The sequence below is a fragment of the Neofelis nebulosa genome, chromosome 10 (assembly GCF_028018385.1).
Source record: "Neofelis nebulosa isolate mNeoNeb1 chromosome 10, mNeoNeb1.pri, whole genome shotgun sequence".
In the NCBI taxonomy this organism is placed as follows: domain Eukaryota; kingdom Metazoa; phylum Chordata; class Mammalia; order Carnivora; family Felidae; genus Neofelis; species Neofelis nebulosa.
In genome coordinates, this window is record NC_080791.1 from 104,866,903 (window position 1) to 104,938,991 (window position 72,089).

The window sequence follows — 72,089 nt, forward strand, 5'->3', positions numbered from 1 at the left end:
GGGTGTGCACAGGTCCAAGGACACAGCATGGTACAAACACGACCAGTGAAGGGTGGCATCGCTGTCCGCCCACTACCCCAAGGTCACCGGGGGAGCTTGCGGGCTCAGGGGAACTGTGGGGTCTCATCACGCAGCAGGGGCCCGCGCTGGGCTCCTCGCGGAGCACGCCCCGCCCCGACGCCGCGCTCTTGACCGCAACCGCAGCGTTAGAACCGCGCGAGGTGGGGGATGAGGGGCACAACCGAGGAAGCAGCGCCCCACCCGGCTCCCCGGGCTGGGAGGCCCCGAATTGAGGGTTCCACCTGCAGGATCACACACCTCTGGCGCTGTGCTCAAGGCATGCCGTCGGTGTAGGCAGCCTTGGCCGGGTTGCCTCTCGGTCACGCTGAACCGGACGGAGGTTGCCAGGCCCTGGACTGCCTCGTCCTGGGTTTTCGCTGGGAATGTTGTACGGGTAACACTACTTGAGCGGAGAAGATCCATGCTCCCCCTACGCCCCCATTCGGACGGCTGGGGGACTTACCACGCTCTGCCTGGGAGAATCTTCCGTCCCTGGAAGTAAGTAATGGCCGGAGGGAAAGTTGACCTTGTGACTCCTGCAGTTCTCAGGCTCCACCCAGTTCGGGTTCCTGTTTGAAACCGTTTGCTTTCTCTTTTTATCCTAATGCTCCACATCTCCGTAATGAGAGATTCTTGAGTCTCGGCTTCAGCTGTTTTGTGTGGTCAGTGTTTTATCACCTTGAGGGGTGTCTGCAGGGTCCCCCAAAGGGAATTGTGTATGTTCCCATAGCTTAGATGGAAGGCACTCAGCGGCAGACATGCCGTCCAGATGTGATGAAAGGCTATCTCGAGTTTGAGCTTGCTTTTTAGGGCAGTAATAATAATAATACAATCATGGCTATATTGTATACTTACTACGTGCCAAACGCCTTTCTAATTTCCTTCTCTTTTAAAAAAAATTTTTTTTAACGCTTATTTATTTTTGAGAGGGACAGACAGAGCAGGAGCAGGGGAGGGGTGGAGAGAGACCGGGAGACACAGAACCTGAAGCAGGCTCCAGGCTCTGAACTGTCAGCACAGAGCCCGTCGCGGGACTCAAACTCACGAACCATGAGATCATGACCTGAGCCGAAGTTGGATGCTTAATGGACTGAGCCTCCCAGGCGCCCCTCTTTCTCTTTAATATTGACTTCATGAATGGTATAAACCCATATACCATATACTAAGAATTATCACCTAAAATACCATGAAATGAAAGTCAATTCAGTTATGTTTGCAGAACATGCGGACATTTGTTTGTATGATGCAGTTATTCAACAATCATTGAGCTCCTAAAATGTGCCCTCTACTGTGCTTAATGCACAGGGTTACTGAGTAGTCTATATGTTAATACATGTATAGAACTTAGAAAAGTACCCGGCAGGGTGAGCACTCAGTCATTTTTAACTTCCTTTTTTCTTTATATTTCCTAGGGTAACAGCAGTTTTAACAGATACTGTTTTTATTTTTTAAGATTTAATTTTAAGCAATCCCATTGTCCAACATGGGGCTCAAACTTACAACCGAGATCAAGAGTCACGTGCTCTACTGACTGAGCCCGCCTGGTGCCCCCAGATAGTTTCTAAACATACTGGGGGTTGCAAATAATCTTACCAGACCCAAAAGAAAAATAAAGTGTCTCAGTCCAAGCAAGGTTACAGTATATGGGTTGTCAGATCCTGGATCGCTGGTGGAGTTATAGGATCTGGTTCAGCATCCCAAAGTTACTTATATTTGAGCACCCGTTAACAAACTGAGTCTCTTCGGAAAGTGAGTCTCTGTTACAGCACAGGACATTTAGTTCCGTGCCCCTCACATGAATAAGAAAAGCTTTCAGTTTTGCTTAGCCATCACCTCCTACCCCTCCTTTATCCCACCGTTACAGGTCACTGACCTGGCCGACTGTAATAATTGGAAATGTATGAATGCCCTCTTAAACTTTCATTGTAATATGTACAGTCATCTAGGGTTTACACTGAATAAGTGATGGCAGGCTGAGTCTGAGCATTAATTCTCTTCTGTGGGACATTTGGCTAATGGATCGTCTTGAAATGCAGCGTGGACCTATCCTTGAACTCGCGATTGTTTGGAAATAACATTCAGTGCTAATTTCTGCCCTTCTTTTTTTTACCTGGGAAATGAATGAAACCTGTAGTGACAAACAACTGTTTGATGCCCCTGACACTGAAAATAACCACCAGTGGACCATAGAGCTGACGCGTTATATTCGAGTACATCTTTCATATGTATTCGTGTATGTCTTTATATGTCATCTATGTCTTTATACACTAATTTGTGCTTTAAAAATGGATATCCACTAAAAAGGAGAAAGGAAATACACATATGCACATTTTCACTTTCCTACCACTTCAAATCAGTGAAAATTGAAATGCATCCTAACATGTCCACATCTCGTAAGTGTTCTAATCATCTTTAGTAACACTTTAAGTTTTCTCTTTTGTGTATCATGATGAATTTGTGGCCTTTTGTAGACAGGTCCTTTGAAATGATGATGATTTTTCTTCTTTTTTTGGGGGGACGGTATTCAAATGGCCTCAACCTAGCCTGTGAGAGCCCCTGAACCTGGTTTCTTTGTCTTTTGGGCACTATTTCTAACATTCTCAACAGCATCCTTGCTTTCTTTCAAGAAGAGGATGTCCGGACGCATGATGTTTTTCTACAGCAACAACCCTCCTGATTCCTTGTGCAAGAAAAGACAACTGGAGAACCAAGCATGAGCACTAGGGTTACACGTGAGAGTACACAGTGACCAAAAGCTCTATTTCTGTTGGACACATTTTGGGAACCACGCTAGAAACGATATTTATTTCGGAAGCGGTCTGGGTTCACACTTAACTCTTTTTGTTTGAGACTTTATTGACTATCAAAACTCTCTACTCTATTGATTACATCTGAATTTGTGGAATCCAGCCATATTTCCCAGAAGTGAGTCCCTCTTTTGCTGTCTTTGCCATCCGCCCTTCCCCCTCATACTAACAGTATTCTCTGCAAAACTGTAGCCCCAGTCACATCTGTCAGCCCAGGGCCACCAGACAGATCTTTCTCCCAAAACTTTATGCCTGCAGCTGCAGCATAGAGCGTTGGCTCGGTCCCAGCCTTGTCTTTTTAAACAGTCATTTCCTCCATGTAATTTCTCTCCAGTTCTCTCTTCCTTTGTTTAACCAACACAAGGGCAAGCCACTACATCTGCTGGAAAACAGACACCAGTAGGTGTGTTAAAGCTAGTGTCACAAGCACACTCATACTCCGAGTGTGATTACTGTATCTTCCCATAGCTTTTACCACCATGTCATTTCCCAAAATTCTGTCTTCTCTCCCCTCCCCCTCCTCTTATATCGCCCAGCGGTATTGGTTGGTGCCAGGGTATCAGATACAGTAGCCACAACATTTCAGGCTTGTAAGGACAAATATTTATTTTTCACTTGTGGGAGTTTTGTCCAATGCTGCAGGTCAGTTATGGGCCTGCCTCTGTATGACTTCCTTCTGGAATCGGCACTCACGTACAGCCAATCCTGGGAAATGATGTCCTCACAACAGAGGGAAATGATAGAAACTTCCAATACCTCGGTAGGTTTGGGCTCAGGCTTGGCTTGTGTCATGGCCTTCACCTTGGACCGGTCAAAACACGTTCCAAGGTCACATCCAATATCAGCGAGGTAGAGAGATACATTCTTTCCATGGAGTGGACAGTGGACACTGCAAGGCATAAGGCAACATGTGAAGGTGTATAACTCTGTAACAAAGGGAAAACAACAATTGGAGACAATAATTCAATTGACCATAGCTGCGAACCTTACCCACCAAAAGCCCTTGGAGAAAGCTACTGGGCAGAGCCTCTGGCAATTTTGTCAATTTAAGATGCAAAATACTGCCTTTTGTTTTAAGCTTTAATACCTAGCCATTATTCTGGAACACTATGGAAATTCTCACTTGATGTTCATCCTCTTACACTTGTTTTAACTAAAATAAAGAGGAATTTGTCTTAAAGATGCAGGTGTGTTTTGTAGATAGGTCTAAGAAAGCTACTAGAATCAGGGAGGTGAGAACCATTAGAGATTTTTAGGGAGTCCTCTCACTCCATCTCTCTACTCTGGGCGTTCTCTACTCTTCTTTCCAAGCCCAGAACGGGACTGTATTGCCTTGGTACTAAACATAACTTCCTGGGAAGGGAACCCTGATTGGCTCAATCAGAATAAGATGCCCGCATCTTTTTTCTTTTTTAATGTTTATTTATTTTTGAGACAGAGAGAGACAGAGCATGAATGGGGGAGGGTGAGAGAGAGAGGGAGACACAGAATCCGCAGCAGGCTCCAGGCTCTGAGCCGTCAGCACAGAGCCCGACGCGGGGCTCGAACTCACGGACCGCGAGATCATGACCTGAGCTGAAGTCGGATGCTTAACTGACCGAGCCATCCAGGCGCCCCAAGATGCCCACATCTTATCCAAGCAACTATGGCTAGAGTGAGAGACATTCTTGTGAAGACCAAACATGGCAGCCGGAAACCCTAACTTGGGTGACCCAAGGGATTTGTAGGAGCAGGTAACTCCTAGAAAAGGTGAAAATAATGAGAGTGGGGCACTGACACCAAAAGGTAACAACTCAGTCTCATTTAAAGACCAGGAAGGAAGCGTAACACCTGAGAAGTAGCTCTTGGTTTTTGACAGGAAGTTACTAGGTACGTAACAAAGAGTGATATAAGTGGGTTGATTCAAATCTTCTTTCAAGGAACGTAGTGTAAAAGAGTCTGCACTATGAAGTGCCTTTTCTCAAAAATAATTAGTTTACCTTTTCTCTATATTTCTCTACAGAAAAAGAGTCCATTCACTCTCTACAATTTCTATACCATATCTTCATTAAAATGGCAGAAGGATACACCCTAAAATTGGAGACCAGAACACTGGGGGTAAGGACTAAGTGCTACTTAGGTTAATAGATGGTGAGTGTTCCATCTTCCTAACATAAAAGGGAAGAGACATCGGCCACATCCACCATGAACCCCCCAAAGGAAGGAAAGTTGATTAAAGGGTTCTGAGGCTATAGCTAATTGGACACAAATTACGGATCCACAAACCATTTCTGAATAGGTCAACCACGCCACGACCTATTTTAGCAAATATGCTCTGAGATGGGTTATGAATCTCATAAGCAACGAGAAGGTCCATTTTCTGCCTTTGTTTGTAAACAGGTCAAAACAAACTTACAGATCATAAATGAGGTGGTTGGACTCAGGCAATGGACCCAAAACCAGAAGGGGCTGGAGACACTGGAGCTCTGCGGCCGGCGGCCATTTGATAACATTGGGCTCAAAACACTCTCCCCTTATATTTAGCTCTGAGGTCATATTGCGTATGTGTTCTCCCTGTCCCCTCTCCTAAAGCTTAGATAGAATGCTATACCCTTTTGTATCACGCGCTAATATCTGTGAGGGCTCGAAACACATTTCAGTATAAGCCAGCAAAATTAAAGCATGGCCTAGGAAAATTCCCAGCGTAACAAGTCTATGATTATCTCCAGCTGGCTGGAAGCGATTTGGCCCACTGCCAGAACGCAGGGTACAATTGAATGTAGCAGAGCCTCGTGTATGGGGGGACAGGAAGGAGGGGCTGCTGGTGTTTTCTCTACCTCATCCCCCCTTGCCATGGTGTCTTACAGCTGGATTGCTTGCTCCTTGTCTCTGTATCTGGCCTGGACGGTAGCCATGGCAATATGTGGGAGGAGGTATAGGCCTGTCACTGGCCATCCATTGACCTACCAGTAAGATCCACCACCTGAAAGAGGATAAAGGGTTTAGGATCTTCTACTGAGTGCCTCCTACTAAACCCTCCCACTGAGCTCAAGAGTAAGTCAGTGGATTCATGGCCCAGAAAGGAGTTGATTCAGAAGAGTGTGGCAATAGTGGGCAAGTGCATGGGATCCCGTCCCAAACTGCCATCCCCCATGTGCCAGATCCAGGCAGGAGTCACCAGTAAATGCGTGGTTTTGTGTTGTCTCAATGTAAACTTCAAGGGAGAGGAGGATCATCACCCAATAGCCACTTCTTGTCTTTCTGTGATAGTTAATTTTATGTGTCAACTTACCTGCGTCACAGGGTGCCCAGGTATTTGGTCACATTATTTTGGGTGTTTTTGTGACTGTGTTTTTATTATTTATTTATTTATTTATTTATTTATTTATTTATTTATTATTTTCAAGTATAGTTGATGTACAGTGTCACATGAGTCTCAGGTGTACCACATGGTGATTGGACAAGTCTATACCTAATGCTCTGTTTGCTGCAAACGTAGCCGGCCTCTTTCACCATGCAACATTATAATACCATTGACTATATTCCCTGTGCTGTCCCTTTTATTCCCATGACTTATTCATTCCATAACTGGAAGCCTGTGTCTCCCCCACCCTCTTACCCATTTTGCCCATCCCCACCACCTCCTGCGAAGGTGGCTTTTTTAGAGGAGATTAACATTTAAGTCAATGAACTTTGAGTAAGGCAGATTGCCTTCCATACTGTGGGTGGGCCTCATCCAATCGGGGGAAGGCCTGGCTAGAATGAGAGGCTGACCTTCCCTGCCTGCTTCAGGGGTTGCAGGCGCCCTTGTCACTGCTGCGTGTGTACGTGGCCCTGCTCCATCTGGAGAATAAGGCCCGGCTCCACGCATGGCCCCTGAGAATACTTAACAGTTATAGAAAATCAGAGGTCACAGGAGAGGCTTCCTTCATGCTTTTCTGAACAGAGCCAAGGGCCGTGGTCCAGAGCGTAATTACAAAAGTCAGCACAGAGTAGGAAAGTGAGCAGAGCAACAGGTAACTGAAGCTTAATTCCGCAACAAGCGACGATGAAAGAATGAGGGCAAGGTCAAAAAGTACCTTTTTGGGTTGGTGGTGGAGGGTGAGAACTCATCTGCGAGCTAGAGTTGATCTCACAGACCCAGTGGTAGGAAGGAGAGGGGTGTCGAGGCAGAGCCTGAGAGATCCCCAGGGCCAACAGCCCTCCCTTTGGTCACGTGTCCTCCTGAACCAAACAGACAAATAGACTTCTGCTCTTTATTTAACAGGAACCAACTAGAAAATTAAATATCTCTGAAGATTTCTATGAAACCAAAACAAATACTCTCGGTTTAAATAAATGTGGAGAGCTCCCCCTCCATTCGTGGCTGCCCTTTTCTTCTCTGACACATAATTCTTTCATTGCAACTTCAGAAATACCGGGATAAGCTGGATATTGCCATGACCTTTCAGTCATCGTATTGTAATCATCTGTGGTAGATTTGACTCGAGTAATAACAATGGCTCTCTCTTCTCACAGGCCGTGCAAATCATGAATGGCTTGTTTTACTGCGCGTTGGGCTTTCTCTGTTTTGCATTATTTGTCGAAGAAGAGAACAGAGAAGCTACTGGTTATATCCCTGTCATTGTTACACTAACTTACGTATTTTGTTCATCAACATTTGTGAGTAAAACGTGGTGTTATTGATTTTAACCTATTTCTTTTTTCTAACGTATCCAGGGAATTACTCAAGAGATCAAGCAATGAGCTAAAGACTCAGTCAATGTCTGACTCTAAGGAGCTCATTTTACTATGGAAACAAAATGGTGGGCAGGAGTGGAGAGTAGATACTCAGGAAAAGTCTTTTTTATGTTTGTTGCGCATTTTGAGAAGTTCCTTGCGAGGGTGAGGGTGTGCGGGCAGAAAAGATTTTGAAGGAGTATGCTTGAAGAACAATAGAGAGAGTGGCTATCTGGATGACTATAAGGCTTTTTTGGGGATGGGGGGGAGAGGCAGAGTGAAAATCCAAAGGTCTGAGCTTAATGTTTGGGGCTATAGTGATTTTTAGGGAGGTTACATACAGAAAGAAAAGGGTCATGAGAGAGCCGTCAAGAATTTGAGGAAATGAAAACAGAGGTTTCTTTTTCTGTTTTTCATTCATACTTTTATTTATTTATCAGTTAGAAAGGTAGTATACCATAGAATGGGATTCCCCAATATGTGTGCCACAGAACACGAGTACCACAAGATAGTCTGCGCAGAAGGAGCTCTGAGGTCATATAGTCTATCACACCCCTGTTTGCAGATTCATAGTATCCACTTTGATATTAAAGACTTGGAGAGGTGTTGCAGGAGAGGAACTTGTCTAAAGGTATTTAAATGGCCATTTACAACACGTGCGATTTGACTCACTATCTATCCCTTTGTTGACTAACATCTACTAATATCCATGAAACTTGTAGTTTGTTGTTGCTGTTGTTTTCATTTTTTTTTAATGTTTTTATTTATTTTTGAGACAGAGAGAGACAGAGCATGAGCAGGGGAGGAGCAGAGAGAGAGGGAGACACAGAATCCGAAGCAGGCTCCAGGCTCTGAGCTGTCAGCACAGAGCCCGACGCGGGGCTCGAACTCACAGACCGTGAGATCATGACCTGAGCTGAAGTCGGACGCTCAACCGACTGAGCCACTCAGGCGCCCCCGGATCTTGTTTTTCAAAAGCAAAGCCTCCAAGTCAGACAGTTCTGCCACTTAATTTGTGAAGCTTAGTTCTCTTATCTGCTAAAGGAGGCTAATAGTCACCATCTAGATTATTGCTTTGAGGATCCAGTAGGAGAATCTATGTACAGGGCCAACACAGTATCGTTCTATTTCTGTTTCCTCATCCTCCTCATTTTTTTCAGGAATTCAATAAGTACATATTTATTTATTTTTGCATTTTTAGTTTTAGTTTTTAATTGACATCCAAGTTAGTTAGCATCTACCATAATAATGTTGTCAGGAGTAGATTCCGCTGATTCATCTCCTCCGTATAACACCCAGTGCTCATCCCAACAGGTGTCTGCCTCAATGCCCCTTGCCCATGTAGCCCGTCCCCCCACCACAACCCCTCCAGTCGCCCCGTTTGTTCTCTATATTTAAGAGTCTCTTATGGAAAACAGATTTCTAAAGTGGGTCTTTCAGGGGTGCCTCGGTGGCTCAGTCAGTTGAGCATCCGACTTTGGCTCAAGTGAGGACCTCACGGTTTGTGAGTTGGAGCCCCGCCTCGGGCTCCGTGCTGACAGCTCAGAGTCTGGTGCCTGCTTTGGATTCTGGGTCTCCCTCTCTCTCTCTTCCTCCCCTGCTCGCGCTCTCTCTCTCTTTCAAAAATAAATAAAGATTAAAAACTTTTTTAAAGTAAACTTTAAAAAACAAATAAAATAAAATAAATACAGTGAGTATTTCGAGTAAGGCTATTGTAATATTTCCATAGGCCATGGTTGCTAAAGTGCCCACCAGAGACATGCCCAAATCTCCGGGAAGCCCAAAGCCATGGCTTCGCACAAGTTATTTTTTTGTTCACAGTTACATCTAATCCAGAAGCAAATGACCAATCGGGGTGATCGGATTCATAAGCAATGTGATCTAATAACACAACCGATATTCCAATTGTATCAAGAGCCCCACTGAGCAGAGCCAGAAAGTTAACCAAAGGCCACATTTCCCCTTAGAGGAGAAAGGGTCTTATTAGTTCCTTATCCACCCTTTTGCACTCCTCAACCAAAAACTGGGCTTCAAGGGAGAGAAGATTTGAATGTAATGACTTTTTGCAAAAAGGCCTCTGACACATGCAACTATAACAATTTCACCTACGGGGAGGGTCAAGTAGTAAGTGGTCTGGAAGGGAGACATTTCCTTAGAGGCTTTCTTACAGTGCTAGTCCCCAAGTTGAGGGCATTTACCAACACTCAGAGATTTCTGGAAAGAATTGTATGTCATAAAGAGAAACGCTTTAAACTGAGAGAGTACCATGAATCACGTAGAAAGGATCCTAACTAAGCCCAAGCCACAGAAGAGAAGCTGTAGCAGCAGAAATTAGCCACAAATAGTAATTATTCAATTTCATACTAGTGTGTATCAGGCACCATCCAAAAGCGCTTCAGGTCTGTTTTATATAATTGCCCCAACAGCTCCGTGATCCCTACTCTTGCTCCCCATTTTACAAATTAGGAAACCAAGACTTAGAAAAAAATGTACATAAACTTCTACAGAGTGACCCAGCAGTAAAGCGTCAGAGACTTTTTAAACATCAGGTCAAGATGCCCGGGCCTCCATGACAGGATCTCATCTTCCGGGACTGCGAGATCTCCAGCCCCGAGTCAAACCTTTGTTAATGCTGTGGGCAGGTTGAAGGCGGGTATAAGGTATAATGCCGTTGGAGGAGATAATTAAATTCTTGATATACCAGACACAACAAATCTTTCGACGGGCGCCAGCAGGTGACGTTAGCACTCAGGACGTGATGTTTGTGGAAGACAACCTGTCACTCTTCAGATCAAATGTTTTCTGAAGCTATTTCTGTTGATGACATCTTTCTTCCACAGCGTGATGGGGGGAGAGTTCTTGCAAGTGAGAGGCGCCCCACTGGCTGCTAGGGATGACTTTCTAATGATGCAGGCCATAAGCTTAGTAAATGACACTCCAAACCAACTTTTACTACTTTCATGAAGTATCAACCTCATAAAATCATTGTGAGGTGGCTAAGTCCCGTCGCCAACCCAAAATTCCCTTAATGGCCAGGGACGTTAAAATATCTTTTCGTCTCTGTGACACCTGTGACAGAGGAATGGGACGTTCATTTTTCAGAGCGTCCACTGGTGGTCATCCCAGGACTGCAGGAGTGAAAACCGCTTTCTTCTGAGAATTCAGTGATACGTTAGATCTCGAGAATGTCACTGGGATTGGGAAAGTTTGGGGGACCATCAACAGGAGTGGAGGTTTACAAATGCCTGTTTCTATCCCCAGTTCATCACCTCGGGCTCCATCAGCGTACAAGCACAGAAGCATCCTACAAAATGCAAGGTATGTTGAAATGCTTGGAACAATGCCAAAGATAAAAAGGTCACCTGGCACGAACTGGAGAGAAGCGATTACTTCTGAGCCACGTGTTTTTTTGGTTTTGATTGTTTGTTTGCTTTTTGTTTTTGTTGTTGTTTGTGGTTTTTGCTTTTTTGTTTTTTTGTTTTGTTTTGTTTTGTTTTGCTTTTGCGGGGGATGGGGGGCTTTTCCAAACGTTTGGATAGGAAAAAAAGTCATTTGATTTTTATAAGGACGCCCTCCAGTGTGTATTTTGAGTATGGGTGTTAAGGAGGGTGTAGCGTTGAGGAACCGGTTTTATAAGGCGTCTGGTGTGAGGATTTGGATGGAATAAATCATTTCGAGCTCTCTGAAGGGGTAGATAGAACCAAACAAAACTGACCTGGGAAGGGAGGCAAGGTGGGTCGGGCAAGCTCAGGAGATCAGTGTTTCATTAGGGAAGGACATAAGACAGAACAACGTGTGAAAAGAGAATTGTCTTTGGCGAACCCAGGTCCAGACACTATCATTGGAGTACAGATCAGGCATCATTAAAATACGCTTAAAGGAGTCACATTCGCCTTGAGAACTTCTTCCCCCCATGGCGGTTAGGATCACAGTTCTGGAGGTCGCCTGCCTGAATTCAGGTTCTGACTACCTTACCACTGACTGTGTGGGCAAGTTACTCTACTCTGTGCTCACACTCCTCATCTGAAAAAACATATGGCCGCTAATACCACCTGCCTCAGAGGATTGTTTTGAGGGTTAAAAGTGAGTAAATGAGCACCAGTCCTTGGCGTGCAGCCAATGCTTATTAGCTCTGCGAATCAGAACCTACTGAGGAAACAAGGTGCTTTCAGGGACTGGTGAAAGAAGAAACTGAAAACTCTTGTTTCATCATTCAGGGAAAGGTCTGCCTGCCCTTTTAGCGGGTTTTGCCCCAAAAAGGATAAGGCCAAAGAGACACAGGAGGCTCCTTGGCTCAGCAGCCACTTAGTGGCTATAATATGGGCATTAAGCTTTTATATCTTTTTTTTAACTTCTACCACTATTAACATAGTTTTCTATCGTAGCCCTTTTTCTAAGCTTTGCCGTGGATTTCCAGAGTGTACATGTGACCCGGGTGTTACCTGGCATTGCTTTTCCCCCGGGGATATAAGTACAGTGGACCTCAAAGCCCAGGAAGGCCCGATGAGATTTTGCAGATCCCTGAAACTCACACTCTCATGCTTCGGTTTCTCTGTTTGAGCATACAGTCCCAATTTTTTTTTTAATTTTTTAATGTTTATTTTTGAGACAGAGTTCAAACGGGGGGAGGGGCAAAGAGAGAAGGAGAGACACAGAATCTGAAGCAGGCTCCAGGCTCTGAGCTGTCGGCACAGAGCCCGACGCGGGGCTCGAACTCACGAGCCGCGAGATCATGACCTGAGCCGAAGTCAGATGCTTAACTGACCGAGCCACCCAGGCGCCCTGTATACTGCTCCAATTTTGCTTCACAACATCAAAAAACAAAATAACCCACAGAAAAAACAAACCCAGGCATGAATGAACTTGGCTAAACTTGGCCTCTTGCTCGGTTTTCACAAAAACTCACAAAAAGTTTGTTTTGTTTTGTTTTGTTTTTGTTTTTTCCTTGAGGGATGGGGGGGGCGGGGGGGGGGAGATCATGACTCTAGTTTCCCAAGGTCTAGCCATGATCCAGCCCCCCCTGTAACTCTCCCCCCAACCTCCAGCCTCGCTGTTTTCCGCTCTCCCTTTCCCTCTCCTCACTCCACCTCAAGAAGCAAAAATAGACTCTTCTTCGAGACTCACGCAGAGTAACCCTATTTCCTTCTCTGGAAACACTTAACATCACTCCTCACAGAAGTGCAGACACTCTTCTACCTCAGGGACACTTGCCCAGGAGTTTCCCGGACTAATGTGGCTCAACTTCATAAGAAGAAATCAAATAATGATTTATCAGGTCATGAAAAAACGCTGTGGAAAAAATTATCCTAATGGCAGCACAATATTCTGTTATACTTAGGTACCATCATGCACGTGTGCTCAAATTCCAATATTCAATCAAAAATAGTTACTGAGTTTCAGGCCTGCTCTGTGTATGTAGCATGTATCAATGAGCAAACAAAGATTGATTGCCTCCATGGAGCTGAGACCCTAATAGCAGAATAAAGACAATAAACATGACAAGTAAGGAAACAATACAGTGTGCTAGAAGGTGATAGCTGCCATGGGAAAAAAAAGAGACATGATAGGGGTTGTCACTGGGGGCTGTTTAAGTAAGATTATCCAAGTTAAGTCTTTTTGTTTTTATTTATTTAAATCCAAGTTAGTTACCATACAGTGGAGTATTGGTTTCAGGAGTAGAATTTAGTGATTCATCACTTCCATTAAACACCCAGTGCTCATCTCAACAAGTGCCCCCCTTAATGCCCATCACCCATGTAGCCCATCCCCTCCACCCACCTCCCCTCCAGCAACGCTCAGTTTGTTCCCTGTCTTTAAAAATCTCTTACGGTTTGTCTCCCTCTCTGTTTTTATCTCATTTTTCCTTCCCTTCCCCTATGTTCATCTGTTTTGTTTCTTAAATTCCACATATGAAGGAAATCATATGATATTTGTCTTTCTGTAACTAACTTACTTCACTTTGTATAACACACTGTAGTTCCATCCATGCTGTTGCAAGTAGCAAGATTTCATTCTTTTTGATTGCCAAATAATATTCCTGTGTGTGTGCGTGCGTGTGTGTACCACATCTCCAAATTAGTCTTATTAAGTAGGTGGCAATGGGGCAGAGCTTGAGGGAGAAAGCCACACTGATGGCAGACAGGATAGCATCCCCAGCAAAGGGATCAGCCATTGGAAGAGCCACAGAGTGAAAGCATATCTGGCACCTTCTGGCAAGCAGGCCAGTGTGGCTGCAGCCAAGTAGCTTAGGTTATGGGAGCCAGATCCTGCAGGGCCTCTTTGATGAGCTTTTGCCCTGAGGAAAATAGGGAGAGACTGGAGTATTCTGAGGAGAGACTTGATGAGGGTGTGCCTTAAAAGGATCATTCTGACAGAAATTCGCTTGATGATTACATGCAAGAGGTGCCAGGTTAGAGGCAGGGAGGCCAGTTACAGGGCTACTGTCAGCCAGGGAAAAGATGGCAGTGGTTTGAACAGAATAGATGAAGCGGAGGAAATGATAAGTGTTTGGCTACTGGATATATTTGAAGGTGATGCCAACAGGATTTCCTGATGGGTATAGGGTGTGAGAAACAGAGAGAAACCAGGAACTAAAGCAAAGTTTTTGTCTTGAGCAATTAATTGAAAGGATTGAATTGGGAATCTCAAGATATGAAATAATATTGAAAGCAATGAGACTTGCCAAGACCTCCAATGGAAGGGAAAAGCAAAGAAGAAAAGAGAAGGCTGAGCCCTAGGGCACTCCAAGATGACGACTAGGAAGAAGAGGGGGAAAATAATATTTTTAGTTGAAAAGTTTCTTAATTTACTGTCATTTCCTAAAGAGTACAATGTTACTTATATTTTATTCAATTGTATCCCTTCAAATTAAAGCCGAAAATGAATGTAGGGCATATGTCTTCTGCCCTAAAATTTTAAAAATTATTTTTTAAAAATAAAACCCATTAGGCTGCCCCTTAGTTGGGTATAGATATTTGAGTTCAACAACTGTTATTTTCTGAAAGCATACCAACTTATTTTCATGTTAACCTGGAAAAATCTTTAGCTGCCTAGGTAAACATATACCATCTTAATCAATTCTGGGGTTTTTTTAAGTGTACAATTCAATGATTTTTTTTTTTTTAGTGTATTCGCAGATGTGTGTGACTGCCGCCACAGTCAATTTTAGAACATTTTCGATGCCCCCAAAACTAACCTTGTATCATTTAGCTATTTATTGTTCCCCATACCACAACCCCCCATTTTCCCTAGCCCTAGGAAACCACTAATCTGTGTTCTGTCTCTGTAGCTGTGACTAGTCTAAACATTTCATTAAAAAAGCAATCATATGGGAATGCAAGCTGGTGCAGCCACCCTGGAAAACAGTATGGAGGTGCCTTAAAAAACTAAAAATAGAACTACCCTACAACCCAGCAATTGCACTACTAGGCATTTATCCAAGGGATATAGGTGTGCTGTTTCGAAGGGACACATGCACCCCCATGTTTATAACAACACTATCAACAAGAGCCAAAGTGTGCAAAGAGCCCAAATGCCCATCGATGGATGAATGGATAAAGAAGATGTGGTGTATAGATACAATGGAGTATTACTCGGCAGTCAAAAAGAATGAAATCTTGCCATTTGCAACTATGTAGATGGAACTGGAGGGTATTATGCTAAGTGAAATTAGTCAGAGAAAGAGAAAAGTCGTATGACTTCACTCATATGAGGACTTTAAGAGACAAAACAGATGAACATAACAGAAGGGAAACAAAAAGAATACAAAAACAGGGAGGGGGACAAAACAGAAGAGACTCATAAATATGGAGAACAAACTGAGGGTTACTGGAGGGGTTGTGGGAGGGGGGATGGGCTAAATGGGTAAGGGGCATTAAAGAATCTACATCTGAAATCTTTGTTTCACTATATGCTAACTAATTTGGATGTCAATTTTAAAAAATAAAAAATAAAATTAACAATAAAATAAAATATTTCAAAAATTTTTTAAAAGTAATCATAAAAAAAAGCAATCATATAATATGTAATTTTTCATGAATGGCTTCTTTCACTTAGCATAATGCTTTCAAGGTTCATCCATGTTGTAGCATATGTGAATTAGTACTTCATCTTTTCTATGGCTAAATAATATTCCACGGGTGCTGCTACGCTACATTTCATTTATTTTCATTTATCCATTCATCAGTTGCCGAACATCTGGGTTTATTCCACCAGGAGTAGTGCTGTTGTAAACACGTGTGTACAATATTGTATTTGAACATGTTTTTAATTCTTTTTAGTATATACCTACGAGTAGAACTGCTGGGTTGTATGGTAACTCTGTTTAACCATTGAAGGAAATGAGTCTATGGTTTCTAAGTGACGACACCATTCTCTACTTCACCAGCAGGATTCGTATTTCTCTATATCCTCACCAACACTTATTATTACCTGACCTCAGACTTTAGCCATCCGAGTGGGTCTGAAGTAGCATTTCACTGTGGTATCGCTATGCATATCCCTGTTGGCTACTGATGTCATGCATCTCTTTTCATATGCCATTGGCCGCTTCTGTGTCTTCTTTGGAGAAAGGTCTGTTCAAATCTTGTGCCCGTTTAAAATTATTTTGCGGGGCATCTGGGTGGCTCAGTCCGTTAAGCATCTGACTTCAGCTCAGGTCATGATCTCATGGTCTGTGAGTTCGAGCCCCATGTCGGGCTCTGTGCTGACAGCCCGGAGCCTGGAGCCTGCTTCGGATTCTGTGTCTCCCTCTCTCTCTGCCCCTCCCCTCTCATTCTCTGTCTCTGTCTCAAAAATAAATAAACATTTAAAAAAATAATAACAAAAATAAAAATAAAATAAAATTAGTTATTAGCCTTTTATTATTATTCAGTTATAAGAGTTTTTATGTACTCTAGATACAACCCCTTATCAGATATATGATTTACAAATATTTTCCATTCCGTGGATTATATTTTCACTTTCTGAATAGTATTTTTTGAAGCATGGAAGTTTTAATTTTGTGGAAGCCCTAACTTATCAATTTTTCTTTTGATGTTCTTGTTTTTGGTGTCATGTTTAAGAATCCATTGCCACAACCAAAGACCCAAAGAGTTATGCCTGTTTTCTTCCAGGCATTTTATAGCTTTAGGTCTCATATTTAGGTCTTTGATCCGTTTTGAGTCAATTTTTGTTGATGATGTAACCTTAGGGCCCTATTTCATTTCTTGCATGTGAATGTCCAGTTGTCCCAGGATCATTTGTCGAGAAGACTATTTTTCCTTCATTAAATTGTCTTGGCACCTTTGTGGGTTTGTTTCTGGACTTCACATTCTATTTTATTGATCTACGTGTCTTTTCTTATGCAAGTACCATAAAGTCTTGATTACTGTAGCTTTGTGGTTCATTTTAAAATCAGGAAGTGTGAGTTCTTCCATTTTTCTCTTCTTTTTTCAAGGTTTTTATTTATCATTCCGAGGCTCTCAATGCCATACAAGTTTTAGGATCAGCCTACCAATTTCTGTAAGGAAAAACAGCTGGAATTCCGATAGGGATCTCACTGAATGTGCAAGTCAATTTGGGGAGTATTGATCTTAACAGTATTAAATCTTCACATCCGTGTGAACGTGGATATTTTTGCATGACTCTTTCAAAAATGTTTTTTCGTTTTCAGAATTTTGCACTTCCTTTGTTAAGGTTATTCCTAGATACTTTGTTCTTTTTGATGGTATTGTAAATGGAATTTTTTTTTAGTTTTATTTTCAGATGGTTCATTTCCAGTGTATAGAAATACCATTGATTTTTATGCATTAATCTTGTATCCTGTGCTTTTTGCTAAAGTTGTTTATTAGTTCTAATCATTTTTAGTGTATTCCTTAGGATATTCTGGATAGAACAGGTATCTGTGAATAGATCCTTGACAAATCTGGATGCCTTTTAGTTCTTTTTATTGCCTAACTGCCCTGGCTAGAACCTCTAATACAATGCTGAGTAGAAGCTGTGAAAGCAGACATTCTTGTCTTTTCCTGATCTTAGGAGGAAAGCATCCAGTGAGTGTGCAGGAAGTAAGCAAACCAGTAAGTTCGCTGTGGGTTTTTCCTAAATACCCTTACCACATTAAGGAACATGCCAACTACTCTAGTTTCTTAAGTGTTTTAATCACGATAGGGTCTTGGCTTTTTGTCAAATGCTTTTTCTGCATCTATTGAGATAGTCATATGGCTGTTTTTTATCTTATTGGTCTGATGTATTACATTGATTTTTGGAAATTAAACTGACCTTGCATTCATGGAAGAAATCCCATTTGGTCATGGTGTATATAATGCTTTTTATATGTTGCTGGATTGGGGGGGTGTTTTTGCATTCATGTTCATAAGAAATATTGGTTTATAGTTTTGTTATTGTGATGGCTTGGTCTGGTTATGGTATCAGGGTAATACTGGCCTCCTAGAGCGAGTTAAGAAGTGTCCCCTCCTATTCTATTTATGGAAGAGTTTGTGAAGCAATGGTATTAATTCTTTAAATATTTGGTGGAAGTCACCATTGAAGTCATCTGGAACTGGCTTTTTCTTCATGGAAGGTTTTTATTATTATTTCAGATTTGTTATAGCTTTGTTCAGATTTTCTGTTTCTTCTTGAGTCCGTTTCAATAGTTTGTACATTGCAAGGAATTTGTCCATTTCATACAGGTTATATAATTTCTTGCCATATAATTGTCCATACTCAATGTCATCAGCAAATCTTGCTTTACTTGCTTAATCATTTACTTTAGTTCTCTGACCGTCTTTATGACTATTTTGAAGTCTTTGGCTAATGAAGACTACATCTGGCCACTCTCACAGACAGTTTCTGTTACCTGCTTTTTTTTTTTTTTCTGATGTGTAGGTCAAAGTGCACAGGTGTAATATACACTTCTGTTTCTTTGCCCGTCTCATAAATTTCTTGTTGTTGGAAACTGGGCATTTTATTTTTTTTTATGTTTATTTATTTATTTTGAGAGAGAGCATGCACCAGGGAGGGACAGAGAGAGAGAAAAGGAGAATCCCAAGGAGGCTCCATGCTGTCAGCACAGAACCCGATACACGCCTCAATCTCACAAACCGTTAAGATCATGACCCGAACCGAAATCAGGAGTCAGACACAACTGACTGAGCCACAGATGCTCCCGAAACTGGGCGAATACATTGTAGCAACTCTGGGCACTCAGAACTCAGAGTTCCCAGCCCAAGGGCTTATGATTGTTATTTGATGTGTTTTGTTTTGTTTGAAGGGCTGGCTGAAATAATTTCCTGCAGTCTATTTCTCCCTCTCTGTGTTAAATTGCTCCTCAGGGGTGAGGGTAGCTTTAGGTATATCCACAGTCGCCCTAGGATGCTGTTCTCTATTCTGTAACCCACTTCTCCCCCAGGCAAAATCTCTGAGCCAAAGCTCTGCTCCTAGGATGGGGGAGGGGGGGCGGTGCAGAGGGACAATGGAGTGCTTCTCTCTGAGTGACACCCCCACTGTAAGAGCTGAGGGCTTGCTGGAGGGGGACAGCTTGCCTCTCATGATGTGGAACCCCTACCCCATAAGTGAAGGCAAGAGTGATCAGGACCTGGTACCTCACTGGCACTGCCACCAAGAGAAGGCCCTCATCCCACAAGTAGGGGCAAAAGGAGAGAGTCCACCTCTCCTGGCTACACTTGGACTTAGCCTCAGTAGCAAGTAGCTGGGAGCATGATTAGAAATGCTAAGTAGATGATCTGCTCCTGAGGGTGGGCGGGTGGGGGGGTGGGGAGAGAGCGCTAGCTAGCACTCTGGGATTTGGGGGAAAAGGGACCTGCACCAACCCAGAGTGTTCTTGTGGAACCGGGAAGGGGGTGAGTGGGCGTGGCTCTTGGTTCAGATACCGCAGACTCCTACAGTTTTTTGACTTGTAGTAGGTTTTTTAAAAATTTTTTAAAGTTTATTTATTTATTTGAGAGAGACAGAGACTGTGTGAGTGGAGAAGGGGCAGAAAGAGAGGGAGAGAAAGAGAATCCCAAGCAGACTGCTCACTTCCAGCACAGAGCCTGATGCAGGGCTCGAGCTCATAAAAGCGTGAGATCAGGACCTGAGCTGAAACCAAGAGTCCGATGCTTAACCAACAGAGCCACCCAGGCGCCCCTAGTAGATTGTCTTGGCTGACCGTTTCGTCATTTGTTGTAGGCCCTTAGGACTCCAGAGATTTTGAATATTGGGGTTCTTAGTAATTTTCACAAATGTGGCTGAGGAGTTGATCCGTGGAGTCCCTCACACTCTCATGCTGGAAGCGGAATGCTTCAAAAATAATAATGTTGTATATTTAAATCAAATGTTTGATCAGGACTTGGGGGGAACATAAATATTTAATTTTTCAATTAAATTTATTTATTTTCAGAGAGACAGAGACAGCATGAGCAGGGGAGGGGTAGAGAGAGAGGGAGAAAGAAAGAGAATCCCAAGCTGGCATCTGTGCGTGGGGCTCGAACTCACGAACCATGAGATCATGACCTGAGCTGAAATCAAGAGTTGGGCGCTTAACCGACGGAGCCACCCAGGTGCCCCTGGAACATAAATATCTCTCTATAGGTGATCCTGGCTCATAAGCCTTTCTGACCTCATATGTGGACACAGGGTAAGTGTGCAGAAGCATTGTAAGTATGCATTTTCTGGAGCATACCACAACCTGGCTTTGTACTAAGGAAGGGTCTTTCTAGCTGACACGGCCTGAGTATAGGTCTACATTTCGAAAAGATGAATTGGAATCCTTAGCACAGCCTGCCAGATTCCTCATAATCCAGCCCTGCCCACTTCACCCACGTTGTATCCAACTTCCCTTCATGCCCCACGTTCCAGCCACACCAAACGATTCATTTTCCCGAAGACCTTCTTTCCCATGCGTCTGAAATTTTGTATACACCTTCTCTCTTCCGTAAGACATTTTCTCAATTTTGTCCACCACTCAATTTGTCCACCACTGTGAACTGAAACCTGGCTATAGCAAGGAAAGACAGGCTCTACTGGGAAGAAGCCAGGGTCCTAGCATCTGGGAAGTGAAGAACCAAACTTAGAAAATACACAGGATCTGAGGGGCACCTGAGTGTCTCAGTTGAGTGTCTGACTTCGGCTCAGGTCATGATCTTACGGTTCATGGGTTCAAGCCCCTCATCGGGCTCTCTGCTGTCAGTGCAGAGCCTGGAGCCTGTTTCGGATCCTCTGTCCCCCCTCTCTCTGCCCCTCCCCTGCTTGTTCTCTCTCTCTCAAAAATAAAATAAACACAGAAAGAAAGAAAGAAAGAAAGAAAAAACATAGGATCTGAGAAAGTTCCAGAAGCCAGAAACAGAAAACCCAGAAGTGCAAGCTATCTTTTAGCAAGGAGAATCTGGCCAGGTTGTTACCATCACTAGAGATCACAGCTTCTCTCTAGCACCCAAGTGCCCCACCATCCCCACCGTATAACATCTGAGCTGCCCATTCTAGGTATGAATTCCAGTCTTCTGTTCATCTTTAAGTTACTTGCTCAAGATTCACAATCCTCGGGAAGAGGACTGCATTGGCAGTGCCCTGGCTCTGCCTCCTACAGATTGAAGTCGTAGCAAAGTTTGATAAACTTCTTTCATAAAGACTTAACAAGTGAGAGCTCCCAGAATGAAAGGACGGCTGCCTGCTGAACAATCAAAATTTAATATGCCCACTTAAGTTCTTTCTTTGGTTGATCAGTATCAAATCACCTCCTTCTTCCCATTATTTAAAAAAAAAATCCTCTTTAAAATGTTAACGATCCCTTACACATTAAAAAATAAATAAAATCCTTTCTCAAAGGGGCAGAGTTTCTCTTCACAGGTCATGCAAGGCTCACAGTGCCATTCAAAAGAGAGCAGATACTGGGGCGCCTGGTGGCTCAGTCGGTTAAGCAGTGACTTCAGCCCGGGACGTGATCTCATGGTTCGTGAGTTTGAGCCCCACGTTGCACGCTGGGCTGACAGCTCAGAGCCTGGAACCTGCTTCGGATTCTCTCTCTCTCTCTCTCTCTCTCTCTCTCTCTGCTTCTCCCCTGCTCATGCTCTATCTCTCAAAAATAAATGCTTGAATGTTCTAGAAAGGACAACAGACTGACTGACTGCTTCATCAAAACCTGTTTATGCTGCACATGACCAGTTTTCTTTGTATGTCTATTACAGCTTATTGCCAGCATGGTTATGAACATCTTAAGTGCCTGCTTTTCTGTACTTGGTATAATGATATTAAGTATTGCAAGTTTAACGTATTATCCAGACACCAATGAATACCTGTGGTCACATGTAAGTACCAAGTTTAATAACAACTGGATTAAAATTTTACATATAAATGGAAAAACTATAGTAAATGATGTGTGTTGCAATGGTAAAGTATGGAAATGACAACCAAATTTGATGTCTTTGGTGTAGAAATATAAAAACAAACTGTATCTCCTCCAAATTTTTGCCATGGGAACATTAAAAAATCAATTTCAGTCCAACCAAGGAAACACTAGAAACTTAAGAGAGAGATCAAAATTGTCATTATGTGAAGATAAAGTGATAGGATCCCTAGAAAACCCCAAAGACTCAACTAAAAAAAATGATTTAGTAAAGAAAAATGTAGGAAGAGTTCCGGAAGATGGCGGCGTAGGAGGACGCTGGGCTCACCGCGCGTCCTGCTAATCACTTAGATTCCACCTACACCTGCCTAAAGAACCCAGAAAACCGCCAGAGGATTAGCAGAACGGAGTCTCCGGAGCCAAGCGCAGACGAGAGGCCCACGGAAGAGGGGAGGAAGGGCGGCGAGGCGGTGCGCGCTCCACGGACTGGCGGGAGGGAGCCGGGGCGGAGGGGCGGCTCGCCGGCCAAGCTGAGCCCCCGAGTCGGGCTGGCAAAAGCGGAGGGGCCGGACGGACTGTGTTCCGACAGCAAGCGCGACTTAGCGTCTGGGAGGTCCTAAGTTAACAGCTCTGCTCAGAAAGCGGGAAGGCTGGAGGACAAAGGGAGGGAGAGCTGCTGAGCCCCCGGACGGCAGAGCTCAGCTTGGCGGGGAACAAAGGCGCTCGCCAGCGCCATCTCCCCGGCCCATCCCCCAGCCAAAATCCCAAAGAGAACCAGTTCCTGCCAGGGAACTTGCTCGCTCCGCGCAAACACCCAACTCTGTGCTTCTGCGGAGCCAAACCTCCGGCAGCGGATCTGACTCCCTCCCGCTGCCACAGGGCCCCTCCTGAAGTGGATCACCTAAGGAGAAGCGAGCTAAGCCTGCCCTTCCCGCCCCCGTGCACCTTGCCTACCCACCCCAGCTAATACGCCAGCTCCCCAGCACCACAAGCCTGGCAGTGTGCAAGTAGACCAGACGGGCCACACCACCCCACAGTGAATCCCGCCCCTAGGAGAGGGGAAGAGAAGGCACTCACCAGTCTGACTGTGGCCCCAGCAGTGGGCTGGGGGCAGTCATCAGGTCGGACTGTGGCCCCGCCCACCAACTCCAGTTATACACCACAGCACGGGGGAAGTGCCCTGCGGGTCCTCACCACTCCAGGGACTGTCCAAAATGACCAAACGGAAGAATTCCCCTCAGAAGAATCTCCAGGAAATAACAACAGCTAATGAACTGATCAAAAAGGATTTAAATAATATAACAGAAAGTGAATTTAGAATAATAGTCATAAAATTAATCGCTGGGCTTGAAAACAGTATACAGGACAGCAGAGAATCTCTTGCCACAGAGATCAAGGGACTAAGGAACAGTCACGAGGAGCTGAAAAACGCTTTAAATGAAATGCAAAACAAAATGGAAACCACGACGACTCGGATTGAAGAGGCAGAGGAGAGAATAGGTGAACTAGAAGATAAAGTTATGGAGAAAGAGGAAGCTGAAAGAAAGAGAGATAAAAAAATCCAGGAGTATGAGGGGAAAATTAGAGAACTAAGTGATACACTAAAAAGAAATAATATACGCATAATTGGTATTCCAGAGGAGGAAGAGAGAGGGAAAGGTGCTGAAGGGGTACTTGAAGAAATTATAGCTGAGAACTTCCCTGAACTGGGGAAGGAAAAAGGCATTGAAATCCAAGAGGCACAGAGAACTCCCTTCAGACGTAACTTGAATCGATCTTCTGCACGACATATCATAGTGAAACTGGCAAAATACAAGGATAAAGAGAAAATTCTGAAAGCAGCAAGGGATAAACGTGCCCTCACATATAAAGGGAGACCTATAAGACTCGTGACTGATCTCTCCTTTGAAACTTGGCAGGCCAGAAAGGCTTGGCACGATATCTTCAGTGTGCTAAACAGAAAAAATATGCAGCCGAGAATCCTTTATCCAGCAAGTCTGTCATTTAGAATAGAAGGAGAGATAAAGGTCTTCCCAAACAAACAAAAACTGAAGGAATTTGTCACCACGAAACCAGCCCTACAAGAGATCCTAAGGGGGATCCTGTGAGACAAAGTACCAGAGACATCACTACAAGCATAAAACATACAGACATCACAATGACTCTAAACCCGTATCTTTCTATAATAACACTGAATGTAAATGGATTAAATGCGCCAACCAAAAGACATAGGGTATCAGAATGGATAAAAAAACAAGACCCATCTATTTGCTGTCTACAAGAGACTCATTTTAGGTCTGAGGACACCTTTAGATTGAGAGTGAGGGGATGGAGAACTATTTATCATGCTACTGGAAGCCAAAAGAAAGCTGGAGTAGCCATACTTCTATCAGACAAACTAGACTTTAAATTAAAGGCTGTAACAAGAGATGAAGAAGGGCATTATATAATAATTACAGGGTCTATCCATCAGGAAGAGCTAACAATTATAAATGTCTATGCGCCAAATACCGGAGCCCCCAGATATATAAAACAGTTACTCATAAACATAAGCAACCTTATTGATAAGAATGTGGTCATTGCAGGGGACTTTAACACACCACTTACAGAAATGGATAGATCATCTAGACACACAGTCAATAAAGAAACAAGGGCCCTGAATGATACATTGGATCAGATGGACTTGACAGATATATTTAGAACTCTGCATCCCAAAGCAACAGAATATACTTTCTTCTCGACTGCACATGGAACATTCTCCAAGATAGATCATATACTGGGTCACAAAACAGCCCTTCATAAGTTTACAAGAATTGAAATTATACCATGCATACTTTCAGACCACAATGCTATGAAGCTTGAAATCAACCACAGGAAAAAGTCTGGAAAACCTCCAAAAGCATGGAGGTTAAAGAACACCCTACTCACGAATGAGTGGGTCAACCAGGCAATTAGAGAAGAAATTAAAAAATATATGGAAACAAACGAAAATGAAAATACAACAATCCAAACGCTTTGGGACGCAGCGAAGGCAGTCCTGAGAGGAAAATACATTGCAATCCAGGCCTATCTCAAGAAACAAGAAAAATCCCAAATACAAAATCTAACAGCACACCTAAAGGAAATAGAGGCAGAACAGCAAAGGCAGCCTAAACCCAGCAGAAGAAGAGAAATCATAAAGATCAGAGCAGAAATAAACAATATAGAATCTAAAAAAACTGTAGAGCAGATCAACGAAACCAAGAGTTGGTTTTTTGAAAAAATAAACAAAATTGACAAACCTCTAGCCAGGCTTCTCAAAAAGAAAAGGGAGATGACCCAAATAGATAAAATCATGAATGAAAATGGAATTATTACAACCAATCCCTCAGAGATACAAACAATTATCAGGGAATACTATGAAAAATTATATGCCAACAAATTGGACAACCTGGAAGAAATGGACAAATTCCTAAACACCCACACTCTTCCAAAACTCAATCAGGAGGAAATAGAAAGCTTGAACAGACCCATAACCAGCGAAGAAATTGAATCGGTTATCAAAAATCTCCCAACAAATAAGAGTCCAGGACCAGATGGCTTCCCAGGGGAGTTCTACCAGACGTTTAAAGCAGAGATAATACCTATCCTTCTCAAGCTATTCCAAGAAATAGAGAGGGAAGGAAAACTTCCAGACTCATTCTATGAAGCCAGTATTGCTTTGATTCCTAAACCAGACAGAGACCCAGTAAAAAAAGAGAACTACAGGCCAATATCCCTGATGAATATGGATGCAAAAATTCTCAATAAGATACTAGCAAATCGAATTCAACAGCATATAAAAAGAATTATTCACCATGATCAAGTGGGATTCATTCCTGGGATGCAGGGCTGGTTCAACATTCGCAAATCGATCAACGTGATACATCACATTAACAAAAAAAAAGAAAAGAACCATATGATCCTGTCAATCGATGCAGAAAAGGCCTTTGACAAAATCCAGCACCCTTTCTTAATAAAAACCCTTGAGAAAGTCGGGATAGAAGGAACATACTTAAAGATCATAAAAGCCATTTATGAAAAGCCCACAGCTAACATCATCCTCAATGGGGAAAAACTGAGAGCTTTTTCCCTGAGATCAGGAACACGACAGGGATGCCCACTCTCACCGCTGCTGTTTAATATAGTGCTGGAAGTTCTAGCATCAGCAATCAGACAACAAAAGGAAATCAAAGGCATCAAAATTGGCAAAGATGAAGTCAAGCTTTCGCTTTTTGCAGATGACATGATATTATACATGGAAAATCTGATAGACTCCACCAAAAGTCTGCTAGAACTGATACATGAATTCAGCAAAGTTGCCGGATACAAAATCAATGTACAGAAATCAGTTGCATTCTTATACACTAACAATGAAGCAACAGAAAGACAAATAAAGAAACTGATCCCATTCACAATTGCACCAAGAAGCATAAAATACCTAGGAATAAATCTAACCAAAGATGTAAAAGATCTGTATGCTGAAAACTATAGAAAGCTTATGCAGGTAATTGAAGAAGATATAAAGAAATGGAAAGACATTCCCTGCTCATGGATTGGAAGAATAAATATTGTCAAATTGTCAATACTACCCAAAGCTATCTACACATTCAATGCAATCCCAATCAAAATTGCACCAGCATTCTTCTCGAAACTAGAACAAGCAATCCTAAAATTCATATGGAACCACAAAAGGCCCCGAATAGCCAAAGTAATTTTGAAGAAGAAGACCAAAGCAGGAGGCATCACAATCCCAGACTTTAGCCTCTACTACAAAGCTGTCATCATCAAGACAGCATGGTATTGGCATAAAAACAGACACATAGACCAATGGAATCGAATAGAAACCCCAGAACTAGACCCACAAACGTATGGCCAACTCATTTTTGACAAAGCAGGAAAGAACATCCAATGGAAAAAAGACAGTCTCTTTAACAAATGGTGCTGGGAGAACTGGACAGCAACATGCAGAAGGTTGAAACTAGACCACTTTCTCACAACATTCACAAAAATAAACTCAAAATGGATAAAGGACCTGAATGTGAGACAGGAAACCATCAAAACCTTAGAGGAGAAAGCAGGAAAAGACCTCTCTGACCTCAGCCGTAGCAATCTCTTACTCGGCACATCCCCAAAGGCAAGGGAATTAAAAGCAAAAGTGAATTACTGGGACCTTATGAAGATAAAAAGCTTCTGCACAGCAAAGGAAACAACCAACAAAACTAAAAGGCAACCAACGGAATGGGAAAAGATATTTGCAAATGACACATCGGACAAAGGGCTAGTATCCAAAATCTATAAAGAGCTCATCAAACTCCACACCCGAAAAACAAATAACCCAGTGAAGAAATGGGCAGAAAACATGAATAGACACTTCTCTGAAGAAGACATCCGGATGGCCAACAGGCACATGAAAAGATGTTCAACGTCGCTCCTCATCAGGGAAATACAAATCAAAACCACACTCAGATACCACCTCACGCCAGTCAGAGTGGCCAAAATGAAGAAATCAGGAGACTATAGATGCTGGAGAGGATGTGGAGAGACGGGAACCCTCTTGCACTGTTGGTGGGAATGCAAATTGGTGCAGCCGCTCTGGAAAGCAGTGTGGAGGTTCCTCAAAAAATTAAAAATAGACCTACCCTATGACCCAGCAATAGCACTGCTAGGAATTTATCCAAGGGATACAGGAGTACTGATGCATAGGGGCACTTGTACCCCAATGTTTATAGCAGCACTCTCAACAATCGCCAAATTATGGAAAGAGCCTAAATGTCCATCAACTGATGAATGGATAAAGAAATTGTGGTTTATATACACAATGGAATACTACGTGGCAATGAGAAAGAATGAAATATGGCCTTTTGTAGCAACGTGGATGGAACTGGAGAGTGTGATGCTAAGTGAAATAAGCCATACAGAGAAAGACAGATACCATATGGTTTCACTCTTATGTGGATCCTGAGAAACGTAACAGAAACCCATGGGGGAGGGGAAGGGAAAAAAAAAAAAAAAAGAGGTTAGAGTGGGAGAGAGCCAAAGCATAAGAGACTGTTAAAAACTGAGAACAAACTGAGGGTTGATGGGGGGTGGGAGGGAGGGCAGGGTGGGTGATGGGTATTGAGGAGGGCACCTTTTGGGATGAGCACTGGGTGTTGTATGGAAACCAATTTGACAGTAAATTTCATATATTAAAAAATAAAAAAAATTAAAAAAAAATAGAAAAAAAAATAGAAAAAAAATAAATAAAATAAAAAAAATAAATAAAAGAAATTGAAGATATAAATAGAAAAAAAAAAGAAAAAAGAAAAATGTAGACAATACATTGTCTTTACACTAGAAATTACCACTTAAATATTGAAGTAGAAAAAATGAATAACCCAATCAAAATAACAACAAAAATATTAAAAACATGAGGGTTGTAATATAAGAACTGAATACTTTGAGAAACTACATTCTTTTTTATTTTAACATTTATTAACTTTTGAGAGAGAGACAGAGCATGAGTGAAGGAGGGGCAGAGAGAGGGAGACATAGAATCCAAAGCAGGCTTCAGGCTCTGAGCTGTCAGCACAGAGCCAGACATGGGGCCAGAACTCACAAACTGTGAGATCATGACCTGAGCCAAAGTCAGACACGTAACCGACTGAGTCACCCAGGTGCCCCGAGAAACTACATTCTTGAATGCAAATTCACAATGTCATAGAATTACAAGATTCCATAAATTAATACATAGATGTGAGATGATTCCATTTAGAATCCCAAAAATGTTTTGGGGAGAATGAAATAAAATTGCTCCAAAATGTGTAATAGTTTCCAAGAAAACACTGCTCTACTTGGCAGTGTGTAAAAAGAAATCACAGATTCAATGAATGAGCAATGAAAAAGAAATAAAAGAAAGAAATGAATGAACAAGCCTAAAAGCCATTAGAAAATGGCATAAAGTATGGAATTAGTACATCTGTTACAAAAGCAAATGAGAAAACCAAGAATGGGGAAAAAGAAACATTTCACGTCACAAATATTTACGTCTTTGATATGCTACAGGCTGAGACAGCAATAACCCAAGGAGTGGGACTCCCCACCGACCAGTAGGCTGCAGGGGTGGGGCCACCACCATGGTGAGCTGAAGAAGCAGGGCCACCTCCTCAGCAGCCGTGTGGACTGCAGCATGGAGCCACACAGGATTATTCTCAAGCCTCGACATCTAAAGAATTGCCCTATTGGGTTTTGGGCTTGCTTGGGACCCATTACCCCATTTTCCTTCTTTTTTTAAAATTTTTTTAACATTTATTATTGAGAGACAGAGAGAGAGACAGAGCATGAGCATGGGAGGGGCAGAGAGAGGAGGAGACACAGAATCCGAAGCAGGTTCCAGACTCCAAGCTGTCAGCACAGAGCCCAATGCGGGGCTTGAACTCAGAAACTGCGAGATCATGACCTGAGCCAAAGTCAGATGCCTAACCAACTGAGCCACCCAGGCGCCCCAGCCCTATTTTCCTTCTTATATCTCCCTTTTGGAATGGCAATATCTATCCTATGCCTGTCCCACCGTTCTGTCTTAGATAACTGGTTTTCTGATTGCACAGGTCCACAGATGGAGAGGAATTTTACCCCAATATGGACCATTCTAGGAGTCTCATCCATAACTGATTTAGATAATTTAGATGATAGGATTTGAGGCTTTTTGATCTGATGATATTTAGGTCTGATTTTGGACTTGGAGTTGATGTTAAAATGGGTCAAAACTTTTCGAGATATTGGGATCAGGCAAATAGATTTGGTACGTGGGAGGGACATGAACTTAGAGGCAGAGCAGAGACAAACTATTATGGGTTGAAATGTGTCCCCCAAAAAGATGTGTCCTAACCCACAGTACCTCAGGATGTGACGTTATTTGAGAACAAAGTCTTGCGGATGTAATTAGTTGAGATGAGGTCATACGCAAATAGAGTGGACCGTTAATCCAATAGAACTCGTGTCCTTATAAGAAGCAAGAAATCTGGACACAGACCTGGAAAGAAGATGGCCATGGATACGTGAAAGCAGAGGTTGTAGTTATACTGATACAAGCCAAGGAACCTTTGGGGATACCAGAAGGTGAAAGAGGTAAGGAAGAATCCTCTCCTAAAGACTTTGGAATGAGCATTCTGTTGCCAATGCATGCTTTTTGGACTTTGACCCTCCAGAACGGTGAGACAATAAATTTCAGTTGTGTTAAGCCACCCAGCTGTGATGCTTTATTACAGGGCCCCTGGGACACTAGTATAGCAGGCCAGTAAATAGCCATCAACTTTTCTTCTCTCACATTCTGAACCAACTGAGATAAAATACGACAATCAAGCAGATGTAAATAAAAAGTATCAGCTTTATGATGATTATTATAGTTGGAGAACACGTTTTAAATCTTTGACCAAATGAACTTGCTGCAACCTCTCTCCATGAATTAAACTTATCTACCTAGATACAGGTAGACGACAGGTCTCCTTGTGCTGGGACCAGGCAGGTATCAGAGGTTGAGGAGAACTTGGGGTCATAAAGACAAAACGATTTTGAAGGAAAAAAAAGGGAAACAACCCAGAAGGGGCTGGGTTCCTTCCTGTGAAATCATGAGTTAGATAAATCTCTGCTTCTCAAATGGGGAATTGTAAATGAGGAGCATTAAGAAACACTAGAAGCCACTCCTAGAGCAGAAAGTCCTACTATGGGCCGTGGTAGAAATGTGGAAAGGGAGAGAGAATGGTTCCACCTACTACATGTAATAATGTTTATGGTACATAGGTTAAAAGAAAATAGAGCATGCAAATTATATGTGCATTAAATGGAAAAGCACGAAACACAAAGCATGCAATGAGTCTCACCAAAAGAGAAAGTATGAAGAGAGAAAAGATGGGCACTCAGTGCCAAACCCTGAAGAATTTCACCCAGCCCACGGTACTAAGGTAATCTCTCTGCTTTCCAGTCTGGTCACATGTAGAAGAGAAATAAAAGTATCCAACTTGTACAGTCATTACTAGAAGTAGGACTTGACATAATGCAAGGTGCATATAAGAGTACTTGATTAATTGAAAACATATTTTGTTCTTAGGAAAAATACACAAAAATCCTCATAGTTGTGTGAGACTGATAGGATGAATGATCTTCATTCCCTGCTTGCGAAGTGTTGTTCTTGTATAATTTTTAAATGGCTAATTAATATGAGGAATGTTTCTTTTCTTTCTAATTCAGATAGCTGGTAGTATGCTTTTACAATATGTACTCTTCACCACGATCGTGGAAGTGATCTGTGCATACGTGACTGTCAAGCGGATTGAAGCAGCAATGCGTCCTGTAGAATGCAGTGAGATAAGTGAGTAATTTTGTTTCTGGCTGGTCAGTCAGGAGAAAACAGCTTCTGTTAAGGATCTGCAGGGAAACCATCCAAATCCTAGGGGAGAACACAGGCTGTAACCTCTTTGCCATCAGCCAAAGCAACTTCTTACCAGAGGTGCCTCGGGAGGCAAGGGGAATAAAAGCAAAAATGGACTATTGGGACCTCATCAAGATAAAAAGCTTCTGCACGGCAAAGGGAACAATCAACAAAACTAAGAGGCAACTGTCAGAATGGGAGATGTTTGCAAAGGACGTATTTGATTAAGGGTTAGTATCCAAAACATCTGAAGAACTCAGCACCCAAAAAAACGAATGATCCAGTTTTTAAGAAATGGGCAGAAGACATGTGTAGACATTTTTTTTTTCCAGAGAAGACATCCAGCTGGCCAACAGACACATGAAAAGATGCTCAACATCACTCATCATCAGGGAAATCAAAATCAAAATTACAGTGAGTTATCACATCACACCAGTCAGAATGGCCGAAATTAATAGCCCAGGAAACTACAGGTGTTGGTGAGGATATGAAGAAAGGGGAGCCCTCTTACGCTGTTGGCGGGAATGCAAACTGGTGCTGCCACTCTGGAAAACAGTATGGAGGTTCTTCAAGAAGCTAAAAATACAACTACCCTATGATTCAGCAATTGGACTACTAGGTATTTACCCAAAGGATACAAAAATCTGATTAGAAGGGATACATGCACCCTGAGGTCTTTTAGACTTGCATCACCTAGAAGATTACTAGAGGAAATAAATAGACTGAAAAGATTTTACATAGACTGAAAAGCAATATGGGGACACTGAATGTTCTAGACTGTGAAATTCAAATTTAGTTATAAACTTTTGTTGGCAAAGTTTGAGATCTTCCTGTCCCTTCAGAAAATTTAGAGGATTTTAGAGGACGCTAAAGAGACTGCTTCTGGAATAGAAGAATGAGGCTCTCTAAAAATCGATTCCTCCATAAAATAAATGAGAACACTGGGAAAAGTTGTCAGAATTAACATTTCTTACCTCTGGGAATTAATCAAAGACTTGTGACAATCCAGGGAACACTTATGCAAGAAACCATGGCTAAACCTTAGTAAGAACAGTGAGTTTTGTGGTTATCATTTGCCCGGTGCCCGGTGCCCCCTTGTCCCATCTCCACAGTAACCTTTAAATGAAATAACCTTGCGACCACACTACCTGTAAAAAAAACACCAGCCTAACAACCACAAGCAGAGGAAAACTGAGATTGGAGTTGCCCAAAAATAAAAAACAAAACAAAACAAAACACAAAAAAAAACATTCCCAGAGCATTGTTTCTGATTTGTCAGGCAGGTCCCTGGAAATCCCCACTGGCAAGGGTCTTTATTCACCTCTGAGCTCAATCACGGTGAAAAGCTTTCTGGGATGTTTGTCAGAACAATTAGTGGCCTTTAACACTGTGTTTGCCTGGAGCAGGGATAAAAGTTGGGGAAAACAAAAGGCTTACCAAAAAAAAAAAACATAATAGAAAAAAACTATGGCGCAAGATGTCCACTGGGGACCTTGAAACGGTGGTAATACTTGGAAATCAAGACCTTGTGCATATGTGGAGATGTGTGTGTGCCCAGGGAAGACCTGTCAATATGCTAACCTCCCATCTCTGGCTGACCTGAAGCTGTCTGCAAACAGGAAGTGATAGCTAATATAGAGTTGCAACCTGTCTTCCAAACCTTTAAAGTCTTACCCCAACACACACACACACGCACACACACGCGCGCACACACACACACACACACACACACACACACACAGCTTCTCAACAAAGCCTGGGCAATTTCTTGGTTCAAAGCAGTTAAGGAAATCAATGCCCAATCATCTAATGACACTAAGCTAACACAGGCATCAGTGCCCATACAGGACATGAATACTCTACACAATTAGTTCAGGAAAGGCACCCCTAGAATAACAAAAACAACAACAAAAACCAGTCCCTGGGAGAATCTGCTTTCCAACATTGCTACATTATATTATTTTAAATATGCAATTTTTAACAAAAGAAATTATAAGATACGCAACGAAACAGAAAACTATGACCTAAACACTGGGGAAAAAGCAATAGAAGTTGTATCAGAGGAAGCCTAGATATTGGACTTACTAGGGGAAAAAAAACTCTTTAAATCAGCTATTGTAAGTATGCTCTAAGAACTGAAAAACCATGTCTAAAAAGTCTAAAGGAAAGTAAGAAAGCAATGTTTCATGATAAAGAATATCGATAAAGACAGAAACTATTGAAAAGAATCAAGTAGAAATTCTAGAGCAGAAAAATATGTAACTAAAATGAAAACATCATTCAAGGGGCTCAACAGAGTATTTGATCTGACAGAAGAAATAATCCACCAACTTAAAGATAGATCAATTAAGGGGCACCTGGATGGCTCAGTTGGTTGAGCATCCGACTTCAGCTCAGGTCATGATCTCACAGTTTTTGAGTTTGAGCCCCGCAACAGGCTCTGTGCTGAGAGCCCAGAGCCTGGAGCCTGCTTTGGATTCTGTGTCTCCTTCTCTCTCTAACCCTCCCTCTCTCATACTCTGTCTCTGTCTCTATATCTCAAAAATATATAAACATTTAAAAAAAAATTTTAAAAGGTCAATTAAAATCGTCTACTCTGTGGAACAAAATGATAACAAACAAAGAAAAATGAACAGAGCTTCAGACACCTTTGAAACGCCATCAGTCATACCAAAATGTGCATAATGGAAGTTGGCATAATGGGAGGAGATAGTGAAAGAGAAAGCTACACAAAGAAGTCTTGAAAATATATTGGATGAAAACTTAAAAATTTGATGAAAAACATTGCTCTACATATCCTAGGAGCTCAACAAACTCCAAAAAGGAGAAATTACAAAAGATCCGAACCTGGACATGTCACAACCAAGATGCTAATAGACAAAGACCAAGAGAAAATCTTGAAATCAGCAGAAGACAAGAATTCATCCTGTAAAGGGGATCTTTAATAAAATTCCTCATCAGAAAATATGGAAGCCAAAAGACAGTGAGTGGTATGACATCTTCAGAACCCTGAAAGAAAAATACTGTCAATCAAGAATTAGATGTAATAAATATTACAACATTATTAATACAAAATAATATTGATAACAAACTAAAAATAATTCAAAAATAATAAAAGAAATAAAAATGTAATAAAGTGGTATAGAAGAATAAATAAAATGGTATGAAAGAAAACATTTATTTAACGTAAAAGAGAGCAGTCAGATAGAAGGACAGACAGAAGAACAAAGACATACAATATAGAAAACTGACCATGAAATAGCAGACATAAACCCTATCTTATCTGTAACTACATTAAATGTAAATGTATTGAACACTCTAATCACAAGGCAGAGACTGGCAAAATGGATTTTTAAAATGAACTCCAATTAAATGCTATATACAAGAGACACACCTTAGATTCAAAGACACATATTGGGAAATATGGTTGAGAAAGACATTAATTATCCGACCTTGACCTAAAGAGATACTGGCATTGGGCAAGACGCTCAATTTCACTGAACTCTAGTTTCTAAACCTCTATGGTCAGAATAGATGGGACGATGCCAAGAATTCTACAAAGGAGAAAAGAAAAGACACAAGTATGCCCAATATTAGTATGGAAAATATATGCCATATAAACAGAAACCAAAAGAGAGCTAGAGCAGCTATAAAAATAATGTCAGATACAATAGACATTAAGACAAAAAATTGTTAGTAGACACGAAGAAGGACATATTTATAATTATTTTTTTAAGTTAAATCTGTCAGGAACTCATTGCAACTGTAAGCATATATGCACCAACCACAGAGTCCCGAAAACACATGAAGCAAAAACTGGCAGATTGGGCAGGAAAAACACAAAGTTGAAAAAACAACAGTTGGAAACTTCAATACCCCATATTCAACAATGTATAGGAAAACTCTGCAGAAGAGAAAAGGCAATAGGAGAATTGAACAGCACTATTAACCAACTGCCTAGACCTAATAGACATCTATACGACACTCCATCCAACAACTCAAAGTACACGTTCTTTTCAGGTGCGTGTAGAATATTCTCTGGGACAGACCATATTTTAGGCTATAAAACAAGTTTCAATAAGTTAGAAAGATGGAATTCATACAAAGTATTTTCTCTGATTATAATGGAATTAAATTAGAAATCAGTAAAAGAAGCGGGTGCCTGGGTGGCTCAGTCAGTTAAGTGTCTGACTCTGGCTCAGGTCATGATCTCACAGTTCATGAGTTCGAGTCCCACGTCAGGCTCTGTGCTGAGAGCTCAGAGCCTGGAACCTGCTTCAGATTCTGTGTCTCGCTCTCTCTCTTCCTCTCCTCTGCGTGCGTGCTTGTGTGCTCGCTCGCCCGCTCTCTCAAAAATAAACAAACATTTAAAAAAAAAAAGAAACTGGTAAAAGAAGGACATTTTAAACTATCACCAATATGTGCAAATGAAACAATACATTCCTAAATTACCAAAAAGTCAAGAAATCAAAAAGAATAGAACACATTTTGAGATGAATAAAACAAACCACATACCACGGTTTATTTGATGCAGCTAAAGTAGTGCTTAGAGGGAAATTCAGCGCTATAAATACTATATTTTTAAAAAGAGAAAAAAGTCTCAAATCAGAAACCTAACTTTCCACCTTTAGAAACTAGAATGGGAGTGGGGGCTGGGAGAAACAGGTGAAGGGGATTAAGAGCACACCTATCATGATGAGCACTGAGTAACGTACTGAATTGTCGAATCACGATATTGCACACCTGAAACTGCTATAACACTGTATGTTCTGTAGGTTAACTCTACTGGAATTAAAGTTAAAAACTTAATAAATATTAAGAACATAAACTAGAAGAGAAAACTAAACCCCAAAGTCAGAAGAAGAATGTAGATAATCAAGACTACGGTGGAAAAAATGAAATAGAGAATAGAAAAACAGACATAAAAGAGTAGGGGACACCTGGGTGGCTCAGTCAGTTAAGCATCTGACTCTTAATCTCAACTCAGGTACTGACCTCAGGGTTTGAGCCTTGCTTTGGGCTCCGTGTGGGTATGAAGCCTACTAAAATAAAAAGAGAGAGAGAGAGAGACTAAAAGGGGATACTATGAATAATGATATGCCAACAATTTAGTTCACCTACATAAAATGGACAAATTCTTAGAAATATACAAACTATTGAAACTGTGTCAAGGAGTAATAAAAATCTAAATAGATCCATCATGTTAAGAGACTGAAATAATCGAAAATTTTTTGTAAAGAAACCCCAGTCCCAGGTGGTTACACTGCAAATACTCCTAAACATTTAAAGAATTAACACGAGTCTTTAACAAATTGTTCTAAAAATGAAGAGGAGAAAATACTTCCTGACTCATTCTATGAAGTTAGTATTACCCTGATACCAAAACCAGACAAATATATCAAACAAAAGGAAACTATGGGCCATTATCCATTATGAATATAAATTTTTAAACCTCAAAGGAAAAAATGTTTCAAATACAATCCAGCAACATACCAAAAGTATCAGACATCATGACCAATTAAGATTTATCATGGGAATTCAGAGCTGCTTTAACATTAAAACCAATCCGTGTAATAACCATAAAAACAAAAAATACATGATCATCTGAATAGACATAGAAAAAACAATTTAACAAAATCTAACACCCTTTCATGATTAAAAAAAAAAAAAAACATTCAACAAACTAGGAATAGAAAGGAATTTCCTCAACCTGAAAAGCGGCAGTTAGGTGTGGGGAAAAAATCTGCAATTAACATTATACTTGATGGAGAGATACTGAATCCTTTTGCTCTAAGATCTGGAACAAGACAAGGATGTCTGCTTTTGCCACTTATTTTCCACATTGTACTGGGGATTCTAGCCAGGAAAATTAGACAATAAAAAGAAATAAAAATATTCAGTTTGGTTGGTCAAGGAAGAAGTAACACGAACTCTCTTTGTAGCTGATAAGATCTTGTGGCTATAAAATTCCAAGAAATCCACACACAAAAATCTAGTACAAGTAAGTTCAACAAGTTGGAAGGGTATAAGATCAACATATTTTTCAAAAAATCAGTTGTTATTTCTATACATGAGAACACAATTACAATAACATCAAAAAATAAAATGTTTATGTAATTTATATTCAGGAAAAAAATTAACAAGATTAGTGTAAGACTTGTCTACCACAAATTAGAAAGCATTATTGAAAGAAATTAAGATTTAAATAAATGGAAAAAATTCATGTCCGTGGATCAGAAGATTTAATATTAAGATGGTAATAGTCGCCAAATTAATCTATAATTCAACCCAAGCCCTACCAAAATCTCCACTGATTTTTATACAAGCTTATCCTACTATTCATATGAAAATGGAATGGACCCAAAATAGCCAAACCGATCTTTAAAAAAGAAAACAAACCATTACACACATATTACAAAGGCCAAAATCTGAACACTGATTTCACCAAATGCTGGTGAGAATAGAGAGCAACATTGCATTGGTGGGAAAGCAAAATGGTACAATCACTTGGGAAAGCAGTGGCTTTGAGGATTTCTTACAACACTAAACATACTACCATATAATCTAGCCATCAGTCCCTTGGTGTTTACCCAAAGGAGCTGCAACCTTATGCTCTCACAGAAACCAGCACACGGGCTTTGATAGCAACTTTATTCATAGTTGCCAAAACTTCGAAGCAGCCTAGATGCCCATCAGTGAGTGAATGAACAAATAAACTGTGGTCCACCCATCCAATGAAATATCATTCAGTGCTAAAAATAAATCAGCTATCAAGCCAGGAAAAAGACATGGAGAAACCTCAAATGCGTATTACTAACTGAAAGAAGCCAACCTGAAAAGTACACGCACTGTATGATTCCAACTATATGACATCTGGAAAAGGCAAAACTATGGGTACGTTTACTTTTTATGGAGTAAAAAATCAGTGGTTGCCAAGGCGGGGGGGGGGGGGCGGCATAAATAGGCACAGCACAAACATTTTTAGCGCAGTGAAAATATTCTGTATGATATTATCTAATAATGGATGTTATACATGGATGTATACATATATAATGATGGATGTCATTATACATTTTCCCAAGCCCTGCAGAATATACAACACCAAGAGTTAACTCTAAGGTAAAAAACTATGGACTTCGGGTGATTATGGTATGTCAGTGGTGGTTAATCCTTGGTAACAAATGTACCATTCTGGGGAGTGATGTCAATGATGAAGAGGCTCTGTATGTGTGGGGACAAGGGATATATGGGAACTCTCTGTGCCTGTTTCTCAATTTTGTTGCAAAAGTAAAACTGCTCTAAAAAATAAATAAACAAAGGGAGGTGGGGGAGAGGGGAAAATGTGTGATGGGCACGGAGGAGGGCACTTATTGGGATGAACACTGGGTGTTGTATGTAAACAATGAACCACAGGAATCTATCCCAAAAACCAAGAGCACACTTTACACACTGTATGTTAGCCAACTTGACAATAAATTATCTTTTTAAAAATTTAAAAATTATATTTAATAAATAAATAATATCTTTAATAATATTTGTTTTAATAATAATATTTATTTAATGATAATAAATAAATGAAGTCTTTTAAAAAAAAGAAAGAAAAACAAAGTTGGAGGGCTCACGCTTCCCAATTTCAAAAGGAAGTACAAAACTATAGTTAACCAAGACATTGTGCTACTGGCATAAGGATAAATCGTAATTTTTACTGCACGTAAAAATTAGTGCAGTAGAATCAAGAGTCCAGAAATAAATCCTGAATAAATCTGAAAAGGAAATCACAAAAACAATTCCATTTATAATAGCATCAAAAATAATAAAATACTTAGGAATTAACCAAGTAGCTGAAAGACTTACACACTGAAAACTACAAAACACTACTGAAAAAAATTAAAGAAGATGTAAGTAAACAGAAACACATCCCAAGTTCACGATAGGAAGAATCAATGTTGTTAAGATGTCCATACTGCTCGAAGCAGTCTACAGATTCAATGCAATCCCTATCAAAATCTAAATGCCATTTATGCAGAAACAGAAACACCCATCCTGAAATTTATATGGAATCTCAAGGGATCCCAAATAGCAAAAACAACTTTGAAAAAGAAGAACAAAGCTGAAAGACTCACACTTCCTGATTTCAAAACTTACTACAGAGATACAATCATCAAAACCGAGTTAAGCACAGTCTTTTCAACAAACAGTACTGGGGAAACTGGTTACCCACCTGCAAAAGAATGAATTTGGACTTACCTAACACCATGTACAAAAATTAACACAAAATGGATCAAAGACTTAAATGTAAGACCAAAAATAAAACTCTTAGAAGAAAACATGAGTCCAAAGCTTCATGACATTTGATTTGGCAGTGATGTTTTTGGATGTGACACCAAAAGCATAGGCAATGAAAGAAAAAACAGATAAATTGGACTTCATGAAAATTAAAAATGCTGTGCCTCAAAAGACAGAGTAAAAGGGGCGCCTGGGTGGCGCCTGGGTTAAGCACCGACTTCCGCTCAGGTCATGGTCTCGCAGTTCATGAGTTTGAGCCCCACATCAGGCTCTGTGCTGACAGCTCAGGGCCTGGAGCCTGCTTCAGATTCTGTGTCTCCCTCTCTCTCTGTTCCTCTCCTGCTTGATCGTTCGCATGCACTCTCTCTCTCAAAAATAAATAAACATTTTAAAAAAAGAGAGAGTAAAAAAGCAACACAATGAATAAGATAAACATTTTCAAATCACATATATAATGAGGGGTTAATATCAAGAATATATAGAGAACACCTCAAACTCAACAACAAAAATAAACAATTCAAAAATGGGCAAAGGACTCGAATCGAGATTTCTTCAGATAAAGTCTACAAATGGCCAATAAGCACATGGAAAAATGCTCAACATCACTGACCATTAGGGAAATACAAATCAAAACCACAATGAGGTATTACGGTATACCCATAAAGATGGCTATTATCAAAAAAATAAAAAACAGAAAAAACAGAAAATAGTGTTGGCTAGAATGTGAAAAAAAAACAGAACACTTGTGCACTTTTGGTGGGAACATAAAACGGTACAGCTGCTGTGTAAAACAATATGATTGTTCCTTGAAAATTTAAAAGTAGGATTATCATAGGATCCAACAATTATATTTCTGCATATATACCCCGAAGAATTGAAAGCAGGGTCTCAGAGAGGTATTTATGTGTTCACCCATGTTTAGAGAAGCATTATTCACAATGGCTACAATGTGGCAACCCAAGTTTCCATCAACAGATGAATGGATAAGCAAAATGTGGTATACAACTGTAACAATACTATTCAGCCTTCAAAAGGAAGAAAATTCTGACGTGTGCTACATCGTGGATAAGCCTTGAGGACATTATGCGGAGTGAAATAAAGCAGTCACAAAAAGGCAGATGCTGTGTGATTCTACTCCATAGGAGATAGACTGGTCAAAATTGTAGAGACAGAAAGGAGAATGAGGGTTGCCAAGGGCTGGGAGTGAGGAATTACTGTTTAATGGATGTAGAGTTTCAGTTTTACAGGAAGTGAAGAACTATGAAGACGGATGGTGGTGATGTTTGCAACAGCATCATATATGTATTTAATGCCACTGAACTGTGCATTTAAAAAATGGTTATGATAATAGCTGTTATGTGTATTTTAACACATAAACTTATTTTTTTAACTTATTTTAACTTGGAAAGAGTCAATATAATACACGCCATTAATAGAATAAAGGATAGAAACAATCACTAAATTGTGATAGAAGGAAACAGGTTGTAATGGCTGATAATCTTATCTCCTTACCTACAGAGTTTGTCTAAATTCTTTCAAGATAGGTCATTAAATCCCTCCCACCAAAACCTACATATTGGTAAATCAGCCTAAAACTCTGCCTGGAGCCAGCATGGCACATTCGAGGGATTCCTGTAGGCTAGTATTTAGAGGAAAGTGATAGAAAATGAAGCTGGAGGGGCGCCTGGGTGGCGCAGTCGGTTAAGCGTCCGACTTCAGCCAGGTCACGATCTCGCGGTCCGTGAGTTCGAGCCCCGCGTCGGGCTCCGGGCTGATGGCTCGGAGCCTGGAGCCTGTTTCCGATTCTGTGTCTCCCTCTCTCTCTGCCCCTCCCCCGTTCATGCTCTGTCTCTCTCTGTCCCAAAAAAAATTAAAAAAATTTAAAAAAAAACGTTGAAAAAAAGAAAAAAAAAAAAGAAAATGAAGCTGGAGAGGCAAATTGAGGCCAGATCCTAATAGAATCCAGCCACCCCTAGAAAAGAATTTGGAATTTAGCCTGTAAGTACCAGGATGCTATTGAAGCCTTTCTAGCAGCAGGGAGGGTTTCTCGATCAAACTTTGCGGTTATGTACAGTAGTCCCTCCTTATCGGTGGTTTCACTTTCCAAGGTTTCAATTACCCTCAGTCCACCACTGCCAGAAGTGGGCGATCCTCCTGACAGATGGTCAGAAGCCTAAGGCTACCTCACCAGCCCACGTCGCTCATCCCATCACCATCTCGTGGGCTCTCCCCATCAGAATGCCTTCTGCGGTGATGCCGCCCCCCCAAATCCTATAGTCTAAGCCAGACAGCTCCCCCCTCCGTTGGTCATTTCTCCTTCTGACCTAGAATATGAAGTAGAGCACCCCAGAGGATTCTTAGCACCCACCACAGGCCAGCCGAAGGTTAAAGTCATTTTCTGAAGACATATTTAGTTGAATGTGATGGTTGTAATTCAATGAAACCTCTGGTTTCTGACGGGCCACAGGTCTGTTGCATTTTTACCTCTCCCCCCAGACAGAGTGGGTGTTATCTTCTCAGTGTGGTTTCAGCTGGTCACATTTTAGGTTTGCATATGTGTTTGTTTGTCATTGCTGGGGTTTTTGTTTTGTTTTGTTTTTGTTTTGTTGTTTTTTGTCTTGTTTTGATTCAGTGGCTCGGGACTAAGCTCGTATCTTCTGGTGTCACAATGATCAATCTGCTATCACCCACTCCCCCAGGTCCATAGCTGTCTCAGTGCAGTGTCTCTACATAACTCACAAAGAACCAGTGTGACTCCCATCAAGAACGAAAGATTAATTGTGAACTGGGGAAGAACTCCGCAATTGTTCTCAAGAGGCCTCATGGAAAATACAGGCTACTGAAGTCCTTCCCAGTGTGCCTTCTCCCTACTTCTTCAATAAAGGATGCAATCCGATCACAAGTCGACTCTACCCTTTTTAAAAACGATCTGAGTGAGCATAGACAGATACAGCCGGTCCAGGGGCTATAGGAAAGTAAAGGTGAATGGCTACTTTACCTTAGGCTGGAGGAGATCGGTCTGAGCGAAGGGACGCCATCATCTGAGAACGGGAACTACTCTGACTTTGAAGGCAGGCATAATGTCAAGGTAGCGATGGCAAGACTTTTGATGTTACTGTGCTTTCATTTCGTCACCTGTAACACAGAAATCATAGTTCCTAGCCCACGGAGTAGATGCAAATATTAAATTATAATACATCATTAAAGGACTTAGAAGAGCTTCCGGTTTATTCTAATCCCTCAGTAAATGATTATTGATTATCATTTATGAGCTCTTCTCATTATAGCTGTAGGACGAGGATATAGGAGGCTAGGTGGAATTGTTATTTTCCAAGAATTAGTGACCAGAGTCCCCCTCTGAAAACAGATGTGCTCAACATTCTAAGTCCATAAAAACCACTGGAGAGCTTGCTGGGGCGGGGGGGGGGGTGCTGTTGTGGTCAAATTGTGTCCCCCCAAAAAGATATGTTGGGGTCCTAGTCCCCCAGTACCTCAGAATGTGACCTTTTTGGGAATAGGGTCTTTATAGAGGTAATTACAATAAAGATGAGACCATTAGGGTGGGCCCCCATATTAATGACCGGTGCCCTCATGGAAAGGGGAAAGTGAACACAGAGGCACACACACACACACACACACACACACACGAAAGAGTATGTAAAGACTCAGAGAAAACATGAAGACAGAGGATGGGAGGGATACATCCATCTACCAGCCAAGAAACACCAGATTGCTGGGAAATCACCAGAAACGAGGGAGAAGCAAGGAAGGATCTTTTCCTAAAGGTTTCAGAGGGGGCATGACCCTGTCTACACCCTGATCTTGGATTTTGGACGTCAGGCCTCCGGAACAGTGAGACAATAAATTTCTATCATTCTAAACCACCCCGTTTGTGATACTTTGTTGCGGTAGCCTAGAAAGCAACCACAGGTGGCTTTTCACTGTAATGAGCACTGCATCCCCCCTCCTTAGAGAGTGTTAGGTTTATAGAGGGGGTGATCCTCACACCCCCACGTCCCACAGCATGGGGGATACGTATTTGATAGAACACGCAGCAAGGCACCTCTGCAAAATGCTGCTGCTGATGTCAGCGGGAAGATGACGCCAGGTTACAAAAGAGGCCACCGCCACCTGAAAACACTGCTCAGAACTGTCTGCTTGATACTGTAGACAGTGGAAGCCTCCACGTACCCACCTAGAATGAAGGTAGAATCTACAGAAAGAGGACCGTATCCTGACATGGGGTTATATGCACAGGGAATAAGGCATGTAGTGAGCGAGGAAGACGGTCACCTCTCCACGAGCAGTCACAGCTCAGGTATCTCCTGGGTGCCCGCATTGCAAGTAAAGGAATCAGGTGGGGGTGGGAGCGGTCCCCAGCCCTCCCACGAACCATCCTACAAGCCACTGGAGCCAAAAGACCGGCCCACCCTTCTTTGTTAGGGGGCGGGGGGCAAAACTTGGACTCAGATGTGAAATGGAAGGCTTAAGATCGTCAACTCTGAGCCTTGAGAGCTTAAACGAGGATGTTTCAATCATCAGGACTGGAAGGACCATCCACTCACCTGCACTCACTAGGAGAAAACAGCGTCAGTTCATTGCAGGAACCTGAGCGCCCCCAGGGCGGACACGCTACCCCGCACGGTCACGACCGTCAGCCCTTTTGGGAGTTCTCTTCCATGAAGACGTATTCCTAAAACGTGGGATCCACTGGCACACGTAACTAATACTCTGTGATCTCTAACACAACATCTGCTAGCACACGAATTCCTGCCAGTGGCAGCTGCCAGAGGGGCGTCAGCAGTCCCACGGGAGGGCTCATGAACATTTCAGGTGGCCAGAGTTCAAGTGTCGTGTTTACCACAGATCTCAAGTTCTTAAGAGAGTGGGGGGCAGAGCCTCTAGGCGGTTTAGCTCACATGCTGCTCAAACTCTGCCTAGTTAATTTTTTTTAACTCCGTTTGCATGCTTTACCGCCCCCATTGATCTCAGACGATGTGCACAGTCAAAGGCATTCATGAGTCTGTGGTTTTACAAGCTTCCTTTAGCATCTTGCCATAAAACGTGTGCCCCGCTCTCTATTCAAACCTAGCGCAAACCTAGGACAGACTTTCAGAAGTACTCTGCGGCCTGTCATGATGTCGGTTCTTGCACGTGGGCGTGCTTCCACTCATCCTGAAAAAGCACACCGCAGCAACTCTCGGGCAAAGGAAGGACCACCCCATCGTGGGATTTCTGGGGAAATTATGAGCACGTTCTTGTTTGTCGCGGTGAGCGAAGCAGGTGACACGCCAATAGAAGCCTTTAGAGAAAGAGAGCCAGGAATGCTAGAACTTTCTGCAATGCTCAGGACAGTCCCAGATGATGATGAATTGTCTCTTGGGACTTTTGAGTGTCCCACCAGCCATTCATGAGGAAGATGAACTTATTTATGATTACCTAAGATCAGAACTTAATAACTTTCGGGAATTATCCTATATCCAAGTTCCCAGGAAGGTAGCCGCCGTGTACTTTGTTTTTCACTTGGGACTTCCCCAAGAGGGATTAACCACATAAAATAATAGGGGAAAAGGTGATGCTACCTGTGGGATGTAAGTTACCCGTATAACACACTGTATCAGCCTGCATTTGTAACTGTCTCATGCAAACATGTAACAGAAGAGATCTAAGACAGCTTTAAGGTAAAATGAATTACCAAATTGGAAAAAAAAAAAACAAACGAGAAATACAGGGAGCTCATTTGATTTTTATTATCGTTTTAATGCTTATTTTTGAGGAGTGGGGAGGGCACAGAAAGAGGCAGGAGGACAGATATCTGAAGCAGGCTCTGTGCTGAGAGCAGAGAGCTCAACGGGAGGCTCGAACTCATAAAACTGTGAGATCATGACCTGAGCCAAAGTCTGACTCTTAACCAACTGAGCCACCCAGGTGGCTGTTCTAAACATGGTGCATATTATTGCCATCTGTGGTGGTTGATTTTGTGTGTCAGCTCGAGGGGCCGGCAGGATGCCAAATGATGTTTACCTGGTTAAGCATCATGGCTGTGTAAGGGTTAAATTGTAGTGTAGGGCTAATGCTCAGCTTGAAAAATAACAGCTTTGTGTTGACACTGAAGGTTAAGAGGTAACAGCCTTGCTTTGCTCTGGTAAACTACACCTCATACCCTTGTAAATTAGGCTTCACCAATTAAGGAAACAAAAGTTCAAAGAAAAGAGCATCAGAGGCAGGGTCAAGGAGATCCACTGGTTGCAACTTAGAGGCAGAAAGTCTAAAGTAAACACCTCATTAGGCAACTGTTTCTAACTCATCTGGAACCTGTTTCTTTGTTCTGTTCACAGGTGATGATAAAACGATGTGATCGGTTATAAAAACTCTGTCCCCCGGCTGTTCGGGGCCGCACTCTGACCAAGAGTGTTGGTCCCGATCGGTTGGCCTTGCCTCTCATGGTAACAAACTTTGTTGTGACTGTCACTGGTGCCCGTAGCGTTCTGTTTCAGGAGTCGTGTGGCTGCAACAGCTGGGTGTTTCCAGAAGAGAATGGCATTGGAGTTGGTGTACTGAGTCAGCGGACCAGTGTGGGTGGGCACCGTCCGATCCACTGAGGGCTTGCATAAAATGAGAAGGCAGAGGAAGATTGAATTTGCTCTCTGCCTGACTGATTGAACTGGGACATCATACCTTCGCCTTTCTCAGGCCTTCAGACTGGCACCTACACCATCTGCCTCTGACTCTGAGGCTTTCAAACCACACCGCCAGCTTCCCTGGGGCTCCAGCTGGCAGAGGGCAGGTGACAGGACTTCTGGGCCTCCACAGTCATGTGAGCCAATACCTTATAATAAATCTCTTTATATAGATGTCTGAAATATAAAGAAAGATATACATATGTTCTATTTTTCTGGAGAACCCTAATACGTCACTCTACATGCATATTTTAATATTTTATAACACATGGTAAAAACTCTCTCCTCAACATCCCATATCGAAGTTACGCATCTGGGTTTTTCCCCGTTGTTTTTCAGTCATACTCGGATGCTAGCTTCAGCACTCTGAAATTGGCCTCGGCCCGGTCTGCCCACGTGGGTTAACATTTATCCTTCTTTCTGCTATCTTACTAAGAATCTGTTCTTTTTTTTTTTTTTTAATTCTGTTCTTTATCGCTTACTGCAATAATTTCGCTCCCACCTCTGCTCCTTTTGTTTTTTTCGTTTTTGGGTTTTGTTTTTTTTTTTTTTTTTTTGCATTTCTTATACAGATGGCTTCTGATTTTCTTACCTCTCTTAAATATAAACTTATGATTATAAAAATGTTCAGGCATCTATTACGTCTTCTAATATATTCAGCCTTGAAATTTTATACAATGAAATAGATATTTTATTATAATTTTAAAAAAATTTTTTTAACTTTTATTTTTTATTTTTGAGACAGAGAGAGACAGCATGAACGGGGGAGGGCCAGAGAGAGAGGGAGACACAGAATCTGAAACAGGCTCCAGGCTCTGAGCTGTCAGCACAGAGCCCGATGCGGGGCTTGAACTCACGAACCGCGAGATCATGACCTGAGCCGAAGTCGGACGCTTAACTGACTGAGCCACCCAAGCGCCCCTATTATAATTTTTTTGAACCTTATATTACAGTGAAGGTCTTACACTGGGCTGGAAGATAGGACAAGCCTGGTTTTGCCACTAACTGGTTGTATCCTGGTAAGCAAGTCACTGCCTTTCTCTGCGTGTCAGTTACATCACATGTGAAATAAGAAAGCCAGACCAGAGACTTTCTAGGTTTTCTCCCAAATGTATCACTCAAAATTTCATATAAGATAACATGGTGGATAAAGGACTTTACTTCTAAACCCATGCTATTCTTTTGACCTTTTTAGGAATTATTTTTATAAGTTTTGTCTACAGTACTTGCTTTTCTATAGCCTTGTCTTTTTTTTTTTTTTTTTTTTTGAGAGAGAGAGAGAAACGAGTGGGGAAAGGGTAGAGAGAGAGGGGAACACAGAATAACAAGCAGGCTTCAGGCTCTGGGCTGTCAGCACAGAGCCCGATGTGGGCCTTGAACCCATGAACCACGAGATCATGACCTGAGCCAAAGTCAGATACCCAACTGACTCAGCCACCCAGGCACCTCTTCTGTGGCCTCATCTAAGTCTGTTTGCTAATACAATGGTCTTAATAGCGTGTTCTTAAGACACAGTACTGGTGAGCAGTCCCTGACCTTCAAAGAAGGGTTGTTTGTCATATTGGTTATGCCGTAATTTCCCTCTCCTTAATACAAATACTCTGTTTCCTGGCTGTGGGTGAATCATTCCAGAAATGTTTGCTTATGAAGAATTCAATATAGATTGAGTATTAGAAGCCACAGGAACACCTGGACTCCCCAGAGACCATGGAGCATCTAATAGTCGACATTTCTTGTACATATATACAAAGAAGGAATTGACCTACGGGAAGGGAAACACTCTAAATTAAGCACATCTTTGGGAATTAACAGGGCAAGAGAAAACCCATCCTTGTGTTCTAGAACATGAAAAATTGACTTAGCTTTATATCTCAATATTTGAGATTGAATTCATGCAATAAACCCATATTTAATAACTAAAAAAAAAAGAATATGCTGCAGTCACCTGTATAAGAATAGTTATATATAATTAAATTAAGTATAATTAAATATAATTATTTTTATGAGTACAGTGTCACCTGTTGTCAATTAGGCAGAGAACATGAGGCCTTCATGTACTAGATTGTCTCTTTTCTCATTAAAAAACAAAATGGGGGGGGGGTGCCCCAGTGGCTCAGTCGGTTAAGCGTCCAACTTCAGCTCAGGTCATAAGCTCTTGGTTCATGAGGTCCAGCTCCACGTCAGGCTCTGTGCTGACAGCTCGGAGCCTGGCACCTGCTTCAGATTCTATGTCTCCCTCTCTCTCTCTCTCTCTGTCCCTCCCCAACTCGCACCCCGTCTCCCTCTCTCAAAAATAAATAAACATTAAAAAAAATTAATGGGTTATTTTTAGGCAAAGAAAGGTTAATGCTTTAAAAAACTGAATCCTATTTAAATTTTATTCCATGCGATATTTGTACATTATTTTGTTTTACAGTTTCCAAGTGTAATCTTTACTTTCAAACCACAGCTTTATTATTATTTAGTTTTTCACTTAGGAAGTTTTTTTTTTCTAATTAGAAAATCATCATAAGACTCCGTTGTCTGACAACAATATTTAGCGTATTTGTACAAATTATGGATTGTAATTCACTATTTGGCTCTCTTTATATACAATGACTACAAAGTATATATTTTAATTTTGTCGCAGCCTGGAGAGATTTTCTTAACTATTTTTTTCTTTTACTTCTTAAAGGTTTTTTAGTATAGGTGCTGCCGAAGCAAGCACTTCTTAGAGTGTTTTTTTAAATCCTTTACCCTCTTTTGCATAGAAGGGCTAACCAATTTCTTGAAACCGATTGAAATGGAGCTCCAGTGTCTTGAGAGACTTTACAACCTGTATCCCATAATGCCCTCCAAGGATGGTCCATCAACCTAATTCAAAGGAAACCTAAAGGAGACGTTTCCTTCATTATCCTTCATAAATCTAACTTAATCTTGAAGAACAGGGAGCTTTTACAACTATATGGCTTCAGCATTTGAAACTCTTACATTTACTGGGGGGGGGGGGGGAGGGGATTGGGCAGTAGAATCTAAGCCTTTCTTTAAATTTGAGAATTCTAGAAATCTACAAACCAATTCACCTCTGTACACTTTGACTCTCTCCAATGTTCTTTTCTTGGAAAATACATAGGTCCTGCAGATACGATGCCTTTGAACCAAAAAGACTGAAGCCCCCACTGGTATTCTAGCATCTTCCTGGATTTCCCTACTCCCAGCTCTCAATTCATAAGGGCTTTCACTAGAGGGAAAAGAATTTGCTCAAACGACGAGAAAACACTTTTTAATTCTTGGATGAGTGAGAAATCCATATGCATGAATTTTTATCCAAAGAGAACGTTGAAAAAATGTGTCCATTAAATTATTTTAAAAGTCATATTCATCTGTAGACAAGATTGTCATTCAAAAATACCATACTGTGAACGGCCACAACTGTGAAGTAAGGAAAGCTTTATCTAAGCAAGAGATGGCTAGTGCTTCTTCCAGCCAAAGAGGTCGAAGTGGTTCTGGGAACTTCGGTGGTGGTCGCGGAGGTGGTTTTGGTGGGAATGACAACTTTAGCCGCGGAGGAAACTTCAGTGGGCGAGGTGGCTTTGGCGGCAGTCGAGGTGGTGGGGGATATGGTGGCAGTGGGGGTGGCTATAACGCATTTGGTAACGATGGAGGCAACTTTGGAGGTGGTGGAAGCTATAATGATTTTGGCACTTACAACAATCAATCTTCAAATTTTGGACCCACGAAAGGAGGACATTTTGGAGGCAGAAGCTCTGGCCCCTATGGCGGTGGAGGCCAATACTTTGCCAAACCACGAAACCAAGGTGGCTGTGGCGGTTCCAGTAGCTATGGCAGTGGCAGAAGGTTTTAATTACTGCCAGGAAACAAAGCTTAGCAGGAGAGGAGAGCCAGAGAAGTGACAGGGAAGCTACAGGTTGCAACAGATTTGTGAACTCAGCCAAGCACAGTGGTGGCAGGGCCTAGCTGCTACAAAGAAGACATGTTTTAGACAATACTCATGTGTATGGGCAAAAAACTCGAGGACTGTATTTGTGACTAATTGTATAACAGGTTATTTTAGTTTCTGTTCTGTGGAAAGTGTAAAGCATTCCAACAAAGGGTTTTAATGTAGATTTTTTTTTTGCACCCATGCTGTTGATTGCTAAATGTAATAGTCTGATCATGACGCTGAATAAATGTGTCTTTAAAAAAAAAAAAAAGTCATATTCACATAGTTGCCCTGAGCTTTCCATGACCCAGGCCTTCTCCAAGAGGAGACAAGGGGTAAGATTTGAGGGACATTTAATACAGCGGTTTTCTACAAAATGTGGACTGGGTGTAGAGAAACCACAAGTAACAGAATAATGTCCCAAAGCTGTTAAATCGTAACCCTGGAAGCCTGCCTAGGCAAGTGAAAAGAGTGGCGCCCCAGACCCAGAAGAAGAGAGTTGCATGGAGAGGGCCACTTGGACAGTTGTGACCCATGGTCAAGGGACCCACCAGCCCTTGGCGAAAGCACAGGGAGGAAACTGAGGCAATAAATCATTTGCCCTTTTTTCCCCCTCCAGTTTCCTAACAGGGTGTCCTGTTGTTGGAGACCAATCAGAAGCCAGAGAGCTAGGGACCCTGTTGATGAAATCCATAAAAAGACTAGTCTCCAGGGACACAAGAGAACAGAGAAGGGTGGAGAGGAGATCTGGAGGGGCAGGTGAGACATAGCCAGCAGGACCTCTGCCCTTCTCTGTACCCGGGGAAGGTGACCAGTGTGGACTGCGTCATCTGTACTCCCTATTCTTGTCCTTCTGGTGGTGTTCAGCCAATGAAATTGGAAGTCAGGAGGAAGGAGAAGTCCAAGTTCACTCTCCCCTTTTCTGCTCAGTTTCGGCAGTAGCTGTGCGGAACAGGCAGCTGAATTGGCTACAACTCTTGTTACTACAGTGACACAGTTATTGCCTCTTGCCCCTTAAGGGCTTAGGAGAAGTAACAGCTTCCCTGTAACAGCTTCCCAGTGTGTGCCAAGGTGGTTCTCATGACCCCGCCCACACTTCTGTAAATAGTTCCTTCATTAATCTACAATGAAACACTTTTTTAAATGTTTATTTGTTTGAGAGAGAGAGAGAGAGAGAGACAGAGACAGAATGTGAGCAGAGGAGGGGCAGAGAGAGAGAGGGAGAGAGAGAATCCCAGGAAGGCTCTGCACTGACAATGCAGGGCTTAAACTCACAAACTGTGAGATCGTGATCGGAGCCGAAATCAAGAGTCGGTCGCTCAACCAGCTGAGCCACCCAGGTGCCCTTACAATGAAACACTTAAGACTGCATTCTTGGGGTGCCTTGGGTGGCTCATTCGATTGAGCGTCCGTCTCTTGATTTTGGCTCAGGTCATGATCTCACGGGTTCATGAGTTCGGGCCCCACATCCAGCTGACAGTGTGGAGACTGCTGGGGATTCTCTCTCTCTCTCTCTCTCTCTCTTTTTTTCTCTGCCCCTCTTCTGCTCACACTGTCTCTCTCAAATAAAATAAACTTTAAAAAAAGCTGTATTCTGTTTTCTTTTGGGGCCCCATATAATACAACAATGCACAGAAATATGCACAAAGATATGCAAAAGCCATCAGCATACCTGGAATGGATGGGATCAGTGTAAAAAGACTAAAACTTATTTTTTTTTAATTTTTTATGTTTATTTATTATTTTTGAGAGCGAGAGAGACCAAGCACAAGTGGGGGAGGGGCAGAGAGCAAGGGAGATACAGAATCCCAAGCAGGCTCCAGGCTCTGAGCTGTCAGCCCAGAGCCCGACGCGGGGCTCGAACCCACGGAACGTGAGATCATGACCTGAGCTGAAATGGGCCGCTTAACCCACTTACCCTCCGCCTATTTCACCCATCCCCACCTTCAGGCCACCTCCCTACTGGCAACCATAAGTTTGTTGTCTATATTTAAGAGTCTGTTTGTTTGTTTGTCTCTTTTCTTTGTTCATTTGTTTTGTTTCTTAAATTCCACATATAAGTGAAATCATATGGTAGTTGTCTTCCTCTGACTGGCTGATTTCACTTAGCATTATACCCTCTAGTTCCATCCATATTGTTACAAATGGCAAGATTCCATTCTTTTCTATGGCTGGATAATATTCCAGTGTGTGTGTGTGTGTGTGTGTGTGTGTGTGTGTGTGTGTGTGTATCTTCTTTACCCATTCATCTATGGATGGATACTTGGGTTGTTTCCATATTTTGGCTATTATTAATAATGCTACGATATACATAGGGTGCACATATCTTTTTGAATTAACATTTTTATATTCTTTTTTTTAAAGTTTATTTATTTAAGTAATCTCTACACTCAACCTGAGGCTTGAACTCACGTTCCTGAGACCAGGAATTGTATACTCTTCTAACTGAGCCAGCCAGGTTCCCCAGTGTTTGCATATTCTTTTTTTTTTTTTTTTTGAGACAGAGAGCACAAGCAGGGGAGAGGCAGAGAGACAGAGACAGAATCTGAAGCACAGATTGTCAGCACAGAGCCCAACACAGGGCTCAAACTCACCAACCATGAGATCATGACCTGAGCCGAAGTTGGATGCTTAACCAACTGAGCCACCCAGGCGCCCCTCATATTCTTTAGGTAAATACCCAGTAGAGGAATTACGGCATGATATGCTAATCGTATTTTTAATTTTTTGAGGAACCCCCCCCCCAGTGGCTGCACCAGTTTGCATGTCCACCAACAGTGCACAAGGGGTCCTTTTTGTCCACATCCTCACCAACACTTAATGTTTCTTGTGTTTTTTGTTTTAGTCATTTTGACAGGTGTGAGCTGATATCTCATTGTGATTTTGATTTGTCTTTCCCTAATGATTAGTGATGTTGAGCACATTTTCCTATGTCTGGTGGCTGTCTGGATGTCATCTTTGGAGAAACGCCTATGTCTTCTGCCCATTTTTTATTTTTTTTTTTTTAAATTTTTTTTTCAACATTTTTTATTTATTTTTGGGACAGAGAGAGACAGAGCATGAGCGGGGGAGGGGCAGAGAGAGAGGGAGACACAGAATCGGAAACAGGCTCCAGGCTCCGAGCCATCAGCCCAGAGCCTGACGCGGGGCTCGAACTCACGGACCGCGAGATCGTGACCTGGCTGAAGTCGGACGCTTAACCGACTGCGCCACCCAGGCGCCCCTCTTCTGCCCATTTTTTAATCGGATTATTTGTGGTTTGGGTGTTGAGTTGCGCAAGTTCTTTATATATTTTGGATACTAACCCATTATTAGATATGTCATTGCAAATATCTTCTCCCATTCAGTAGGTTGTCTTTTAGTTTTGTTGATGGTTTCCTTTGTTGTGCAGAAGCTTTTTGTTTTTATTGTCATCCCAATAGTTTATCTTTGCTTTTATTTCCCTTGCCTTAAGAGATATATATTTAGAAAGATGTCACTACAAACGATGTCAGAGAAGTTACTGTGTTCTCTCCTAGGATTTTTATGGTTTCAGGTCTCACATTTAAGTCTCTAATCCATTGTAAATTTATTTTTGTATATGGTGTTAAGAGATAGTCTAGATTTATTCTTTTGCATGTAGCTGTCCAGTTTTCCCAATACTATTTGTTGAAGAAACTGTCCTTTTCCCATTGCATGTTCTTGCCTTCTTTGTCGAAGATTTATTAACTATATAAACTTGGGTTTATTTCTGGGCTGTCTATTCTCTTCCAATGATCTATGTGTCTGTTTTTGTGTCAGTACCATACTGAGTTGATTACTACAGCTTTGCAGTATATCTAGAAATCTTGGATTGTGATACCTCCAGTTTTCAGATTATTTGTTCTAGTTCAATGAAAAATACTGTTGATTTTTTGACAGGGATTGAATTAAATCTGCAGATCGCTTTGGGTAGTGTAGACATTTTAACAATATTTGTTTTCCCAATCCATGAACATGGGATATGTTTCCATCTGTTTGGGTTTTCTTCCATTTCTTTCATAAGTATGTCATAGTTTTCAGAGCACAGGTCTTTCACCTCCTTGGTTAAGTTCATTCCTAGATTTATTATTTTTGGTGCAATGGTAAATGGAATTGTTTTCTTAATTTCTCTTTCTGTTACATCATTATTAGTATATAGAGATACAACAGATTTTTGTATATTGATTTTGTATCCTGTGAATTTACTGAATTCATCGATCAGTTCTAGGGTTTTCTATATATAGTTTTCTGCAAATAGTGGAAGTTTTACTTCTTCTCTACCAATTTAGATGTCTTTCATTCTTTTTTTTTTTTTTCTGATTGCTGTGGCTAGGACTTGCAGCACTATGTTGAATAAAAGTGGTGAGAATAGACATCCTTGTCTTGTTCCTGGCCTTAGGGGGAAAGCTGTCAGTTTTTCACCATCGAATGTGATGTTAGCTGTGAGTTTTTCCTATATGGCTCTTATTATGCTGAGGTATATTCCCTCTGAACCTACTTCATTGAGGATTTTTATCATGAGTGGACATTATACTTTGCAAAATGCTTTTTCTGCTCCATTGAAATAATCATACGGACCTTATCCTTTATTTTGATGTGATGTGTCACACTGATTGATTTGCACATGTTGAACTACCTTGCATCCTAGGAATAAATCCCATTTGATGGTGGGAATGACTTTTTTAATGTATTGTTGGATTCAGTTTGCTAATATTTTGTTGAGGATTTTTGAATCTACATTCATCAGAGATATTGGCCTGCAGTTCTCTTGTTTTGTTTGTTGTTGTTGTTGTTGTTGTTGTTGTTTTGTTTTTGTTTATCAGGGTTTTTTTGTTTTTTTGTTTTTTACTTATTTTCTGTAGTATCTTTATCTGGTTTTGGTGTCAGGGTAACGCTGGCCTAAAGGGACAATCTTTTAAGGATATGCTGTTCTCTCTAGGTCAATAGGGGAAGGTAATTCATTCACTACCTTTCCTTACCCACTGCCTTCAGGTGAGCATCATTTGGGGGATGGGGAGGATTAAACTAGACATACAGCCTCCATAATCAACGTTAGTCTCTTTAGAGTCTCATATTCTCTTATTCTTGCAGTTATTTCAAAAATCAAGGCAGGGGGTGTCTTATTTTGGTTTCCCCCAAAGCAGACTCTGACATAAGGATTTGGATGCTAGCAGTTTATTCAGGAGGTGATCTCAGGACTTACTGTGAGACAACGGAAAAATGATATAGGAAGAGAGAAGTCAGGGAAGTATGCATTCAGAAGTGGGTTACTGGTACAGGGAAGTAGGGGTCAGTCTTTCTGAGGACTCTCTAAAAGACAAATGAAATACATTTCAGGATTTTCCCTCTGGGGGTCAAAAAGCCAGAGTAATTATCCATCAATACCCACCTTTCCTTTGTTAAGAAAAAGTCCTGGGTTATTAACTTCCCAGCACCTTCAGCCTTTCCTCTCAAGCATCCTCAGGAAGAGACGCAGGAATTACCTGTTGGTATGGGAACAGTCTGAAGATGACTTCCAGAATGGGCCATATCCAGAATGGGATGTGGATGGGACATCAGTAGCATTTGCTGCCATAGATTTGAACAACAATCCTCTCTCCTGTATGTCTCCAGTTCCTTCCAGGAAGTTGGTGCTATTTCTACAAACTCAATAAAAAGGTGGGCAATTCTGTCTTCTCCAGTGCCTGGTTAAGCCTGGTCCCCAAAAACTGAGGCTTAGTCACTGACATGTTCCTATTCAGATGCCTCTTAGTACTTCGTTCAATATGGATTGGTTCGTGTCATACCTCTTTACAAAAAGCTGTCAAGCTATTTTATGGAAGTACACAAATTAGTACTAAAGTTCACATGAAAAAAAAAGAAAAAACAAACCATAGAAAATAGCCAGAAAAATAATGAGAAAGAAAATACTATGGGGGGAAACTAGCCCGGTCAGATATTAAAACCTACTATGAAGCTTATAATTAAAACAATGCTTGAACTAACACATATATAGATAAACGGACCAGTGGAATAGAAGAGAAAGGCCAGAATTAGGTCCAAATACATACAGAAATCTAACATGTGACAAGGTTGGCATTTCACATCCCCAGAGTAAAGATAGACTGTCTAATAAATGGTATTGGGACAACAAGGTAGCCTTTGGGGAAAATATAAAATCACATCCATACCTCACACCACACAGCAGCAAAACTTTACATGTATTAGGAATGAAAATGTAAAAAGCTAAATCACATACTGCATTATTCACACACACAAAAAAAACAAATAGTTTGGGGGAAGGAAGCACTATGGTAGGAAAAAGGCACATTGACACCAAATACTAAACTGTCTGAGGGGAAAATAAAGCCTATTTGGATTATTTATGAATTGTTGTTGTTGTTGTTGTTTTTAATTCAACCATACCATTTCTAGAAGAAAATACAAGTGGATTCCTATTTAATCTTAGTCTTGGGAAGGCTTTCTTTCTTTTTTTTTTTTTTAAGTTTATCCATTTAGAGAGAGAGTGTGTGAGTGCAAGCGAGGGAGGGGCAGAGGGAGAGAGAGAGAGAGAGAGAGAGAGAAAGAAAGAAAGAGAGAGAATCCCAAGCAGGCTCCTCACTGTTAACACAGAGCCCAACACGGGGCTCGAACCCACAAAAAGTGAGATCATGACAAGAACCGAAACCAAGAGTCAGATGCCTAGCCAACTGAGCCACCCAGGAGCCCCAAGTAAGGCTTTCTAACAAAGACTTAAACTCCATAGGTAGTTGTCTTGTTCTGTTTGGGATGCTGTAACAAAAATACCATAGACTGGGTGGCTTAAACAGTAAACATTTATTTCTCGTGGCTCTGGAGCCTGGAAAGTCCAAGATTAAGGCATCTGTAGATTTAGTGTTTGGGAGAACCCACTTCCTGGTTCACAGATGGTCATCTCACTATGTCTTCACATGGCAGAAAGGGCTAGTGATTTCTCTGAGATTATAAAGGTACTAATCCCATACATGACAAGGACAGGAAGTACTAATCCCATTCATGAGGGCTCCTCCCCAATCATCCTCAAAGGCCCCATCCCCAAACACCATTGCATGAGGAATTATATTTCAACATACGAACTGCAGGGCTGAGTGGGGATACAAACAGTCTATAGCAGTAGCAAAAGATTGATAAATTTTACTACAGAAATTTTTTAAGTTGTTTTTAATGTTTATTTATTTTGAGAGAGGGAGAGAGAGTGTCAGCTGGGGAGGGGCAGAGACTGGGAGACAGAGGACCTGAAGCAGGCTCTGCCCTTTCAACCCACAGCCCGATGCGGGGCCCAAACTCAAGAACCATGAGATCATGACCTGAGCCAAAGTCGGATGCTTAACCAACTGAGCCACCCAGGTGTGCCACTACAGAATTTTTTTTTATTTAATATGAAATGTATTGTCAAATTGATTTCCATACAACACCCAGTGCTCATCCCAACAGGTGCCCTCCTCAGTACCCATCACCCACACCCCCTCCCTCCCACTCCCCATCAACCCTCAGTTTATTTTCAGTTTTTAAGAGTCTCTTATGGTTTAGCTCCCTCCCTCTCTTAAGTTTTTTTTTCCTTCCCCTCCCCCATGGATTTCTGTTAAGTTTCTCAGGATCCACATAAGAGTGAAAACATATGGTATCTGTCTTTCTCTGTATGGCTTATTTCACTTAGCATCACACTCTCCAGTTCCATCCACGTTGCTACAAAAGGCCATATTTCATTTTTTCTCATTGCCACATAGTATTCCATTGTGTATATAAACCACAATTTCTTTATCCATTCATCAGTTGATGGACATTTAGACTCTTTCCATAATTTGGCTATTGTTGAGAGTGCTGCTATAAACATTAGGGTACAAGTGCCCCTATGCATCAGTACTCCTGTATCCCTTGGATAAATTCCTAGCAGTGCTATTGCTGGGTCATAGGGTAGGTCTATTTTTAATTTTCTGAGGAACCTCCACACTGTTTCCAGAGCGGCTGCACCAATTTGCATTCCCACCAACAGTGCAAGAGGGTTCCCGTTCCTCCACATCCTCTCCAGCATCTATAGTCTCCTGATTTGTTCATTTTAGCCACTCTGACTGGCGTGAGGTGATATTTCAGTGTGGTTTTGATTTGTATTTCCCTGATGAGGAGTGACGTTGAGCATTTTTTCATGTGCCGCTACGGAAATTTTTTAAGTGTACATAATTAAAAGCCACCATAAAAATCAAAAGATAGTAGTCAAATTTGGAGTAAAGATATCCCAGATGAAGTGTTAATATCCTGAAATATATAAAGGACTCTTTTTTTTAATGTTTTATTTATTTTTGAACAAAGCTCAAGCAGGGGAGGGGCAGTGAGAGGGAGACAGAGGATCCGAAGCAGGCTTTGCAATGACAGCAGCAGGCCCAATATGGGGCTCGAGCTCACGAACCGTGAGATTACAACCCACGCCGAAGTCAGATGCTCAACTGACTGAGCCACCCAGGTGCCCCTATAAAGGACTCTTAAACACAGAAGGACAAGGGTCCAGAAATTTGATAGAAAAATGGGTAAAGACATGAAGTTTCGCTCCGTCTACCTTTTCATCCGCACGACTTTCAATGTCCTTTCTCCCACAAAATGTTTCTGCCACTCTCAGCCACCCCCAGAATCTGTCCTCCACCCCTCTCTTCCACGCCTTTGCCCTCCATGCTCCCTGTCTGCAATAGCGGCCTTTCTGTTGGCCGTTTTACAAAGTTCCAGCCATCTCATCGACCTCATTTGTTCATTTGTTCATTCAATAAGCATTTGCTGAGTCCCTATTATACGCCAGTAGGAAGACAAAGGTGAACATGATGAACTAACTATTCCATCAAGATACTCATTGCCTAGTACAGCAATTCTTGTACATTTACATTTCATGCAAGTCACACGATGTGCATCATGGATATACCCCAGGTGTTTTCTGATTTCCTGTAGGCTCTGGCTTAGATGAAAATAGACTGAAGTTCATTGCCACCCTCATTTCACATGCTGTGACTCCCCTTCTCTCATGCCATTTATCGATTTCAAAATTCCACCTTCTGTCTGGAGTCTTCCCTGTTTTCAAGTCCAGTAAATGAGTTTCTCCTCTGTTCTCCTTTGGGGACTCTCGTTTCTCCAACTGTAATTAACTGTAGCATCTATGTCATTCTGTCTTGTGGTACAGCCATGTACATGATCCCTGAGTGCCCAGCTCGCTCTGTGTTTCCCACAGCACCAAAAACAACCCTTTCTTCTCCGCACAGATACCATGTAAACACTTGGCCAGTTGAATTGCATTTAATTGGCTCCTTGACCGAAAACCGGAAGCAAACACCGGGGGCGGGGGGGCTGAGCTCCAAGCAGCTGGTGACCTGGCCTGCACCTGGGAGAAAATTGAAAGGGACTTTCGCTCTTTCTAAACATTATCACCCAACCGAGCCTCGTGTGTTCATTCTCTCGGGAAATCAGGTTGCCTACAGCAAAGAGTTGGGAACAGGAGCAAGAGAGACTTAGCTGCCAGCAGAGCAAAGTGAGTATGTGTCGTCCAATGGCTTTTATGGCTAATGGAGGGATGGTGATAAGATCTTTCTGCCAAACAAGACACGATGAATCTGGGTGTGGGGTGGAGCATGCAGCAGGGTTTATTGCACAAACATTTGGGGAGGGGGTGTCTGCTCCGAAAAAAATTAAAGGAATTTTAAAAACCAGACCAGAATTTGTAAGTGGTCCAGAAAACTGAGCAGCATGGGACATGCAATGAATAGACACTGCACTAACAACAGGGCTTCCTCTGAGGAGGATGCTCTCCATTTAACCAATATTTATGTGACTGGGACCTTGGGGGATTCATGTCCACTCTCCCAGCCTCAGTATCCTTTTCCAGAAATTGAGAGAATTGGACTCAGTGTTCTCCAAGAGACTTTCCACCTCTAAAGTTTTGTAATCAGACGGTATTACTCCATGCTAAGCTTTATAAGAGATTCGAAAACGAGAAAAACACAGCTCTCGCCTTCTGGCAGCATTTAGCTCCTTCGAGCCTTAGTTTTCTCACCTATAAAGCTGGTCTGGTGTTTTAAGGATTAAAGGAAATATGTTTGGAAAGTGCTGACTGCCTGGCCATTTATATAAGAGCCCCGTAACTGGTACCTGATATTATCTTCAAAGCAGGATGAATACATTCATCAGTGATTAAGATGCTCAAATGAGCTACTGGAGGCAAAAGTCCTTTTTTAATGCAAACATTAGTGCTTATGTGAAAGATGAGTCTAGGGGCGCCAGGGTGGCCCAGTCGGGTAAGCCTCCGACTTCGGCTCAGGTCATGATCTCATGGTTCGGGGGTTTGAGCCCCCACACCCCGCAACAGGCTCTGTGCTGACAGCTCAGAGCCTGGAGCCTGCTTCGGCTTCTGTGTGTCTCCCTCTCTCTCTGCCTCTCCTCCACTTGCACTCTGTCTCTCTCTCTCTCTCTCTCTCTCTCTCAAAAATAAACATCTTTTTTAATTTTTAAAAAGGCAAGTCTATCACATGTATTCTTTTTTTTTTTAAGTTTATTATTTTGAGAGAGAGAGAGCACACGCATGCACAAATGGGGGAGGAGCAGAGAGGGGGGGGAGAGAGAGAGAATCCCAACGCAGGGGTAGATGTGGAGCTCAAATTCACAGACCACGAGATCATGACCTGAGCCGAAGTCGGATGCTTAACCGACTGAGCCACCCGGGCGCCCCTATCACATTTATATTTATCACATTTCTTTAGCAGCAGGAACCTGATGGCTTCAGCAGGACCCATGGCCAATTCCATGTTTGTGGTGGCACCCCCCAACGGGTATCCTGAGATCCAAGGAGGCATGTGTCAGGTGCCCCCGTATCCCAGCAACCAGCCCCAAGTCCACCTCATTCCTGTGAACCCCCCTGGTTTGAAGTCATCCGTAACTGAGCAACCTGCCCAGAGAGCCTGGAAAGAGGGCAAAGTCTTAGGGGTAAGTGACATTTCACTCTGCAGGCCGGGGGGTCCCTGGCTGGAGTCGGACAAAGTGGGAGGCTTGGAAATACGGAAACTTCAAATCCAGGAGGAGGGGTAGGAGCTGATCCGGCCTTGCCAAACCCAGATCTACTAGAAATCTCAGCTGTGCGACATCACCAAGGGTCTCAGTGTGGGGCCTTGTAATTTCTGCTCTAGGCATTTTAAGAAAGAGGAAGCAAAGCATCAAAAAAGTGGTAAACTGGAATGTTGGTCCTGTTGCAAGAGTACATGTCGATCCACGTGGCCTCTGGAAGAAAGTGGGTGTATCAAGCCACTAGGTGGAGCCTAAACCCAGCTTTCTCGAATGGAATCTTTGGCCATTAGGGGAGGAAAAATCAGGTTAGACAGCCAACAAAATAGCACTTCACAACGATTTTCCCCCTGCAAGGCCATCCTGGGCAGGACCAGCAGGGGCACATTTCATTGCACAGCTGAAAGATGACAACCACAGATTCCGACCCAGGCAGCCTGAGCTCAGGGCCTAATGCGAGGGTCAGTCGATTCAGCCTGTGTGGAGGGCAATTTGTAGCCTCCAAATTTACCAAATACCCGATAATTCCATTTCTGAGACTGTCCTGCAGATGCGCCCGTGCACACAAGAATTGTGATGTGGATGAGCTTATTAACTGCAGCACGGTTTGTGTGGACAACAGAATGGGAAGAGCCAAAATATCCATCAATATATACCGGTTAAATCGATGTATTATTCAAAGAATGGAATGTACTACAGCTATAAAAAAGAACGAGGAAGGCTTTTGCGTAATGAGATGGACCTAGCCCAGGATACATCCTTGAAGGAAAGAAAAAATAGTCTGTGTATAGTCTGTTACCATGTGTACAAATTTGAGGAAATAATATATTTGTGTGTGCCGCCATATTTGTAGTGTATACACAGAGACATATACATACCTAATATATCTATGTATATGTCCAAATACCACTTGTGCAGGAATATATCTATATTAGTTTCCTAGGGCTCCCATAACAGAGTACCACAAACTGGGTGGCTTTGAACAACAGAAGTTGTCTCACGGTTGCGGAAGCCAAAAGTTCACAATCAAGTTGTCCCCAGGGCCATGCTCCCTGTGAAGGCACCAGGGGAAGGTCTCTCCCAGCCTCTCTCCCAGCTCCTGGTAGTTCCTTGGCTTGTGGAAGCACAGTGCCGATCTTGGCACACATGGAATTCTCCTGTGTGCTTGTGTGTCTCTTCGTATCTGTCTTTCGAAAAGGACCCCAGTCACGTAGGATCAGGCGCCCACCCTACTCCAGTATACATCGGATTACCTAATTACATCCACAGCCACCCTAATTCCAGATGAGGTCACATTCTCGGGTCCTGGGGGTTAGAATTCTAATATATTAATTTGGTGAGGGAGAGACGGACACAATTCAATCCCTAAAAACATCCTAAAGAAATAAGAGATGAACACAAAGACTTATCTACAAGGATGTTCATGATAGTATTATTTATAACAGGGAAAAAGGGGGGACAATCTTACCTATTCAGTATCTCTGTTCCAACTACTCCCCAAAACATCCCAAGATGGAATCAGGCAGCCTTTTAAAAAAATATGTTTGAAGAACGCTTACTGCCATGGGGATGTGTCCACGATAAGATGTTAAATGTACAGAGCCATTTTGTGTTCTCGGAATATATATTTGAAAAGAATCACGGGAGGCTAGATACCAAAACGTAAGTGGGGTGTTTCCCCTGAGCGGAGGGTAATTGTGGGAAGTTTTCATTTCATTTTTATATTGTTTATATTACTTGTTAGACCAGGAAAACAAACGATTTATGAAAATAAAAAGGAGGCACAAAGGGAAGGCAGGATCCAGCCTCAGAAACGAGGGCACCAGCTTGTGGCTCTCCTGACAGGCCATCCAGATCCTGATTGGCCTGATCCACGTGGGCCTTGGCTCCATCATGGCCACCGTCCTCTCAGGGCACTACACAGCGATCTCGTTCTACGGAGGCTTTCCCTTCTGGGGAGGCGCCTGGGTAAGTAACATGAGGTCACCCTGCAAATGAGCTCCCGGAAAGTGCCAGCACACCCGGGGCCACCTTGTCAAGCTGTGTGGCTTACACTGTGCAGCAGCTTCCCAGCCAAGGGAGCCAGCAGGGCGCAAATCTGGCTCAGGCCTCGCCTACCAAGCATGTCGGTTGGTCGGGTTGCTGTGACCAATGGGCACAGACCAGGTGGCTTCCACAACAGAAATGCGTTACCTCACAGTTCTGGAGGCTGGAAGGCCAAGATCGAGACGTCTGCAGGGTTGTTCTGAGGCCTCTCTCCCTGGCGTGCAGATGGCCGCCTTCTCCCCGTGTCTTCACACGGCCTCAGTGTGTCTGTGCCCTAATCCCCTCCTCACATAAGAACACCAGTCACATTGGATTAGGGCCACCCTAGTGATCTCACTGAAACTTAGTCACTTCTTTAAAGGTCCCCTCTCCAAAGATAGTCACATTCTGCGGTACTGGGGGGGTTAGGACTTCAATAGGTGAATTTTGAGGGGACACGATTCAGCCATAACACCAAGTGACAGCCCTACAGGACGCCGTTCACCTGGAGTGGGCACCTTTTCTAATTGGCTCATGCCATGGGTCAGCGAATTTTCTTCTTATTCATCAACCCAGGGCTGGCACCTTTTTCCAATTCACACAACAATGCCCACGTGTAAAAAATGTATTGGTAATAGCCCTTGAGTGTTGCTCAACTTAGGCCCCCAGCCCTGAGCTCCAGGAGAAAAGACATTTCCACCCATGTTTGAGAGTGGCTACCCAGCCACAGAACGGTCATTAAGCAATGGGGACGCAACCTAGGTGCACGGATGGGCTTCAGAGTCCCCGTTGTGGCAAAATATTTGATATGCGAGTGTGTACTTTTTTTTCCTGGAAAGGTCTATAGCTTTCATCAGATTCTCAGGGTGATCTATGACTCCATAAAAGTTAAGAACTACAAGCCCTTTATCTTCTCCACTTTACTGCCTTTTTGATTCTTTTGCATTCTCTCTAGTGTCCTCTTAGCTACACACACACACACACACACACACACACCTCCCTTCTCCCCATCCTCCCTCCCACCTCCTTTTTCTCTCTGCTGTTACACAGCCTGCCGTCTCTGGACTCACACACCTATCTATGATTCAGATGCAACTTTTCTCATAAATAGCAGGATTCCCAAGTAACCTTAGATAATTAACCAAAGTCCTTCTTATCCCATGAGATTTAAATAAAATAGCCTAGTGTTATCATCCACCATAATCCCCCTACAACGCCTGCAACATGGTAGGGCTTATGTTCTCGGGAGCATCTTTCTGTGAGCACCTGCTCTCTTTTGTTTCCATCTGGGTCTCATTTCTTGAGGCTGAAGTCCTCTCTCTGCTTTGCATGGACCCAGACTTGGAACTCAGCCCCTGTTCCTCCCCCTCAAGCCCTGTGTCTGTACAACCAATTTTAATGGAGTTTGGGGCAATGGAGAGGCTGACATCACAGCCAAAGAATGGCTTGCTCTTAAGCATTGGATGTTATTGAATAATCTTTTTTTTATATATGAAATTTATTGTCAAACTGGTTTCCATACAACACCCAGGGCTCATCCCAACAGGTGCCCTCCTCAATGCCCATCACCCACCCTCCCCTCCCTCCCACCCCCCATCAACCCCCAGTTTATTCTCAGTTTTTAAGACTCTCTTATGGTTTGGCTCTCTCCCTCTCTAACTTTAGCCAAGGGATACAGGAGTGCTGATGCATAGGGGCACTTGTACCCCAATGTTTATAGCAGCACTTTCAACAGTAGCCAAATTGTGGAAAGAGCCTCAATGTCCATCAACTGATGAACGGATAAAGAAATTGTGGTTTATATACACAAGGGAATACTACTTGGCAATGAGAAAGAATGAAATCTGGCCCTTTGTAGCAACGTGGATGGAACTGGAGTGTTATGCTAAGTGAAGTCATACAGAGAAAGACAGATACCATATGTTTTCACTCTCATGTGGATCTTGAGAAACTTAACAGAAGACCATGGGGGAGGGGAGGAGAAAAAAAAAAAGCTATTGAATAATCTTAAGTGCCTGGCAATTGCCCTGGCATCTCCCCTTCTGCCAGGTTGCTAAACTCTCTTGACTGCCCCCCTCCTTTTATCTGCAAAGCAGTTTTGTTCTTGGTTACCTTGTCCAGGACTATGTATTTCCTAAAGATCACTAATGTCCTCTCCCATAACAAAGGCCCATTTCCTCTGGCACCTTAAGAGGACCAGCAAGGCCCGCAGAAGGCCAGCCTCTTGTTCTCTTCCCTTCCCATCAAGTCTCCATAACAGAAGGTTGTAAGACTGAGATTTATTTTTCCACGTATAGGAAAGATCACACTCCGTTTAAAAGGCATAGGAAGCTAGAGTAACTTTTCATTGTAAAACCATTTCCACCCCAAGGTACACGCATCTGCCCTGAGTGGTGGGAGGGTCTGTGTGGTAAAGGCGAAGGACATGGGGTCTGGATTCAACTATTTGGAGCAGCCATCTGCTGGATGGTCTCGGGTCAGTTATTTAAACTCCACAAGCCTCAGCCTGCCCATCTGTAACAGGAGAATAATAATAGTTTTGGATGGGCCACCATGCAGTTAAATAAGGCAAGGTTTGAAGAGCACCCCACGCAGTGAGTGCTCGGCGAAGCTGTTGTTCAACCACAGCCGATGCCCTCTCAGACCACCGTTGCCACCACACTGGGCTCATGACAGTGAGTAAGCCCACCGTCTACCGCGCCTGCAGAATACCAGCGTCGAAATAAAGGCACACAACCCAGCTCCCTGTCTTCATATTTGAGGTGGAGCATCTTGGAGGTGCGACGCTACCTTTCGAGTCCTCACCCAGGTGACGTTGGGCTTCTAGCTCAAAGCAGTGAAGATGCTGGTGACCTTCCTCCTTCCCTCCAAAGCCCCCGTGCCTAACGAATCCCAAGGGAAGGATGGCAAACCAACGAGGTGTGCCTGTGGGCAAATAAAAGACAAGGAAAGGAATAGTACTTGCTACACATCTCCTACGTGCAAGCTCGACTGCGTGGAAGATAATGAACGCCAGATGACCCACGCAAGGCATGGATCAGCTCCTGGCGGTCACCCTTAGGGGGACGGGTAGTTTTTCCCGCTGTTCGTGTGAGGAAACAAAGACCTCAAGAAATTAATCACTTACCCACATCACATGAGTTTCAAGCCAGAACTGAAAAACCAGGTCAGCTCAGTCCTAGAATCTGTATTTATCTCACTTTGCTGCCTTGTCATATGGTACAAGAGAGCTTGCTCTTCCTTCCTTTTACCCTCCCTGTCTCTCTCCCGCCCTCCCCTCTTTCTCTTCTTTCCTTTCCCTTCCCTTCCTTTCCTTTCCTTTCCTTTCCTTTCCTTTCCTTTCCTTTCCTGTTTCCTTTTTTTTCTTTCTTTCTCTTTCTCTTTCTTTCTTTCTTTCTTTCTTTCTTTCTTTCTTTCTTCCTCTTCCTCCCTCCTTCCCTCTTTCTTCCCTACCTTCCTCCCTCCCTCCCTCCCTCTTTCTTCCCTTCCTTCTACTTCCTTTCCTTCCTTCCCTCCTTCTTCCCTTCCTTCCTTCCTTCCGCCCTTCCTTCACATCCTTCCTTCCTTTCCCCCATGTTGAGTTGGAGGTCCCAGCAGAGGAACCTAGTGTGCATGAGAGAATACGTGTGACCAGAATCATGGAAACCTGGAGATGGGGCCCTAACCTCTGACCTCTTTCTAAACCCCCACTCTTCTGTGCCAGTTCATCATTTCAGGATCCCTCTCAGTGTCAGCCGAAAATCAGCCAAAATCCTCTTATCTGGTAAGTCACCTCCTGACCCGGGCTCTCCCAGCGGGACCTATGGGAGACACACACGGTGGGGAAAGGTTAGCGCACAATCCCCCCTCATCCTTGCACTTACTTCCTTTTATAAGGCTTTTTATTTTTAAGTTTATTTACATAGTTTGAGAGAGAGAGTGGGGGGGGGAGGAGGGGCAGAGAGAGAGGGAGAGAGAGAGAGGATCCCAAGCAGGCTCCACACTGCCAGCACAGAGCCCGATGTGGGGCTCTATCTGTGAGGTCATGACCTGAGCCGAAACCAAACGTCAGACACTCAACCACCTGAGCCACCCAGACACCCCTCTTTGTGCTTACTTCTAACTAGACACAGACGCTGTCACATGTGCTCACTCATACTCACAGGCAGGACCACGTGAACCTGGCCAGAGTCATGGCAGGAAGGAGTCCAGAGGGTTCAAGGGAAGGAAGGACAACACAGCCCTGAGTGAAGGCATCAGGGTGTGGAGGCAGAGACAGAACAGCATCCGTCCCTCAGAGGCTCGTGCTGAAGGGGGGGCACAAAAGTCCCGGGGGCCCACGCTCCCCTGCAACAGAACGGGCACTGCCAGTGGCTGTGGCACACAGAGCGGGCCTCTGACCATTTCTGCAGGGAAGCCAGGGGAGGCCCAACTACCTGCTTCCCTCAGGAATCCCGCCAAGCGGTCTCTGCCAATCCCATGAACAAGACTCTGAGGTCCCCTAACAATGGGCCGAGAAAGCGCCTTCGTTCCCCTCGCGGCAGGTTGTCTAGGGTGAGGGGCCTCAGGATGGCCAGGTCCCTGTGCCTCATGAGATCTGGGCATGTCTTTCTGCACATGGCCCAGAATCATGGGACATCAGAGCCTGTCACATCCCAAGACACCGGGTGGAGCTTCCTACCTATCCCCAGTGGGATAAGCAAGCCGAAGATGGGTAGGTAAACTCAGGGAAACCGCGATTGAGTAGTCCCCTCCCCGCAAGATCCGTGATCCTCGTTAAAGGCTCTGAGAAGTCCTACAGCAAAGGCCTGTTTCACTTTGTTCAGCCCAGCTTTTCTCAAAGCTAACTTACGCCCACACTTTTTTGCACAGAACATCACTTTACTTGCTACAGAACTGAGGTTCCAGGGATTCACATTAAGAAGCTCGAGTCTCTGTTCATCCCAGCTACAATGATTTTCCTCTCCCACCCTGACCCTCTGTGTCTTCTTCAGCTGAATGGCAGTTTGGTCTTGAACATTGTCAGCGCAATCTGTTCTGTGGTTGGAATCACACTCTTCATCATGGATATGAGTCTCTCTCCCATCTATGCCCGCCCTGACTCTTATCCCTACTATGACACCTGGGGTGTGGTGAGTACCTTTCTGAGCCAACATCCCCCCACAGGCTCAGAATCGGCTACATTTAGAAAATTGTTAGAAGGCCCGAACACCAAGCTTCTTCACACAGCACTACAGCAGAAGGAAGTACCATCAAGAATCAGAAGAATGTTTAAAGTCCCCGACATGTCGCTTTACTGTTGTGTTACTTTAAGCACGTGACTTTTCTCAGTCTTAGTTTCTGCCTTTACAACAGAGTAATCTACCTTATGACATTGTGAGGAGAATTAAATGTGACAAGAACACACACGTGCCTCTACCTGAATCCTTGGTCATGTTCTCACCTTGCTGCCCATGACTATGGACAAGGGGTCAGCAAAGGTTTTCTGTGAAAGGCCAGAGAATAAATACTTAAGGCTTTGCAAGCCATCTGGTTTCTTTTTTTTTTTCTTTTTTTTTTTTTTTTAATGTTTGTTTGCTTGTTGAGAGAGGGAGACCCAAGCAGGCTCCAGCTGTCGGCACAGGGCCCAACGTGGGGCTCGATCTCACGACCCTGAGATCATGACCTGAGCCAAAATCGAGAGTCAGATGCTTAAAACCGACTGAGCCACCCAGGCGTCCCAGCCATTTGGTTTCCATGGCAGGTACTCAGCCCTGCCCTGTAGTGGGAAAGCAGCCACAGAAAATCCATAAGCAATGAGCATGGCTGTGTTCCGGTAAAACTTTACTTACAAAAGTAGGCAGCTTCCAGGAGTTGGCCCATGGATCGTAATTTGGCCCATGGACCAACCTGTGCTATGGAACAGGGCTGCCCGGTAGAAATATAATGTGAGCTGTGTGTGTGATTTTAAATTTTTTAGTTGCCGCCTTAAGAAAAAAGAAGAAGGTGGCATCTGGGTGGCTTGGTCGGTTAATCGTCCGACTTCGGCTCAGGTCATGATCTCACGGTCCGTGAGTTCGAGCCCCACGTTGGGCTCTGTGCTGACAGCTCGGAGCCTGGAGCCTGTTTCAGATTCTGTGTCTCCCTCTCTCTCTGCTCCTCCCCTGTTCATGCTCTGTCTCTCTCTGTCTCAAAAATAAATAAACATTAAAAAAAAATTTTTAAAACAAAAAAGAAAAAAGAAGAAAACGAAAGAAATGAAAATATCTTAATAATATGTTTTATTTAACCCAATATATCCCAAATGTCATTTCAACATGTAATCCGTGCAAAGTGAATATATATATATTAATTTGCTATTTTGCATGTGGGCTACTCAGTCTTTGAAATCCTGGGTGTATTCTGCACTTAGAGCACCTGTCACTTTGGGACCAGCAGCATCCCAAATGCTCAGCAGCCACACGGGACTTGTGGCTACAGGGCTCGTGGCTGCCGGATTGGTGAGTGAGTGCAGCTACAGAGGGGTCCGCGTAGACGCTGTCTCTGCGTCTGCGCAGCGGCCCCTCCTCTCCCTCCCCGCTCACGTGGTCCAGGTGTTTTCCTGAAGGCTGACCACCCTTCCCTCTAGAGGACCCCTGGCAGTGAGTGTCAGAGGACCAGGTCTCGTCCACACACCCTTGACCCTCACACGAGCCTGGTGAGACGTTGTCCCCACAAGGCTGAGACGAGGTTAGGGGCCTTCCTCCAAGCCACAGGGACAGTCCACGGCAGAGCCACATTTGGAACGCCCCGGCCAGCACTCCTGACCTCCACCCGCTCTGGTTCCAGACCCCCGGAGTGGCGATTTCGGGCGTGCTGCTCATTTTCTGTCTCCTCGAGTTCGGCGTTGCCTGCGCATCTTCCCACCTGGGCTGCCAACTGGTCTGCTGTCAGCACAACGTGAGTCCCGAGGTTCCTGGGTGGGAGGGAAGACGCCCAGAAGGGGGCGGAGACCACAGGGTCACCATGCTTCCCCTTCTGGCCCAGGAGTAGAGAAGTCTCCCAGGGCCTCAAGGCCTCCGCGCCTGCCTGGTCCCTCTTGCACCCCTCCCAGTGCCCCTCCTGTGCGCCTGTGTTTTCCAGGTGGGCGTGGTCCTCCCAAATGTCTATATGGCAAACCCAGTGGTCGTCCCAGAACCGGTGAACTTGCCACCGACTTATTCCAACGAGGCCCGGGGCTCCAGATAAGCAAAGCCACAGCTTCTAGAAGCATCTTGCGCTGAGACCAAAAGAAGACCTCCCCGTTCTGGGCTTCTGAAACCCAGGATCCTCCTTCCCTGACAATGTTAGGGAAATGTCTCTCTAACGGGCGCGCATCGTGACTTCGTTCCATTCGGCCTGGTAAATCGTGCAGTGACTCTATTAAAAAGGAGACAGAAATTGAAAGTGGATTTTAACAAAGAGATCCTTCCCCGGGGTGTCTACACCTGGGGCCTTGTGTGCTTACCTGTGTGAGCTCATGGTTGGAAAAGCAAATGTCTAGACAACCCAATATTCATTCTTTCAATCATTCATTTGGTGATTAAATATGTCCTGAGCATTTGGTAGGTTCAAGGAAGTTTAACATTGGTGAACACAGCAAAGTCCGTGACCTCAGGGAACTTCTGGCCTCACGGAGAGGACAACGTGCAAGCAATTTTCCCTAACACGGGACAGAACGTGGGGACACACAGAGATACAACGGAGGGATATGATTTATTTTATTTTATTTTATTTTATTTTATTTTATTTTATTTTAGAGAGAGCACACATGAACAGGGGGAGAGGGGCAGAGGGAGAAGGAGGGAGCGTCTTTTTTTTAAGTTTATTTATTTATTTTGAGAGAGAGACAGAGAGACTGAGTGGGGGAGGGGCAGAGAGAGGGGGGAGAGAGAGAGAGAATCCCAGGCAGGCTCCACACTGATAGTGGGGTTCGAACTCACATACCATGAGATCATGACCTGAGCTGAAACCAAGAGTCAGACACTAGACCAACTGAGTCACCCAGGCACCCTGAGAGGGATATGATTTATTCTGGCAGTGATGGGGAAAGCAAAGAACAAGCCTGGTCGAGGAAGCAAATTTGAGGGGGGCATTAAAGGAGAGAGCAGGGGTTTTCAGTGCAATAAGGAGCCACACCATTGGGAAGACCTTGGAAGAAAGTGAGCCATGGAAAAAAAAAGCTCACAAAAGCTTGGAAAGAAAGCTCACAAAATGATCACTCCTTTTATATGCTATTACCCCGGATGCAACAGTACTCATGAATAAACATTGTCTTCAGGCAATGTTAAGGTATCTTCCAAAATTATGAGGCTCACACACCTTTATTTATAAAGGCAAAGAGAATAATCCAAAGAGAACTGGCTATGTCTAGAACTTCTAGGTTTACACACATTAATTTAAATATTTATTTAAATATACATGATGGCAGTTGGCTTCGAAAAGGTTAGAACATGATTTTACTCTTGTAAATATATTTAGCCTCTGGCTTTATCTAAAAAGTTTCTTCTCAGTGGCTTGTTCAGAATTCTTCTGCATCTTCTCTGACAGGGATCCTTGGGATGCCCATCGGCTAATCAGGTTCCAAGGCCACGGTGGGTTGTCATTTGCTAGAACTGACCAGGTCTCAGGAAATCATGGACAATCAAAATGTAATACGGGGCATGTAATATCCTGCTTCTAGACCAGCCCTTCACTCATCTGTTCTGTAAGCTGAGATGTTAGTACATTGGGCTCCCCAAAAGGGACTGGCCCAGTGAGACTACTCTTCGAGGTCTGGGTGAGCAGAGCAAGTCTGGCCTTCTTTCTGCCCTCTTCCTTACTGCTGCCTCTCACTGCCCTATCT

General features: G+C 42.9%; 2 protein-coding genes across 4 annotated transcripts; both read left to right on the forward strand.

The window, feature by feature from the left end:
• Positions 1–216: 216 nt before the first annotated feature.
• Positions 217–42,497, forward strand: LOC131487947 (B-lymphocyte antigen CD20-like). 3 transcript variants are annotated; one of them, XM_058689171.1, is made up of 7 exons: positions 217–558; positions 4,870–4,964; positions 7,365–7,508; positions 10,827–10,883; positions 21,725–21,844; positions 31,129–31,249; positions 42,295–42,497. In XM_058689171.1, the coding sequence occupies exons 2-7, from the start codon at positions 4,920–4,922 to the stop codon at positions 42,300–42,302; spliced, it is 495 nt and encodes a 164-aa protein (XP_058545154.1). In that variant the 5' UTR covers positions 217–558; positions 4,870–4,919; the 3' UTR covers positions 42,303–42,497. The 3 variants fall into 3 exon arrangements, with proteins under 3 accessions (XP_058545154.1, XP_058545153.1, XP_058545155.1); XM_058689170.1 differs by lacking the exon at positions 31,129–31,249; XM_058689172.1 differs by lacking the exon at positions 21,725–21,844.
• A 17,100-nt stretch (positions 42,498–59,597) lies between these two features.
• Positions 59,598–70,805, forward strand: LOC131488890 (membrane-spanning 4-domains subfamily A member 8-like). The gene is made up of 7 exons (XM_058690739.1): positions 59,598–59,720; positions 60,946–61,168; positions 63,089–63,211; positions 66,972–67,031; positions 68,242–68,379; positions 70,055–70,165; positions 70,349–70,805. The coding sequence occupies exons 2-7, from the start codon at positions 60,959–60,961 to the stop codon at positions 70,451–70,453; spliced, it is 747 nt and encodes a 248-aa protein (XP_058546722.1). The 5' UTR covers positions 59,598–59,720; positions 60,946–60,958; the 3' UTR covers positions 70,454–70,805.
• The last annotated feature ends 1,284 nt before the right edge of the window (positions 70,806–72,089 follow it).

Bases quoted from the DNA above. Each gene is read 5' to 3' on its own strand.
- LOC131487947 (XM_058689170.1), top strand. From the start codon at position 4,920: ATGGCAGAAGGATACACCCTAAAATTGGAGACCAGAACACTGGGG. The intron at 7,509-10,826 runs GTGAGTAAAACG...TTCTATCCCCAG, and splicing joins TATTTTGTTCATCAACATTT to TTCATCACCTCGGGCTCCAT. The intron at 21,845-42,294 runs GTAAGTACCAAG...CCACTCCCCCAG, and splicing joins ATGAATACCTGTGGTCACAT to GTCCATAGCTGTCTCAGTGC.
- LOC131488890 (XM_058690739.1), top strand. From the start codon at position 60,959: ATGGCTTCAGCAGGACCCATGGCCAATTCCATGTTTGTGGTGGCACCC. The intron at 67,032-68,241 runs GTAAGTCACCTC...TGTCTTCTTCAG, and splicing joins AGCCAAAATCCTCTTATCTG to CTGAATGGCAGTTTGGTCTT. The intron at 68,380-70,054 runs GTGAGTACCTTT...CTCTGGTTCCAG, and splicing joins ACTATGACACCTGGGGTGTG to ACCCCCGGAGTGGCGATTTC.